This window comes from Procambarus clarkii, chromosome 36, assembly GCF_040958095.1.
Source record: "Procambarus clarkii isolate CNS0578487 chromosome 36, FALCON_Pclarkii_2.0, whole genome shotgun sequence".
NCBI lineage: Eukaryota > Metazoa > Arthropoda > Malacostraca > Decapoda > Cambaridae > Procambarus > Procambarus clarkii.
In genome coordinates, this window is record NC_091185.1 from 32,277,171 (window position 1) to 32,349,259 (window position 72,089).

The following is a 72,089-nucleotide window of genomic DNA, read 5'->3' on the forward strand; positions in this document are numbered from 1 at the left end:
AAGGAACCAGACCCAGTACACAAGAAAGATGCAACCAGACCTTGTACACAAGAAAGAAGGAACCAGACCAGTACACAGAAAGAAGGAACCAGGACCCAGTACACAAGAAAGATGCAACCAGACCTTGTACACAAGAAAGAAGGAACCAGACCCAGTACACAAGAAAGAAGGAACCAGACCCTGTACACAAGAAAGAAGGAACCAGACCCTGTACACAAGAAAGAAGGAACCAGACCCTGTACACAAGAAAGAAGGAACCAGACCCTGTACACAAGAAAGAAGGAACCAGACCCAGTACACAAGAAGAAGGAACCAGACCCAGTACACAAGAAAGATGCAACCAGACCTTGTACACAAGAAAGAAGGAACCAGACCCAGTACACAAGAAAGAAGGAACCAGACCCTGTACACAAGAAAGATGCAACCCAGACCCAGTACACCAGAAAGAGAAAGCAGGGAAAGAGAACACAAAGATTAATGTGATGGTAATTGAGGGAAACTGAATAGTTTTCTGGAGATATTAAAATAATTAAAAAATGAAGTAGCTCAAGCTATTCTCACCTCGGTCAAGACACCTTGTTCATCTATATTATATTAAATTTCAAATAAAAATGAGGGCAAGTTCCTTGGCTCATATTTAGACAGGAGACTGGACGAAGCACCTACATACAACACATAGCCCCCCCCAAAAAGTCTAAAAAACGGTCGGAATACTTTCTAAAAACAGATATTATGTTCCCTACTTTGTTCTCCTCTCATTATACTAATCACTAATCTATCCCTATATAATACGGCATCTGTGCATGGAAATCAACCACTACGAATTACCTGAAGCCTATCGTCACTCAGCAAAAATTCTGCTATCAGAACTATAACAAACTCTATCTGTAGCCTATCCACTGCTGCCCTCTGGATGGGGGGGGGGGTGTGCAGGACAAACATATCAATTGTGACACTAGCTCTTCACAAATGTCAGTTGCTTAATTTAGAAACTGTACATGTGGTCGATCTCGAACCCATTGTTGATGTGACGACTTATACTGAATTTTGTAACTAGCTCATGAAGATTGTAACTTGCTTAGCTAAATGAATTGTGTGGTTCAGTCCCTGAGCCCATTATGTGCCTCTGTAACCCTTTCCACTACCGCCCACAGGATGGGAATGGGGTGCATAATAAATGAACTAAACTAACGCCAAGCATTTCGGGCGACTGCGCGGCGACACTGTAATGTTTATACTCTTTTCGGTCTGCTGATCTTAATGTTCCATGTATGTACTGAATTTTGGTATCAATTTGTTCGCAAGAGAATGCTTTAGAGGAAATATATATAAAATTTCACCAAACCCGACGTGAGACCCGCACCAAGTAAAAAACTATGGCAATCGTTAGCCGTGAGCACCAAACAGCGATGAAATGTTTATGCTCTTTTCAGGTTTGTCAACCCCAGGATTGTTCTACGTCGTTAATTTTGGTATCATTGTGATCGCAATAAAATTCCGTACACAAACATATAAATATAAAGTAAAAGACATGGGCGCGTCCCACCCGCAAGACCATGTGAATTGCCCAACAGTTACCAGCTACTGCATGCCCAACTGCACATCGGCTACACCCCTACTGGAAACTGTATACTCTTTTTCATGTTTTTGACTAATTTTCGATGTACATGTTTCATTTTGGTATCAATGTGTTCTTAATGAAATGTTCTAGAGGAACATACGTATAACATGTCACCAAAGCTAACGTGATGTCGGCACCAATTAAAAAACTAAGTCTTTGTTAGCTGTGCACGCTAAACAGCGCGAACATGTTGCTACTCTTTTCAGGTTTATCAAGTCCAAACTTGTTCGACATCGTTCTTTTTTGTATCACTGTGATCGCAATAAAATTTCCTACACAGACATGTGCATATAAATTAGACAACATGGGGGCGCATAACCCGCAACGACCCCAAAGTCGCCGAAACCTTACCCGCTAGAGCACACTCATTGTCACACCCGCTACACCCAATACACCCGACAACACGTACAGTTTGCTAACAGAAGTTTTTGTGCAACATTGTTCATTGTGGTATCAAATTATTCGCAATAAAATGCTCTAAATAGAAAGACAAATATAAGTAATAACAACTGCATTATATATAAGCAATACCAATAACAAAGTATAAAGACTAAAGTCGGCCAAGTTACCCGTGAGCGCGCAAAATCAATAAAATGTATATACTCGTTTCAGTTTTCTCACCTTATTTCTTCTGCTACATCGTTCGTTTTGGTATAATTGTGTTTCGCAATAGAATTCTCTCTAGAGGGGAATATACATATAAGGTCTAACAGCCCGGAATGAGTCCTACAGCAAAGCCCAAGTTCGGCCAAGTTTCCCGCGAACGAGCACCAATTGACACACTTGCAGACTAATGTATATACTCGTTCAGTTTGATAACATAAGTTTTCGTGCCATGTCCTTCATTTTGGTATCAAATTGTTTGCAATGAAATGGCGCGTATTTTAAAACTAGTCCCATAATAGTAGAACAATAAAAGAATTTTAACAAATATTTTAACTTTTGGACGGTTTTTTGACGCTCATCCCACAACAAAATTATTTATATCTTTCCAGTGTTCTGACATTAATTTTCATGTTATGTCTTTCATTGTATCAAATTCTGAGCAATCTAAAGGCTCTTATTTTGAAACCATATAGAAGTTGGTCGGGTGAAAATTTAATTTTATAAAAATATTTTAGTTTATGACTCTCAAGATAGTCATCGGATTACATTCAGGAGAAAAACTTATGACTATAATAGGAGGGCTCGGAGCACGATAGTGCTCAGAGCCCTCGATTAAAAGTGAGCCGAGTGATAAAACTTTAAGCCTTTAAGCTGTCCATCTCTACCAAATAACCGAGTTGTGGATCACTGTAGGACCTGTTATCTGTATATATCTTCCAAGCTGAACTTCACTCTCGCTCGATCTACCTCACACTATCATGCTCCCCGTGCCTCTTCAACACCTCTTTAGCCTACTGTCGACCCTCCTCATACAGGCTCGCACAGTGTTCCTGATGTGCTGCGGGTGCATAGTAGGCGTCGCCATCTTCTACCCTCTCTTCGGTCACCCCCATCATGGCCTCCTTCAGCGCCTCCAAGTTGACAGCGCTCTTGGGCATGCTGGCGCTGGGCGTCTGCTCAGGGTTCATGAAAGCTGTGTACTCCTCCCTCGGGGCCGACCAGTTCAAAGTCCCAGAACAACGGGAGCAACAGAAAGGTATGTTAAAGTCGGGGAGGTTCATCAGGAGGTGAATTGGGAATATTAAGAGGTGAGGGAAGGCTTGGAAGAGGGGGTTCATAGGTTACCTTACCTTGAAGTTACCTTGAAGTGTTTTCCGGGGCTTAGCGTCCCCGCAGCCCGGTCGTCGACCAGGGCTTCCTCGTTGCTGGACTGGTCAACCAGACTGTTTGACGCGGCTGCTCGCAGCCTGACGTATGAATCAGCCTGGTTGATCAGGTATCCTTTGGAGATGCTTATCCAGTTCTCATGAACACTGTGAGGGGTCGGCCAGGTATGCCCCTTATGTGTAGTGGAAGCGTGTTGAACAGCATTGGGCCCGAGATATTGATAGAGCTCTCTCAAGAGTACCTGTAGTAGGTTGGTGGGTTTTGTAAAGAACTTAGATGGGTTTGTGCTGTTGTTACGGCCCTCTCGGGTCGCAACTGGGTTCTTACTCTGATGTTGTTAGAGGAAGGGTATCCGGCTCCAAGCCAGTAGTGCTTTCAAGGGATGAGATCCGTAACGCAAGTAAATTAAAGGGGAAGGGAAATAAAGTCCAAAAACTTAATACTATAATTATTACCATCACCAATAAATATATATAAGAAGATTACACGGGGGGGGGAGGGGGGTATAAACACTATTATCTACACTGTTGTCTTCTTCTGAAGACTCTGGATCTTCATGGTGCCAAGCTCTTGGTGCTCTCGTGGCCTCACGACGAATCCTTCGAGAATCTTGAGTCTACCCCGGCCACAGGCAGCCCAAAACACAGTTCCACTGGGGGCACCATCGTGGAGGCCGTCAACCACAAGTCCAGCAGATAGCTGGCAGGTTCCAAATCAGCGACGCTGGTTAGGCCACTCCACGAGCGATACTAGGGTCGCGCCCTAGTCAGGAGTTTCGTGTGATACCACAGATCACTCTCCTTTCCACAACACCCCAGTGATTAATCGTCTCCACCAGTCAGTCCCGGGTATGACAATCCTTCAACTGCCGCTTCACAGGCAGGGTAACACCACAGTGTTCATCCGGGGGGCGACTCACAGCTGCTGCAGCAAACACTTTGTGACGAGACGGCTGCCTTGGGTAGGACTGACCCCAACTCCCATTACAGCAGTCCCAGGTCGACTCTGTAATCAGACACGTTCATCAGTAACAGGGACACACAAAAGCACCTCACTTACAGGCTCAGACCCAAACGCCCACCTATCCACTCCATAGATGGCGTTGTCGTCTGAGCACCACCTCACCAGAGGTCAGCAGCGGCTGTGTTGTGAGCTGAACAGGACTGGAAACTGGCCCTCGTGGCCAGTACACCTCGTCCTCACCAGGTGTCGTCGTCCATTTGGAGGGGGTTTCGGAGCTGACCCACAGATGGCGCGGTCGTCACTGCTCCGTGCTCGGACGCTGGATTCGGGTCCGTAACAGCTGTGGCTAATATTTGTCCTTGCTATACACGGTAGGAAGTGCAATTAAAAAGTTGCCGGCAAGTTTCCGAACAGACTTGGTGAGAAAAGCATTCACAAGGACTTAATGCTTTATGATGGAAAACTATGGAAGAAGGATGATGGCTCCTACTCCATGGTCATATGTATAAAAAATTAGTAAAATCTGTGTATAAGACATGTGCATTTTAGTTTGCTTCAATAATACTTTATAATTTTGTTGAAATGGTCAAGTAGTTATGAAAGAAAAAACAATCCTGCTCTCGATGATGTGTTAGGTGGAGTTATTAATTCGTTTTTTGCACATAAACCAGAAAACTGGTAAGTTGTCATCTTAGCACTCTCTCAACTTGTCATTTCTGCTGCAGGTTCTTTTACGCCTTCTACTGGATGCGTAACGCTGGCGCCTTCGTCGGGCTATTCATAACAGCTCAAATACGAGACTCTGTCCAGTGCTTCGGTGATGACTGCTACTTCCTCTCCTACATTATAATGGCCGGCCTCATGGTTGTCTCCACCGTCATCTTCGCTGCTGGTCAGTCCTCTAGGATAATAATATTTAAACAATTTTTATTATTGGTTTATGTATTTTCAAGATGACACCATAGACTCTTTTAATACAAATTTGATGACTTAATAAAACGTTTTAGTGTAACAAGCTAAGTTAGTTTAGAAGCTTATAGACCTCGGATTATATGATTTACAGAGTAGCTGTGTATATAAATGATACATCTGGTATTGTATACTTGGATACTCTAGTTGGTGGAGTCAGAGGGAACTGTTATCTGGTTTCCCACAAAGTTTGTCCCGAGAGATTAGCCGGATGGGAACAGTCAAGCTATTCTCACCCCGTTCAGTACAAACGTGTTCATACATATATAGACACACATCACAAACAATAAACATATTGCCGAACATTCTGAGAGATAAACATATACATTTCCTCCTTTACACAAGTAGTATGGTAAACTGTTACCTGGTTACCCATAAAAGGTTTTCCCAAAAGATTTGCCTGGGGGAGGGGGGATCAGTCAACATTGTCACATGTCTCATAATAAATGAACTAAACTAATACTCCTGTGAGCATAATTCATCAATTTAGGAGAATTAAGTTATTAAAGTAACGGAAGTAATTATCAATCTTGTTCAAGTACGTATGTTAAATTAACGTCATTTTTAGAGTAAAGATTCAGTCTCGTATGTTGTCGAAGAGACAGAATTGAGGATTGAGCAGAACAGTAGTGGAGACCTCTGGCCGTGAGTCCACAACCATGCCAGGTTTCCACAGGCCGGGTGGGGGATTCTGCCAATCGTAACCCCCCCCCCCCCCCTCCCTCACTATCAAACTTAGGCTCAGTCTTGGGTGAGTGCACTTGTGAGGTGACGTATTTGTGTTTTCCAGCTTAGTTGTTGAGTGACTTTCAGGGGCAGTCAGCCTTAGTACTCTCAATTTCCTGTGTGGTGATTTACATTGTTGTATTCATGTTGGTATTTAACATCTAATGATATAGTTGAATTGTGTTACCCATTTGTGTGAAGACCTAATAGTAAATATATAATTAATTAACTTGTTGTTGAGAATTGACATTAATAAAAATTAAATTAAATTACATCATTACGGAGTCAGAGGTCACTCCCTGCAATATCTTCAGTCTTACCTTACTGACAGGCTCCAGAATGTTTCTGTGAATAATTCCATTTCTCTTACACTACCCATTAACATTGGTGTTCCACAGGGCAGCAGACTTGGCCCTCTCCTCTTTCTCTTCTACATTAATGACCTTCCAAATGCCCCCAAACACCTCAAACCAATCTTATTTGATGATGACACAACTTTTCATTTTCTCCAGTCCTGACCCTCTTGCTCTAATGTCACTGTGAATACTGAACTAAATAAAGTCCATCTTTGGCTAACTGCTAACAACTCACTTTTAACATTGACAAAACTTTCTATATTTTGTTTGGTAATAAATCTTCAAATACAATTAATCTAAGAATAAACAATATACAAATCAGTAGTAAGTTGATGGTAAATTCCTTGGTGTCCTCATCGATAACAAACTGAATTTCCAGGGTCACATTCTAAATATAGCAAAAAAAGTTTCTAAAACTGTTGGCATTCTTTCTAAGATTAGATATTATGTACCTCGCCCTGTCCTGGTGATGCTCTATTACTATCTCATCTATCCTTATCTCAAACTATGGTATTTGTGCTTGGGGTTCTACTACCCCAAAATCATTTACGTCCTCTAATTACCCAACACAAAGCTTTCTATTAGAATAATATCTAACTCTGGCCCCAGACAGCACTCGGTACCCTTACTCAAATCTCTGAATATGTAAGATATTAAGTCACTGCACATCCTCTCTTGTGTACTCTATGTATTTAAAACTCTGAATTGTAATGTCAATCCTGATTTAAAAGCTTCTTAGAAGGTTGTAACAGGAACCCAAGGGCACCACACCAGAAACAAATATATATTTGATATTCAAAGAGTACGACTTAATCAAGTAGAAAATGGTCTACAAATCAAGGGACCCAGGATGTGGAATGACCTTTCCAATCATGTTAAAGGCTGTACCTCTCTCAACCAGTTTAAGATGAAGACTAAGTACTACCTAATTAACTCCATGTAACCTACCTTACCCTAAATGTCAACCCACGTCTTACTATTTTTTAAAAAAATGTTGTTTGCTGACCAACTTGTATATTGGCTATTTTCTACCATGTTCCCCTCCCCCTTTTTTTATCTTTTATTTTATTTTTATTTTTTATTTTATTTTTTTCAGTGCAATATATACTTTAAGCTCAATTACTATTAAGTTTTAGTCTAAGTGTTTGTTCCCCACCTCACCTTGCCCAAAACGCTATGCGTACTAGTGGCTTTAGGTATTGTATGTACTAGCTCTATCTATAAATCAATCAGAATGTTTGTAACTGCATTTATGTATGTACTTTTCCTAAATAAATTATTATTATTATTATTATTATTATTATTATTATTATTATTATTATTATTATTATTATGTTAATATTATTATATTATTATTATTATTATTATTATTATTTTTATTATTATTATTATTATTATTATTATTATTATTAATATTATTATTAATATTATGTTATTATTATTATATTATTATTATTATTATTTTTATTATTATTATTATTATTATTATTATTATTATTATTATTATTATTATTATTATTATTATTATTATTATTATTATTATTATTATTATTATATTATTATTATTATTATTATTATTATTATTATTTTTAATTATTATTATTATTATTATTATTATTATTATTATTATTATTATTATTATTATTATTATTATTATATTATTATTATTATTATTATTTATTATTATTATTTTTATTATTATTATTATTATTATTATTATTATTATTATTAGTATTATTATTATTATTATTATTATTATTATTAATTTTCGATCCATGGGTTCCCTATGATAGTTTGTAGGTTGGAGGGAGGGAGAGTTCTTTGATGCTTATGGACCGTAGAGGCTTGATATTTTGCGAGTTCATACTTGCAGTTGATACATGAACTTCTTTGATATTGTGTAGTACAGAAAAGTTCCATTTCTTTGTCTACATAGGATTACTAGAATGGATGGTGGCAGCGGGAAAGTATTAGAGTTCTCTAGAGTTACTGGTAGCTGATCTGGTACAATGCCTTGTTTCTGTAGCACCTTGGTGATCAAACACCGAGGTTACAAGGTTTTGAACTGGAGAGGTTGCAGTAGGAACTCCGCGGAAACTCTAGAACAGTTAACTAAAGGCCGGGCTAATGGACAAAAGAGAGCCATTACCCCCGGGTCCCATTACATTAGTAAAGCCACAAACATATGTGTGCAATGCTGCATATTAGTCCCAGATGATACTGTAGAATATTAGTCCCAGATGACACCGTAGCATATTAGTCACCTGCTCACACCATAGTATAAACAGGAGCTGCCTGTATAGGCCAATAGACCTTACTTCAGTTGCCTTCATTCATATATTCTTATGTTCTTATATGTGCATGGTTCTGAAATCTTTGTGCATGGACTGTAGGTGTGTCATGTTGGGTCTCTCTGATGAGTCTACAATACCAGAAGGCCATTGCTATCACGAGGGTCGACGTGCATCAAAAACTGTAAATTGCTTAGCTAAATGAATTGTGGAGTTTAGTCCCTCAGCTTATTATGTACCTATAAATAAAATCATTTATAGGGTTGAAATGGTCAAGAGTGGCAGATGCAGTTTAATGCTGTCAAATATAAGGTTTATTGGCTAGGTAATGATGATAGAGTTACAAGATACGAGCTAGATGGTGTTAAGATTACGAAAGGAATCTGGGAGATATGATTATTAAGACTTTACAACCAAAAAATCCAATGTATAAATGTTCCTAATAAGGCAAATAGGACACTGGGATTTATTTATCGAAGCGTTAGTAATAAGACACCTGGTTTTGTACTTCAGCTATATCTTGCTCCGGTGAGGCCCCATTTAGATTATGCAGTTCAGTTTTGGTTCGCCGTACCATAGAATGGATATATATTCACATAATCATTTATATAGGTGGTAAAACCTCTGGTGCAATTGTAGGGACTTACAGCCTCAAACAAGGGAAGACAGAGCATTCAGAAAAAACTTGCCATTTAACTCTGAATACGTATGAATGTTCATGTCTCTTACCACCCCCTTTTTTATGTAGTACACTTTATTATACAAGGTTACACAGTTACATATCTGATTGTTTATAAAAAGAAAACATTAAGAGGAAATAAGGGAAAGTTTGTTTCCTAGAGGCTGTAGATTTCTTCGAACTCCTCTGACTCCAGGCAGGAACCGAGGATTCAGCAGGCATTCCCCCTCTGGATCGCTACACTGAGATGCTGGAAGAGAAACGTTGACGCTCTAGGGGCTCTGGTAGTGTCATTGAGCCTGGAACCAAGATCTTTAAGAATCCTTCTTGCGCTCTTTCCCCCATGGACCTAGGGTCTCAGGTCCTATTGGAAAGATGTTGTACGGATGATCTATTTCCTTGTACTTAGTTGACTTGTCTCCTTCTCTGTGGCTCCTGCTTGGCCGACAGAGACGTCAATGTATATGGTTGCCAGGGTGGATACGCAAATGTAGTCCCACGCCAACTGTCTGCCACCCTCCAAGAACATAGTCTGATTCCATCTGGTCGGCCGGCAAAGATAGCAGAGTTACAGTTCAATAGATTGTGGGTCTCTCTCTCTGCTGGACACTGGGCAGAGGCAAGGCTCCTTTTAATGTTGTCATTGTCTTCGTCATGTCTAGAATATCAACCGCCAGATTTTTCCACAGTGCAGGCCATGCAGTCCATATTCGTCTGCCTCTGCCTTGCCACAAATATGCCTATGAACAGTGTGTATAGGGCAGCAAGTCGGAGAGCGACTGCAATACCGAGCTGCTGCGGATCAAGACGTGTGCCTGTCGCAGACATAGGGACTGCCGAAAAGAAGTCCCCTGCATGGGGAGCCTTCACAGCTATGAGGCGTGCACGATCACTGGGGGTTGTTGCTGTCTACAGCAAAGCTGTGGCTTCTTCGTCTGCAAAGTGGCTGTCCCAGCTATATTGTTGCTTGGCTTTCAACATGGTTGGTCTGAGTGCTGGGTCTGCCATGGTACCCTATTTTATGTCGCATTCCGTGTAGTGGGAGTTCTGTATCCCTGCTAAGTCACACAGGTTATCAGGTATAATAACCTTAACCAGGTCATCTGATGATGAGGAGGAAGACAGGAAGGCTGGGACAGCAATTTGGGTTGCAATGCGGACACTCAAGCCACCGAGCCTGACAGGAAGAGTGGCTTGTTTCCACTGGCATTCATTGAGGGAGAGGTTGGCAGCTTTTTCTAGTATGGTCCTCAGTAATAGGTCATACTCTTCAAGCTTTGGGCTGTCATAGGATGAGACGCACCTCAGAAAGTAGGTTAGCCTCGGAAGGCATGGGGATTTAGTGAGGAGATAAAAAGTATTGTGGACATCAATATCACCTATCCTGTCTTCCATCCTCTTGAGGTCTGTCATTTTCTTATCAAAGATTTCCTCGATGGCGTAAGACCCGAGGGGAAAGGGGGTTCCAAGGAGGGTGCTATTCACAGCCCTAATGACATGGGATCTGGGCAAGGCAGACCTTATTCTAGCTATGATGTCTGGGTTGGAGGAGACTACTTCATACTTGGAAGGATTCAGGAAGAGACCCAGGCTTACTTCATGCTCCTTAAATTTTCAGATGTCTTCCAAGAGGTGGTCTAGGGGGGGCAGCTATAGTGCCATCATCCAAAAACTAGATGTTGAACTTGCCGGACAAGCTTTCAGTAATTTCTTTTAAGACTGAGCAGAAAAGAAGAGGAGCTAGAGGATCACCTTGCTGAACATCCTCACATGATCTGATTTCGTGTTCGCCAAAGAGCAATTTTGATTCACCACTGTAGAAAGATGGTATGAACGGGTAGAGGGCCCGGAAATGGCAATGTAGAGCACAGAGCACTGCATCTCTTCTGACCACGTTGAAGGCATTCTTAAAGTCCAGTTTGAGCAGGGCCTTTTCGTCAGAAATGTTGGTGATGTATGCTCGTGCTGCATGGGCAGCCGCTTCACAGCCTTGGGGGATCCCAAATCCTAGCTGAATTGGTTTCAGCAATTCAGTTGCTTGCTGGCTGACAATCCTCGTGGCAGCATTGGCAACCAGGCGTCGGAGAGTGTTGCCTGATGACCTCAGGTATATCACCAGCCAGGCACTCATTGACGAGCCTTGTGAGTTTCACAAGAAGATCTTGTGCAGCATCACCAACCGCAGGATTCAACATTTGCTTGATGTGTTAAGGTTTTAATCCTGAAAAGCCACCTTCTGACCCAGGTAGAAAAAAGGGCTGCTTTGTAGACCTCAGATTCACCAACAGTTAATGGGTGTGAACTGGCCTCGGCTGGTGGCGGTACGATGTTATCGACTCCTGAGGCTCTGGGTGGGTGCTTGCTTTGCAGGACTCGTGCTGTGGCAGAGTTTCTAGGACCAATTTTCTCATCACAGGCGAGGACTCGAATAACACTTGCAGTATTTCCCTCTTCAATTTTCTTGGTGATATGTGCTCTGACTTTGTGCGTTTCCGATGTGCTGTAGTTACCATTTCTGCGATGGGTGTGTTTTCCTCGAAGAGGGAGGCGAACTAGGTTATCCCTCCTTGGGTATTCATCTATCGCCCTCAGGACCGAGGATGCAAGTGATTTGTCCCTCCTTGGAGGGACGGTGAGGCTTACATTACCAAGCAAAAGGACATGATGCCATGCTTGAATGTTTTCCGGCGCGTCATTGACCCTTTTCAGAAGAGTAGAGGGTTTGGCTGCTGCACTGGGATGGGCTGCTTTGGGATGTGTGGAAATGTTCTAGCAGACGTCGCTATGATCGCTTGAGTGAGGTCTTCAGATGAGATTAAGTTAATGGGAGTGTCTTCCCTAATCGTTAATTGTAGCTTTCCATTGCTTCCCTTTGGAGGCTGGTGGGACCCCCTGCATTTTGCCTCATTGAAGATATGTAAGCGGATAACACCACCGTTAGTGTTTATGGTGGTGTTTTTGTAGCATACTCGGCAACAACCTCTTTTAGGAGTATTTGTTGGAACCTCAAGGCTTGTGGACTCCTGCCCGACTGCTGGGATTCCTTCCATTTCAACTCAGTTGAGAGAGTGAAACTGTGCATTATTCTATAGAAGGAGAGGGGGGGGGGGGCAAACACACTAGGTCATGGCAGAATTGGCTTGTGCAGGGGTTATGTATAATTTGTATATATGAAGAATAACAGAGGACCCAGTACTGAGTCTTGAGGCACTCCACTTACGGCTTTTCCCACTCTGACTTAATCCTATTTATACTAACTCTTTGTTTCCTTTGGTATTGCCATGCCCTAACCAACTTAATATAGCACCCCCAATACCATGAGCCTCTATCTTTTTAATCAGTCTTTCATGTGGCACTGTATCAAAAGCTTTGCTAAAGTCACTGTACACAACATCACAAACCTTACCACTATCAACTGCCTCAACTATGCTGGAATAAAATTATAGCAAATTTATTAAACATGAACGGCCATTAGTAAAACATGTTGTGAATCATTTATTAATCTATGTTTTTCAAGATGAAGACGAATGATATTTGCAATTATCGATTCAAGTAATTTTCTCATAATAGATGTTAATCTAATTGACTGATAGTTTGACGCAAGTGATCTATCTTCTTTCTTGAAATTGGTACCACATTAGCAACCTTCCACGCTGGCACTCTGCCTGAGTAATGATCTATTAAATATGGTAGACAATGGCTCGCAAAGCTCCTCTATGCATTCTTTAAGCACCCTGGCAAACACTTCGTCTGGTCCTAGGGATTTGTTTGGCTTGAGTTTCACTATTTGTTTAATAACATCCTCCCTGGTAAATGCTAAACTATTCAACCTTTTCTCTTCCCACCAACATAGACTTGCTCGGCTGAAGGGATAATGTTAAGCTCCTCTTTAGTAAATATAGAGATAAAATATTTATTAAAAATACTACTCATCTGAACAAATCCACAAAAGCCATGACGAGGATTCGAAACTTACGTCCGAGAGCATCCCAGACGCTGCCTTAATCGGATGAGCTACGACATGGTAAAAGAACTGCAACCAGAAGTTCTACTGAACTTACTTGGATCCTGCAAGGATCTTGGATTCATTTGATGCATCACGCTATTGTGAGATCTGTGTGTACTGAAGTAAGGGCGAAGAGGTAGAACGGCCTATTGACATAGCTCGAGTGCATGGGGGGGAATTGTGTAAAACCCTGTTTTGTGTCTCGGAGAGGCTGCAGGATCCTTATAAGTTCAGTAGAACTCCTGGATGCAATTCTTTTACCATGTCGTAGCTCAGTCGATTAAGCCGACCAATTGTACGAATTCTTATTCTAAACTAACTTCCTCATTCTTAATCCTTTTGTACCAAGCTCTCTTCCTACCGATAACGTTCTTCAGCTTTCTTTTGTTATCCATTTCGGGTCATTATTATTCGATCTACTCAATTTGTATGGTATAATAGATCTCATCTGCATCCATATTGTGTACAACCGTAGTATGTGTACTCTTGCATTCACAGCTGATTTCCCTACTGTAGTGCACACAATGTACACCATTAAGTCAGCAGTGGAATTAATTCTCTCAGAAAATGAATAAATCCACGAGGGTAATGAGGAGGAACACGAACTTACGACCTTGGCATTACCAAGCCGCATACTTTACCACTAGACCACTGTGACTCGTAAAACGTCATGCAACCCGATTTTCACTGAAATCACAGGAAGTGCTTGTGGGTCGTACGTAGCACCACAGAAACACACTATGTGTTTCTGAAGTTGAGGCATAAGATGTGGGACCACTCTTCCCTTCTACCTGAGTGCTTGTGGGTTATACGTAAAACTTGGACTGGCTTCAGCAGGGGCCTCCATACATCCTGTGATTTCAGTAGAAATCCGGATGTATGGCTTTTACAAGTCAGCGATGGTCTAGTAGTTGAGTATGCGGCTTCGCAACGCCAAGGTCGTAGGTTCGCTTCCGCCTCATTTCCCTAGTGAATTTTCTCGATAATATACATCACGTTAATGTGATATCTGCGTGTTTTAATACTCTCATATTATCTCTATTAGTTGTTATGTTTTGTAATATTACAGGTAGGTCGCAGTACAAGGAGAGGCCCCTAGACAATATGATATTAAGAACAGTTCGCTGCGTTGCATGCGCGGTCACCAAGACCTGGGATAAGGACCGAAAGCCCGTGCAGCACTGGCTTGACCGTGCTCAGGACAAATTTGATGCTCAGTTGCTACTTGACGTGAAGGTGACCTTGCGTGTCCTTCTGCTGTTCTGCACTTTCCCGCTCTTTAATGCTCTTTACTACCACACCTCCACTGGTATGATATTCCAGGCTAAACGTCTCGACGGCATGGTGGGCAGCTATAGGATCCCGCCAGAAATGTCTTCCACTGCCAACCCACTGCTCGTTTTAGCTCTAATTCCGCTCTTTGATTTTGTGGTCTACCCTATGTTGGCCCGCGTTGGCATCCTCACAAAGACCACATCCCGGATGATCGCAGGGATGTGCTTCACCATCATCGCCTTCCTGGTCTACGCAATGGTGAACATGAGCGTGGAACAAACTTTCATTCCTCCAGAGCAGGCGAGAATCCACGTTTACAACGCACTGCCTTGCCAGATGGTGGTGGAGGTGCCCTTCGTCAAGACCGGTCAGCTGAGTGTGGAGAGCAGAGGCCAGGTGGTTCTGCCTAGCTTGACTGTCACATATGGTGATGAGGTGGAGGCCAAGGTGATAGCCTCCTGCCTCGCCCCGGACATGAGACAGGTGAGAGTGAGGGTGCTGGGTGCCCATGAGACAACACTCCTTGTCACCTCCACTGGCGTGCTGGCTCTCCCTCCCACACTCGAGTACATCAAGGACGAAGATGCAGACACCAAAGTGAGTCTCCACACCCCAATCATTTCCTCTCAGTTTCTTAGCTTTAAAAAGTTAAATGCTAACAATGAGAGCAGACTTTACTAAAGATTCAGCGCTAATCATTTCAGGTGACTAGCAACTGGAAAGTGTCTCATAAAGTGTCACCATAACGCCAAGTCAACTGTAAAATATATTAATAAAACACAACAACGGGCGAGTATGATGTTTCACAACACAGTTCAGAGTACGACAATATCCTAGCAATTATTTTTACTCCTACAAATACTGAAACATTTTCATAATGAGATTTTTGCAACTTTCTCCATCCTCATAAATTTATTAAGCAAGTTTTAGAATATTTTTGGCTAATAAAGACGAGCCATATATTACAGGTCTATTAAGTAGCGTTTTTAGTGGTTTTGTTATTATTATTATTGATAGTCACAAGGCAATCACAATAGCGTGATTTATCAATAAGAAAATCACTGGAGCCGAGCGGGGATTGAACCATCATCTTAAGATGCTGGTTCATCTTAAGATGTCACTTCATAGATGCTGGTTCATCTTAAGATGTCACTTCATAAGATGCTGGTTCATCTTAAGATGTCACTTCATAAGATGCTGGTTCATCTTAAGATGTCACTTCATAAGATGCTGGTTCATCTTAAGATGTCACTTCATCATAAGATGTCACTTCATCATAAGATGCTAGTTTATCTTAAGATATCACTTCATCATAAGATGCTGGTTCATCTTAACATGCCACTTCATCTTAAGATGCTATTTCATCTTAAGATGCTGATTCATCTTAAGATGCCACTTCATCTGAAGATGCTGGTTCATCTTATGATGCTGGCTTCATCTTATGATGCTGCTTCATCTTAAGATGCTGCTTCATCTTAAGATGCTGCTTCATCTTAAGATGTCTGTAACGTCTAGACTCGTTGAGTGTTGCATTGTTGCTGGTGAATGTCGATAGTGTTGAACCAACATCTTAAGATGCTGGTTCAATCTCCGCTCGGCTCCAGTGATTTTCTTATTGATAAATCACGCTGTTGTGATTTCCTTGTGTATTTGAAGGGAGAAAATTCGTGGAGAACTCCACACTCACTCCAGAGTGAATGCGGGCTCTTCATAAAAACTGTTTGAGGCAACAATTTCCTTAGCAGCAGACTCCTTAGAGGACACAGTAGCGTCTGGAGGAATATCTTTTGTACATGTTATGGCTCAGGGGTATGGCGCACGTCTGTCAGTTAGGTTAGTTCATTTATTATGCACCCCATACCTATGCTGTGGGCGGTAGGGAAAAGGGTTACAAAGGCACATAATGGGCTCAGGGACTGAACCCCATAATTCATTTAGATAAACAAGTTACAATCTTGATGAGCTAGTTACATAATTCATTGCACATCGTCACATTATCAATGGGCTCGAGACCGACCACAAGTACAGTTTCTAAATTAAGCAACTGACATATGTAGGAAGCTAGTGTCATAATTGATATGTTTGTCCTGCACACCGCCCCCTATCCAGTGGACAGCGGTGCATAGGATATAATCACTTAGTTACTACCTACAGTTAGCAAACTGGGGAGATTTGACCAAGACTTCTGGCAGCAGATAAGTTGGAATGAAATATTTATACATCTCTGGAACATTTTTCATAGAATTGTCTCTGAATTCAAGTATCTTTTTGCACTCCATCACATAGTGACGGAGGGTGTGCTAATAATTGTGTTGACACAGTTTACATTTGGTTGGGTCTACATCAGCAGATAATGAGAATTCCCAGAGATACTTGTACTTAGATACCGATTCTAAGCCGAGAAGTAATAGCATCTAGAAGCCTGCTGATTTTATTGGATGATCCATAGATGTGTGGCTCCTCTTGCATGATAGATGGAATTACTGGTGTCGATTTCACTTTGCCACAAATCTAGAAGATTTTGTTGAAGTTCTTCGTGTACTATTGCTCTCAGGCTGCTTATTGACTATCCAAGGTTATACTCAATTTCTTCTTTAAGGCAGATTCTTTGGATAACTCATCAGCTCTATCATGCATTCGGAGGCAAACATGAGATGGAGTCCACATGAAATGAACTCTGTTACCATTATTAATAATTTTGTTGTATTTGTGTCTAGCTTCAGAAACGAGCACGTTACAGTTCTGTATTATAAAGTTTAATAGAATTAAGGATGATAAAGAGTCACTTACAGTTAATGTATTAAATTTGGAGACTTGTACACATTTCAGTGCAAGAAGCAAGGCAAATAGCTCGGTCTGAAAGGGTAGAGGATCTGTGGTTTATGCGGACTTCCCACTCAAAATATATGCCATCGTCCATTGTCAGAACAACTGCACTTCCAGCTGCACCCGTGGTGCGGTGTAGGGAACCATCAGTTTATATGATTTGAGAGAGAGAATGCTCTGTGGACAGAGCATCAATATGGCTTAAGGCGTTCAGCTTTGCCTCAAGACGAAGCTTGGGCTGATCTCTAAGTTTCTTCTTGAGTGGAAAGGGAGGGATTAAAATGGGAAAGGGTGTAATCTCCCGCGGTCCAGGAAAGTGCCGTTGTTGTCTATCTTGGTACAAAATATAAATCTGATTCTGACCACAACATTCTGATCTCAGTTCCAGTTTTAGATACTCTGGCATTCACCAAGATATTGTGTTGATCCCCGCTCTGTTAGAGTGATTTTCTCATTACTGATATTAATACTGGTATTGTTAATATTATTTGATGGTTCCTAAAAAATAAATATTCTGTAAAATTTATGGCCTGGTTTCCTGGTGTTGTTCAGTTGTGTTGGTTCCCCTGACAGGTGCGGGTGTTAGTGCCTGCGCACAACGAGCTCAACGTGACACTCACGTACGACACCATCCTCCACAACTTCCAGCTCCTGAAGGGAAAGACGGAGTTCCAGCGCATCAGTCCCCAGGAGTACAAGGTGATGGTGGAAGAGGTGGAAGTTGGGGAGGCTGCAGTGTACCAGGACGGTGTGTACGACATCGTCATCACCACCACTGACGTCTTCCTCTTCCCCATGACGGCCCCTGCAAACGTCCACATGTTGTGGCTCCTTCCCCAGTACGTCCTCATCACCATCGGCGAGGTCCTCTTCTTAGTCTCTGGCATGGACTTTGCCTACTCGCAGGCCCCGATGGCCATGAAGTCTTCACTGCAGGCAGCCAATCTCTTCACAATTACTGTCGGCTTGTGGCTCTTTGCAGGACTAACGAGCCTGAGCTCTGCCACGGGGGCCTTCAAGCACCGAGCCTCGCACGAAGCCATCTTCTATGCCTGTCTCATGTCCATCAACACCATAATTTTCTTCAAGTTGATTAAGAGACACAACAATAACTTGCCAGTAGACCCCGGAAAGGAGTCGAAGATGACAAGTGAAGCCTGTGAGCGAGACCAACAACAATTAGCTTCTTACGACAATCCCGCTTTTGTCATGGAACGGTCTGTATAGCCATATTTCCTGTGACGACAGTCACAGCTGGATTGTCCAAGTGTCTCGTATGAATAACGCATTCACCATGTTGTCCCCATGATGAAGTGGTAAGCGTTGGCGTTTCGTGAGCGCTTTGTCCTGGGATCGTATCTGGCCGAGGAGGATTTACTGGGCATCAGTCCTTAACTGACGCCTCTGTTTACCCAACAGTAAAATGGGTACCTGATTGGTAAACGATTTGGCGGGTCGTATTTCAGGGAACATAGGATTAAGGACTTGCCCGAAACACTATGCATGCTAGTGGCTGTACAAAAATGTAAGAACTCCTGTATATATAAATAAAACAATGAATTCTCAGTGAGTGTCCTGGTGCCACGTGTCCTGAGGTCAGTGAGTGTCCTGGTGCCACGTGTCCTGAGGTCAGTGAGTGTCCTGGTGCCACGTGTCCTGAGGTCAGTGAGTGTCCTGGTGCCACGTGTCCTGAGGTCAGTGAGTGTCCTGGTGCCACGTGTCCTGAGGTCAGTGAGTGTCCTGGTGCCACGTGTCCTGAGGTCAGTGAGTGTCCTGGTGCCACGTGTCCTGAGGTCAGTGAGTGTCCTGGTGCCACGTGTCCTGGTGCCACGTGTCTTGAGGTCAGTGAGTGTCCTGGTGCCTCGTGTCCTGAGGTCAGTGAGTGTCCTGGTGCCTCGTGTCCTGAGGTCAGTGAGTGTCCTGGTGCCTCGTGTCCTGAGGTCAGTGAGTGTCCTGGTGCCTCGTGTCCTGAGGTCAGTGAGTGTCCTGGTGCCTCGTGTCCTGAGGTTAGTGAGTGTCCTGGTGCCTCGTGTCCTGAGGTCAGTGAGTGTCCTGGTGCCTCGTGTCCTGAGGTCAGTGAGTGTCCTGGTGCCACGTGTCCTGAGGTCAGTGAGTGTCCTGGTGCCACGTGTCCTGAGGTCAGTGAGTGTCCTGGTGCCACGTGTCCTGAGGTCAGTGAGTGTCCTGGTGCCACGTGTCCTGAGGTCAGTGAGTGTCCTGGTGCCTCGTGTCCTGAGGTCAGTGAGTGTCCTGGTGCCTCGTGTCCTGAGGTCAGTGAGTGTCCTGGTGCCTCGTGTCCTGAGGTCAGTGAGTGTCCTGGTGCCTCGTGTCCTGAGGTCAGTGAGTGTCCTGGTGCCTCGTGTCCTGAGGTCAGTGAGTGTCCTGGTGCCTCGTGTCCTGAGGTCAGTGAGTGTCCTGGTGCCCCCAGTAAACACAAAACGTTTTCTGACGTATTTATTTGGTAACAGAATGGTGACACTAACTATTTATATAAAGTCGTCTTTTATACGTATAAAGTGTGTGTGTGTGTGTGTGTGTGTGTGTGTGTGTGTGTGTGTGTGTGTGTGTGTGTGTGTGTAGAAAGTACTGATAGGTATAAGCATTACTATAGTGTGTGTTTGGGGTGTTTATGTGTGTGATGTGTGTTTGGGTGTGTGTATTTAGTATGTTTTGTGTGTGGTTTGTTTGTTTGCCATATTTGTGTTTGGCATGAGTGTTTGTCTGTGTTTATATGTGTTTGGTGCGTTTGTGTGTGTGTGTGTTTGATATGTTTGGGTGTGTGTTTGGTGTGTTTGTATATGGTGTGCATGTTTGTTTTGTTTGTGTGATTGTCTGTGTTGGTGTGTTTGTGTGTGTAGTATGTGTGGTGTGTGTGTTTGGTATGTGTTTGTTTGTTTGGAATGTGTGTGTATGTACTCACGTGTGTGTGTATTCACCTAGTTGTGCTTGCGGGGGATGAGTCTTTTTCGGCCCGCCTCTCAACTGTCACTCAAATGGTTTTACTACTACAACTATTTTTTTCCCAAACCACACACACACACACACAGGAAGCAGCCTGTGACAGCTGACTAACTCCCTGGTATCTATTTACTGCTAGGTAACAGGGACATAGGTTGAAAGAAACTGCCCATCGTTTCTCGCCGGCGCCCGGGATCGAACCCGGGACCACAGGATCACGTGTCATGCGTGCTGTCCGCTCGGCCAACGCGGCTCCCACCAGCCACTTCTGTACTCACCTAGTTGTGTTTGCGGGGTTTGAGCTCTGGCTCTTTGGTCTCTCTCTTTGGTGTGTGTGTGTGTGTGTGTGTGTGTGTGTGTGTGTGTGTGTGTGTGTGTGTGTGTGTGTGTGTGTGTGTGTGTGTGTGTGTGTGTGTGTGTGTGTGTGTGTGTGTGTGTGTGTGTGTGTGTATGTGTGTGTGTGTATTCACCTAGTTGTGTTTGCGAGGGTTGAGCCTGCCTCTTTCGGCCTGCCTCTCAACTGTCAATCAACTGTTTACAAACTACTTTTTTTCACACCACACACACACATCCCAGGAAGCAGCCCGTGACAGCTGACTAACTCCCAGGTACCTATTTACTACTAGGTAACAGGGGCATTCAGGGTGAAAGAAACTTTGTCCATTTGTTTATGCCTGCTGCGGGAATCGAACTCGCGCCACAGAATTACGAGTCCTGTGCGCTATCCATCAGGCTACGTGTGTGTGTGTGTGTGTTTGTACTCACCTAGTTGTGCTTGCGGGGGTTGAGCACTGGCTCTTTGGTCCCGCCTCTTAACTGTCAATCAACAGGTGTACAGGTTCCTGAGCCTATTGGGCTCTATCATATCTACACTTGAAACTGTGTATGGAGTCAGCCTCCACCACATCACTTCCTAATGCATTCCATTTGTCAACCACTCTGACACTAAAAAAGTTCTTTCTAATATCTCTGTGGCTCATTTGGGCACTCAGTTTCCACCTGTGTCCCCTAGTGCGTGTGCCCCTTGTGTTAAACAGCCTGTCTTTATCAACCCTGTCAATTCCCTTGAGGATCTTGAATGTGGTGATCATGTCCCCCCTAACTCTTCTGTCTTCCAACGAAGTGAGGTTTAATTCCCGTAGTCTCTCCTCGTAGCTCATACCTCTCAGCTCGGTGTGTGTGTGTGTGTGTGTGTGTGTGTGTATGTGTGTGTGTGTGTGTGTGTGTGTGTGTGTGTGTGTGTGTGTGTGTGTGTGTGTGTGTGTGTGTGTGTGTGTGTGTGTGTGTGTGTGTGTGTGTGTGTGTGTGTGTGTGTGTGTGTGTGTGTGTGTGTGTGTGTGTGTGTGTGTGTGTTTTTGGTGTGTGTGTGTGCTCACCTAGCTGCGTTTGCGGGAGTTGAGCTCTGGGTTTTTGGTCCCGCCTCTCAACCGTCAATCAACTGATGTACAGATTCCTGAGCCTACTGGGCTCTATCATATCTACATTTGAAACTGTGTATGGAGTCAGCCTCCACCACATCTCTGCCTAATGCATTTAACCTGTTAACTACTCTGACACAGAAAAAGTTCTTTCTAACGTCCCTGGGGCTCATTTGGGTACTCACTTTTCACCTGTGTCCCCTTGTTAGCGTACCGCCAGTGTTGAATAGTTTATCCTTGTCTACCCTGTCAATACCCCTGAGGATTTTGTAGGTAGCGATCATGTCTCCCCTCACTTTTCTGTCTTCCAGTGTCGTAAGGTGCATTTCCCGCAGCCTTTCCTCGTAACTCATGCCTCTTAGTTCTGGGACTAGTCTAGTGGCATACCTCTGAACTTTTTCCAGCTTCGTCTTGTGCTTGACAAAGTACGGGCTCCATGCTGGGGCCGCATACTCCAGGATTGGTCTTACGTATGTGGTGTACAAGATTCTAAACGATTCCTTACACAGGTTTCTGAAGGCTGTGCTGATGTTAGCCAGCCTCGCATATGCCGCAGACGTAATTCTCTTTATGTGGGCTTCAGGAGACAGGTTTGGTGTGATATCAATTCCTAGATCTTTCTCTCTTTCCGTTTCATTAAGTACTTCATCGCCTATTCTGTATCTTGTGTCTGACCTCCTGTTTCTACCGCCTAGTTTCATTACTTTGCATTTACTCGGGTTAAACTTTAGCAGCCATTTGTTGGATCATTCATTCAGTCTGTCTAGGTCGTCCTGGAGCTTCCTACTATCATCCTCTGTTTCAATCCTCCTCATAATTTTTGCATCATCAGCAAACATTGAGAGAAACGATTCTATACCCTCTGGGAGATCATTTACATATATCAGAAAAAGTATTGGTCCAAGGACTGACCCCTGCGGGACTCCACTTGTGACGTCTCGCCAATCTGAGACCTCACCCCTCACAGTGACTCGTTGTCTTCTGTTACTTAGGTACTCTCTTATCCAACGAAGTACCTTCCTTTTCACTCCATCCTGCATCTCCAGCTTTTTCACTAGCCTCTTGTGTGGCACTGTATCAAAGGCTTTTTGACAATCCAAAAATATGCAGTCTGCCCACCCCTCTCTTTCTTGCCTGAATTTTGTTGCCTGGTCATAGAAGTCAATTAGCCCTGTGAGGCAGGACTTGCCATCTCTGAACCCATGTTGATGCTGTGTTACAAAGTTCTTTCGCTCCAGATGTTCCACTAGCTTTCTTCGCACAATCTTCTCCATCAGCTTGCATGGTATGCAGGTTAGGGACACTGGCCTGTAGTTCAGTGCCTCCTGCCAATCTCCTTTCTTGTATATTGGAACTACGTTAGCTGCCTTCCAAATTTCTGGCAGTTCCTCCTGTTGCCAGTGATTTGTTATACACTATAATAATAATAATAATAATCTTTATTTAGGTAAGGTACATACATAAAGAGATTTACTATGGAGAGTAGCAGGCACAGTGCTTCTGCTCCTTCCCTTAGTATCAAAGGGGAGATTCCATCTGGGCCTATAGCCTTTGTCACATCCAACTCTAGTAAACACTTCTTTACTTCCCCACTGGTAATCTCAAACTCTTCTAGTGGTTCCTGGTTAACTATTCCCTCTCTTATCTCTGGAATCTCTCCCTGCTCTAAGGTGAAGACCTCCTGGAATTTCTTATTCAGTTCCTCACACACTTCCTTGTCGTTTGTAGTGAATCCTTCTGCCCCTATCCTTATATTCTTGTGTATGTGTGTATTCTTGTGCCCCTATCCTATCCTTGTGTGTGTGTGTCTGGTGTGTGTTTGTAAAGTACTGATAGATATAAGCATTAAACTAGTACTATATGGGGTATAGTACGTGCGTGGAGGTAGGCGCTGGATACTGTAAGTAATATGACACTGGTTGGCCGGCTTGTGGTCAACTGGTGCCTATGGGAGAGACACAGTCAGTGTTCAACTCACCTCAGGCCTGGCTGGACGCACCTTCACAACACTAGCTGATGAACTGTGTCTATCTCTCTCTTCTTCTTCTCTCTCTCTCTGTTTCCCCCTATCTCTGTCTTTGTCCTTTTATCTGTCTCTGCCCTTATCTTTGTCTCACTCATACTCTCTCTTTTCACTTTTCTTTCTGCCTCTCTACTTCGCTCACTTCTCTCCCCCCCCTCTCTCTCTCTCTCTCTCTCTCTCTCTCTCTCTCTCTCTCTCTCTCTCTCTCTCTCTCTCTCTCTCTCTCTCTCTCTCTCTCTCTCTCTCTCTCTTTCTCTCTCTCTCTCTCTTTCTCACTTTCTCTCTTCTACTTCTCTCTATATCCTTCTTTCTTTCTCTTCTCTCTCTCTTTCTTCGTCTTCCCTCTTTTCTCACTTCTCTCTCTCTCTCTCTCTCTCTCTCTCTCTCTCTCTCTCTCTCTCTCTCTCTCTCTCTCTCTCTCTCTCTCTCTCTCTCTCTCTCTCTCTCTCTCTCTCTCTCTCTCTGCCTCTCTCTCTCTGTCTCTCTCTCTCTCTCTCTCTCTCTCTCTCTCTCTCTCTCTCTCTCTCTCTCTCTCTCTCTCTCTCTCTCTCTCTCTCTCTCTCTCTCTCTCTCTCTCTCTCTCTCTCTCTCTCTCCTCTCTCTCTCTCTCTCTCTCTCTCATCTCTCTCTCTCTCTCTTTCTCTCCCCTCTCTCTCTCTCTCTCTCTCTTTCTCTCCCCTCTCTCTCTCTCTCTCTCTCTTTCTCTCCCCTCTCTCTCTCTCTCTCTCTCTTTCTCTCCCCTCTCTCTCTCTCTCTCTCTCTTTCTCTCCCCTCTCTCTCTCTCTCTCTCTCTTTCTCTCCCCTCTCTCTCTCTCTCTCTCTCTCTCTCTTTCTCTCCCCTCTCTCTCTCTTTCTCTCCCCTCTATCTCCCCCTCCTCTCTCTCAGACCGTACAGAAAATTCAAGGCCCACAGACTGAGCCCGTACTACAGGGAAAAGAGGGACCCCCGTCGAGAACTCCACGTCAGCACAGCCGGGCAGAGACACACACGCTCCCAACCGGCCAAACAGGCAAACAAGCACCAACTGCCGGAGCGCCGAGGCAACACGTCTGCACCCCACTGGAGCTAGGGCGCAACTCAAAATCCGAAGTAGATGAGGCGCTCAAGCAGGTAGGACACCAGGATGACTATGGCCCCTCGAGGGTAGGCCATCATGACCGTCCCGCCAGACCTTGTTCCACACGCCATGACGCCTCTCTTACTCCACCTGCTTCAGTATAAACACAATTAAAAACATAATGAAGAATGCCTGGATTTATTTTTAATACTGTGAGAGAATCCTATGCTGCACTTGCAATTTTCAAAACTTTTAAATACGTGGATGAAAGGGGATACTTAAAAATTATTCACGATTCTTGAACCGGAGTTCAATTCATCGGAGTACGCAGTAGTTATATGGTGGTCATATCTAAAAATGAAGAGCACATACACAAAATATTAAAGGTGCACAGACAAGCCACCAAATGGCTTCCAGACCTAAAGCACACAAAAAGGTATGAGCTTGAGGCATAAAACAGGCACAAGCCAGGAAAGAGAAGGTAAGTAGATATAATCACCACAAAAATCTCGAACAGGAATCGATAAATTTGCCAAAGTGGAATTGTGCGGTTGGAAGAAAACGCTCACAGAGTGGGGGACTTATTTTATTTTATAATAATAATAATAATTAATTATTTAAATACAAATAATTAATTAATAATAATAGTCATAATTAATGATTAAATAATTGATAATCCGTAAATGAAGAAGCATAATAGCTCATTATAACGAATAAATAGATAATTAAAGTGGAATTAATTATGGTGACTAATAATGATTAGTGAATAACCATAAATTATTATAAATAAATAAATTTAATGGATAGGCGTTATAATGATAATGTATTAAATCAAATACAGTGAAGAGACATCTCTAATTGAAAGTTGCATGATTGAATTTACGGTAATTCCAATTCTTGGTATTCTTATCACTTTGGGGGTTCCGTCAGAGCACCCCCCAATCCCGTGAGGGCCAGCGGCGCGGAACCCCCACCCCCGAAGGGCGAGCGGAAGCTGGCTGCTATAGGTAGGAACATGACTTCTCGCTACCGTGGCCGTAAGCGTGCCCGTATGCCCGGAGTGGCCATTAAAAAACAATCAGGTTTTCCTGACTGAAAAAGGTACTATTCCGGGTCTACTAGGCAGATGCTGCTAACCTACGCAGCTCGCTTGGTGGGCCGACGGAGCGCCATCTTGACGAGCCGTGGAGCAAAGAGGCGGGATAGCCCACTGACTGTGCCCTGGGAGGAGTACATACTGCCGGGTTTGTACTCCATGCAGGGAGCGCTTTTCACCATGGCGAATGACTGGTCGATCCCGTGTATATCTTCGTCGTAGTAGCCCGCCCTCACAGGGACCAGTCCTGAAAGGCTGGCCCCAGGGCGGGTGTGGGAATGTGAACGCTGTCCACTCCGAGGCCGACTCCCCAGGGTCGACCCCGTGTTGGTCATTGTCGCTGTGGTGAGCCCCGCGGGTGTGGAGTGGAGGTGTCAGCTTAGAAACATGTCGGTCACCTCCCAGGATACCTCGCACGGTGGGCATGCGAGCCGTGGTCCACCTTTCGGGCCCCACCGCGCGTTCCTCGATCATCACAGGTTTCCTCGTCCTATTGTGGATCTGGAAGTATTAAAGCAGTAAGGGTGGGCAGGAGCTGGTGTGCAGAGGTAACGTGAAAAGCAAAGGCACATGTGCGTGGGATCCGCATCAAAGTGTACTGCTGGCAACTTAGGCTGCGAGAGTGGGGATAACTGGATGCGACACTTGTTGCATAAGGCAGGAATGGGTAGAATTGAATGAAGCCCCAGCATAACTGAGTGGGGAGTAACCGAGTAGCCTAGTGATGGTACTGCCTGATACAATAAGTGCTAACTCCTGGAACAATCGGGCGCCCCCTCAGTGGGAAACTAACAGAAGTAGTTAATGTCAGCGTCAAGTAGTTAGTAGGCACCGGCACGGCAATTATCAATAATAAATTATATATCATAATATTTATATAAATATTTTTATATAAATTATCAAAATAAAATTAATAATAATATATCAAATAAATATAATACAAATAAAATATAAAAATTTTTATAATAAATTATAAATTATTATAATATACATTTTTATAAATATAAATTATATTAAATAATATAAATTATAAGTCAATGTTAAAACACAGTCACAATGACTGATTAATTACAAGGGCATGCTCAGCTGTAAGACCGCCAGCTGAGCCTGCAGCTGCTGGATCGTCGGCTGGGACCACATCGGCCGGAACGTCAGCAGCTGTGCTTGGCCCCCAGGGGCATGCTCAGCTAGAACACCACCAGAAGGGCCATCAGCTGCTGGATCATCGGCTGGGACCACATCAGCAGCTGTGCTTGGCCCCCAGGGGCATGCTCAGCTGGATCACCACCAGCTGTGCCATCAGCTGCTGGATCATCGGCTGGGACCACAGCAGCCGGAACATCAGCGGCTGGGCGTGGCCCCCAGGGGGCACGCTCAGCTGGCACACGCTGGCCCATCAGCTGCTGGGTCATCGGCAGCGTATCCACGTCAGCCGGGACATCAGCAGCTGTGCCCGGCCCGAAGGCAGCTGGGCCATTAGCTGCTGGATCATCGGCAGGGATCACATCAGCCGGCACAACAGCGGCAAATCAAATGAGTAGCGAAATTATAATAACCAGCAAGGATAATTGAATATGAGGATAATAATATACAGGGAAAGTGAATAGACATAACCAGAAATAATGACTGAATAATAATTGAGACCTCGTTTGTGTGTACCCGTCAGCATTGTGTAACTGGCACTAGGCTCCGTCAGCAATGTGCCATGACACAATCTCCCTAGTTGCATCCATTGCAGCACTGGCCCACTGCTCAGTTAGGTTATACGGCATCGAGTAATGTGGTACATCCATTGTTACTTATTCCATAATTAATAAGCACCGGGGGAGAACGAATATAATAAAGAATAATAATAAAGAATAATAAACACTAAAGGATAACAATACTAAGGAATAATTGACAGGATTCGGCTGAATCGAATCTTCGGGACTGAAGTAATTCTTGATCTTACTAAAGATAATATAAGCATAAAGAAAGCTGTTCTTTTCTTAAAGTAAAGATTCTTATTAACTGGAGCGCCAGCTGCTGGATCTTCGGCTGGGACCTCGTCAGCCGGAACTTCAATCAGCTGGGGACATCAGCTGCTGGATTATCGGCTGGGATCTCGCCAGCCGGAACTTCAACAGCTGGGTTATTAATAATTATAATAAAGATGAAAAAAAACTTCCCAATTGTTTCCGCCTCCGCCGGGAGTCGAACCCGGGCCCTTAGGGCTACGACCCCCAAGCACTGTCCATTCAGCTGCGAGGCCCAGCACTAATAATGAAATAACAATAAAGAATAACAAAACGAGGAATAATTGATAGGATATATCTGGACAGACTCTTCGGAACTGAAGCAATTCATGTTCTTATTAAAGTATAATATAGGCATAGAGAAAAGATATTCGATTCTTAATTAAAGATTCTTAGTAACTGAAGCCATAGCTGCTGGACCAACGGTTGGCAGCTGGGTTAATAATAATTAATAGAGAGTAATAATAATAAAGAATAATAACCATGGAGACAATAATAAAGGATTAATTGATAGTATTGCTCCGAATCGAGTTTTACCGAAGTAAGACTCGATTCGGAACCGAAGTAATTCTTGATCTTAATAAAGGTAATATAAGCATAAAGAAAACTTAACCTTTTCTTAAAGTAAAGATTCTTAGTAACTGAAGCCTCATCGGCTGGGCCGCGCCAGCCGGAACTTCAGCAGCTGGGTGAATAATTAATTATAAAGAATAAATAATAGAGAATAATAACAATGAAGAATAACAATAGTAAGGGCGACGAACCAGCCAGTGATTAACAATCGCTTGCGCACTGCTCAGTTATGTTATACGACATCGAGTAATGTGATACAGCAGTTGTTCTCTATCCAATAATTAAGAATAGATTAATTACGATTATAATAAAGAATAATAATAAATAATGATAACTATAAAGGATAACACTAATAAAGAATAATTGGCTGGATTCGACTGACTCGATTCTTCGGAACTGAGGTAATTCTCGATTTTATTAAAGTAGGAAATAAATAACGAAATAAATAAACTGGGCCAGGCCACGCGGGCAACACCACCAGGCCGGTGTGGCGCCGCCCGCCCTCGTGCAAGGGAGACCCACACGTGCATTGCACGACACGCACTCCCGGGCACGGCACTGAGGGCGGGAAGGGCATGCTCAGATGGAATACCGCCAGCTGAGCCTTCGGCTGCTGGATCATCGGCGGGAACCACTTCCGCCGGGACGGGACATAGGGGGAGCCTGCACGTGCACCCCACGTGACCTTCAAACCCGGTCGCCGCCTGCAGGAGGCCCTCAGTGGCGGGCGAGAGCTCGGTACGCCCACACCCCGTGCCCCTCAGCCCGGGCGAGAGGTGAGGCAAGGCCCCTAATGCAGCCCCCACAAGCGTGAGAGCCGTAAGGAGCCCGTCCACGTGGCCCACGCCGTACCCCAGGAATGGACACTAGACCACGCCGTGCACACCTCCGGGCCCCAGTGAAGCCCCCTAGGCAAGGAAACCATTAGGACTGTCCGCATGGGCCACTCCACCAGGCGTGGGGGACTCCGGCCCACGGGCATAGAGGAGTCCGTACGTGCATGCCTCGTGGCCCAGGCGCCCGCAGGACGAGGGCGAAGCAGAGCCCCTAGGGACCCCGCCTAGGGCAAGCAAGCCCCTGAAAGCCAAGACCAGATGGGCGACACCACCACAGTGGCGCCGCCCGCCCCCGGGCGTAGAGGAGCCCGCACGCAAGGGGCGAAGGGTGTTCTCAGGGACCACGCCTAGGATAAGCATGCCACTGAGCCTGGCCACGTGGGCGACACCACCAGATGCGGCGCCGCCCGCTCCCGGGCGTAGAAGAGCCCGCACGTGCACGCCTCGTGGCCCGGGCGCCCACTAGGGCAAGGGGCGAAGGTTACCCCCAGGGACCACGCCATGGCAAGCACGCCACTGAGCCTGGCCACATGGACGACACCACCAGAGCGGCGCCGCCCGCCCTCGTATGGAAGGGGGAGCCACACGTGCATGGCACGACCAGCACGCCCGGGCACGGGACTGAGGGCGGGGAGGGACCCCGCACGGCGGGCTCCTTAGAGAGGGCAATTAAACCTGGGGCAGCTAGCAACTGCGTCAGAACATGCATGACCGGGGACAGGTGCTGGGTACACGCCGGGCACTGGGGACATTCCTAACTAAAACAGGGCGCCCCACACGCGGGCGTGGAGGGGAAACACGGGCAAGACTGTACCTTAGGATAATGGAGATGGGCCGGCTGCTCTGGAACGCCTATGGCTAACAATGAAAACTTCACTCAATCAGGAGCCCCGTGTGGGCTGCCCTTGTAGGCGACAGTGGGTGGCGTGGAAGGCTATGTCGAAGGCGTGTAGTCGTCTGAGGTACCGACGTCGTCGTCCATATGTAACGGATGGCGGCGGAGCGTTTTGTAGTGTATCTAGCGAGGAGGAGGCGAGCAAGAGGCGCTGAGACCGCGGGCACGCTTTTAAGTACCCGGCTCGATGCGCGCGCGCGCTACTTAGTTGGTTATTCTCCAAATCATGGTAATACATTTTCTTCCTCTCAGAACTTCACCGCTTTTGTTGTGAAAGCAGTGACTATTTATTAAAACCTAAGACGTCTGGAATAAGAGGCCAAAGACTAAAACTTAGAAAGCAATAGTGTCGAAAAGGTATGTAAAATTTCTCCTTTGCGAACAGAGTTGTAGAAGGTTGCAACAATTTAAAGAATGTCAGTAGATGCCAAAATTATCAGCGGGTTCAGTTATATGACAAAGATGAAGGGGAAGACGGGACACCACGAGCGTAGCTCACATCCTGCAACTACACTTAGATAATTATAAACTCACACACACATAATATATTTGCAATTATCTCTTGATCTTGGTGGCATAATACACTTTTTATCACCACCATGAAAGATGGTTTATTTAGCAAAATTCTGTATTTTTTCAATTATGAGTAGTCATTATGAATTGTAATCCTGTCAACATTCCTTAGTTATTTGGATCAACTTTTTCCAGACTTTCATTACTTGGGCAGACGAGTGGATGTACACAGAACATGAAGTAAACCTTGATGAATAATATGGTAACGTTGTTTGTAGGCAACGTCACCCCTTCTAACATAACCACACAACCATTCCTGGAACTGTCTACCCACACAACCTCAACCTCATATGCAAAAATATCAACATGATAACACACACCTCTGTACATTCAGAGATGATATGTTACTGTATAAAATATAAACAGTAATGATGAGCTTACCAGAGTGAACAACTGTGGTGGGGAGGAGCTGCAGTACGCACCGTGTTCAGGTCCACACTGACCCCAGTAGCATCAGTAACAGCCAGCTGCCCAATATTTGTGGTGGGGAGGCTGGCTGTTACTTTAACATAGATATTAATATCATCTGCAAATTTGATAATATCCTATTCTCTGTCATTGACGTATGTGACAGAACACTGTATTCCATACAGCGCATTTCTCCCATCAGTTTATTAATAATAATAATAATAATAATAATAATAATAATTTATATTTATAAAAATACATAAATTTGATACAAGATACAGTTGAGAACTCGTAGGTAAACAATGTACATTATAAAAGCCTCTAATACATAGTTTCGATCACAATGTAAACCCGCCCATCCTCATGTTAGATAGTACTTTTCGTAATTATATAGATTGTCGTACATATATTGACGTAAAGGACAGTTAGAGAGAATATGGTTTTTTATTGAGTCTTTACACACACAAAAAAATGAGTCTGGGAAAAAATTCAAGCTAAAACCTAACTTTAATATTCTTAGGTCTAATATAGCACTCTTAGGCCTTAAATAGCGTCTATCAGGCCTAAGATGGTTAGGTTTTATTAGCAACATAAATACTATACCTTTTCCGGTTTGTTGAAATTCTACTTTCTAATTGTCCATTAGGTCAATATTTGTATGATGGTCCACATCGTTCAACTTTTTTTGATATATTTAGAATGTGTCCTTGGAAATTCAGCTTGTGGTCAATGAGAACGCCAAGGAATTTGCCATCTATTTTGTTACAAATTTGGGTATTGTTTATCCTGAGATTTATTTGATAAGAGGATTTATTGCCAAACAGAATATAGAAAGTTTTGTCAATGTTAAGGGTGAGTTTGTTGGCAGTTAGCCAAAGATGGACTTTATTTAGCTCAGTATTTACTGTGGTATTTAGAGCAAGGGGGTCAGGACTGGAGTAAATGAAGGTTGTGTCGTCAGCAAATAGAATTGTTTTGAGGTGTTGGGAGGCATTTGGAAGGTCATTAATGTAGATGAGAAAGAGGAGAGGGCTAAGTATGCTGCCCTGAGGAACACCGATGTAGATGGGTAGGGTGGGAGAAATTGAATTATTCACAGAAACATACTGGAGCCTGTCAGTAAGGTAAGATTTGAGGTATTATTGCAGGGAGTGTCCTCTGACTCCATAATGATGTAATTTAAGAAGAAGGTTTTGGTGGTTGACAGTGTCAAAAACCTTACGCAAGTTTGGGTCTGAAGCCATATTGACAAGAGCTAAGTATATTGTGTTTGGCTAGATAAGAGTAAAGCTGCTTGTAGATTAGTTTTTCAAATATTTTGGACAAGTTAGGCAGGATTGATATAGGTCTGTAGTTGTTAACATCTGTGAGATCACCACATTTGTGGACAGGGGTTACTCTCGCTTTTTTTTAGAATATCTGGAAAGGTTTGGAGTTCAAGTGATTTATTGAAGAGCAATGAAATAGCAGGAGCCAAAGATCTGGAGGCTTTTTTGTAAATTAAAGTTGGTATCTCCTCAAGGGCACCAGACTTGGTTTTAAGGGAAAGGATTATCTCACTAACATCAGTGGAATTTGTAGGCTTTAGGTACAGGGACTGTGGATAGTTACCTGTAAGATAGTCTTTAACATCAGTACTGGAAGATGGAATGTCATTTGCAAGGGATGACCTAATGGAAGAGAAGAAACTATTGAACTCAATAGCAGAATCAGAGGCTGAAAGCTGATCATCGTTATTGGACTGGAGTGTTGGTTTGTTATTTAAGATCTTCTTTGATCCCAATATTTGTGCAATTGTGCTCCAAGTTTTTTTAATGTTGCTCTTTATTTGGGTAAATTTATCTTCGTAGTATTTAGTTTTGGCTCGTTTAATTTTTTAGATAGCACTAACGAGCAATTCTTTGAGAATTCTTTGGAGACGGTTCCTACCTATACTTCTTCTCAAGGTCATGTTTTTTATTAATGGATTTAAGTATTCCTTTTGTAAGCCATGGAGTGTTTATCTTTTTGGTTGTGACTTGTTTCGTTAGCTTAGGACAGTGGGTGTTATAAAGGCTGAGAGTTTTTTGAAGAAAAGATTGCACTGCTAGGTTGATGTCCCCTATGTTACCTAACTCAGACTCCCAGTTGACATCAGCAGCAGCCGTTATAAAATTGCCTATAGCAGTTTCATTGTGCAGCTTAAAGCTTAACTCCCTTGTCTCTAGAGGTGGTTTGTTAATGTTAGATAAGAGAAATGTGGGGTAATGGTCTGTAGTGCTATCGGTGATTATACCTGAAGTAAGCGGAGAGGTTATGTTGGTCCAGATGTGATCTAGAGTCGTGGCAGTACTATCAGTGAATCTAGTAGGTCTAGTGATTAACGGTATGAGGAAGCAGGAATTCATACAGTTGAGGAAGCTAACAGCAGTAGGGTGTTCAGGCTCGCAAAGGTCAATATTAAAGTCCCCTGCGATAATAAGATGGTTTTTGTTCAGTCTGTTATCTAGTATTAGATTTCTAAGGTTTGAGTTGAATTCGGACACATCAGTGTTAGGAATTCTATAGACTGCACCCACAGACAGGACAGACTTAGCACCCTTGATTCTGAAACTGGCGAAGATATACTCCCCACAGCAGTCTCTAGTGCTAATTACTTTAAGCATGTTAGTTCTTGGTGGTAGTAAAGGGCAGTACCACCACCTCTCTGAATTTGACGACAGTTGTGAATTGCTGAGTTACTTTGTTACTACTGCTCGGCTTAGACTCGATTACAAGTATCTCTGGGAATTTTCATTATCTGCCGATGTAGACCTGACCAAATGTAAACTGTGTCAACATAATTATTCGTACACCCTCCGTCACTATGTGATGGAGTGCGAAAAGATACGTTAATTTAGAGACAATTCTATAACCAATGTTCCAACGATGTGTAAATATTTCATTCAAAATGATCTGCTACCAGAAATTTTAGCCAAAAATCCCCAATTTGCTAACTGTAGGTAGTAACTAAGTGACTGTAACCTATCCACCGCTGCCCACTGGATGGGGAGCGGTGTGCAGGACAAACATATCAATTGTGACACTAGCTCTCCACATATGTCAGTTGCTTAATTTAGACACTGTACTTGTGGTCGATCTCGAACCCATTGTTGATGTGACGACTTATACTGAATTTTGTAACTAGCTCATCAAGATTGTAACTTGCTTAGCTAAATGAATTGTGGGGTTCAGTCCCTGAGCCCATTATGTGCCTCTGTAACCCTTTCCACTACCGCCCACAAGATGGGCATGGGGTGCATAATAAATGAACTAAACTAAAACTCATCCCTAAGATGGGTATGGGGAGCATAATAACTAAACTACACTAACTAACTAACTCATCCCATTTCACATGGAAAATTTATAATTTATGGAATTGCTTTGCATTCCTTCGCTGAACGCGTTCAAGTGATTTTATGTCCATTCTGTAATATGGCGGTTAAAATTGAACCGCATAATCTAAATGGGGCCTAACAAGCCAACCTCCTAACGAAGAAGCACCTCAAGGTAACCTATCTTATTATATATATATATATATATATATATATATATATATATATATATATATATATATACATATATTAAACTAATTGAAACAACTAGAATGTTGTATATATATACACATATATATATATATATATATATATATATATATATATATATATATATATATATATATATATATATGTATATATATACAACATTCTATATATATATATAAACAATATATATATATATATATATATATATATATATATATATATATATATATATATATATATATATATATATATATATATATATATATATACATATATTCATATATTAAACTAATTGAAACAACTAGAATGTTGTAACCCCTTTTTGTGAAACGATATTTTTAATGAAACAAAATGATATATAGATATATATTAAAAAAGAATAAGGGTAGTAGGTGAAGAAAATATGATAGTGTTAAGTGTGGATCCACAAGGTCTTCCCTGAGTACTTTTTATTTTCTTCTCCGAGGCTATGGGTTCCTTCAATTGCACCAGAGGTGGTACCCTCCATAGATATACCAAAAAAATATAAAAATATAAATACATAAATATATATAAAAATATTATATAAAAAATATATAAATAAATATATATACATTTATATATATTTTTTTTATTTTCTCAGATTGTCGCTTATTGAAATATCGTCGTTAATATAGGTGAGTGGAGAGGTAATTAATTGGGCGATTATATACACTGCGAGCCGCAGGTGGACCAGCCCTAAGCGCCAATGACAAGTGGGTCAGATATTCAATGGATTATGAATATCAGTAGTTAAGCAGGTGTGGTACCTCACTTGTAGCTGTACATAGTGGTACCTGACTTGTTGCTGTACATATTGGTACCTTACTTGTAGTTGTACTTGGTAGTACCTTACTAGAAGCTGTACATAGTGGTACCTTACTTACAGCTGAACATAGTGGTACCTTACTTACAGCTGAGTATACTGGTACCTTACTTACAGCTGTACATAGTGGTACCTTACTTGTAGCTGTGCATTGTGGTACCTTACTTGTAGCTGAATATTGCGGAACCTTACTTATAGCTGTGCATTGTGGTACCTTACTTGTACCAATACATAGTAGTGCCTTATTTGTTGTTGTACATAGTGGTACCATGTAGCTGTACTTAGTGGTTCTTTACTTGTAGGTTCACAAAGTGGTACCATACCTATCGGTGTATATAGTGGTACCTTATTTGTAGCTTTTCATAGTGATACCTTACATGTAGCTGTACATAGTGGTAACTTACTTGTAGCTGTACATAGTGGTACCATACTTGTAGCTGTACATAGTGGTACCATACTTGCAGCTGTACATAGTGGTACCATACTTGCAGCTGTACATAATGGTAACTTACTTGTAGCTGTACATAGTGGTAACTTACTTGTAGCTGTACATAGTGGTACCATACTTGTAGCTGTACATAGTGGTACCATACTTGCAGCTGTACATAGTGGTACCATACTTGCAGCTGTACATAGTGGTACCATACTTGCAGCTGTACATAGTGGTACCATACTTGCAGCTGTACATAGTGGTACCATACTTGCAGCTGTACATAGTGGTACCATACTTGTAGCTGTACATAGTGGTTCCATACTTGCAGCTGTACATAGTGGTACCATACTTGTAGCTGTACATAGTGGTACCATACTTGCAGCTGTACATAGTGGTACCATACTTGCAGCTGTACATAGTGGTACCATACTTGTAGCTGTACATAGTGGTACCATACTTGTAGCTGTACATAGTGGTACCATACTTGTAGCTGTACATAGTGGTACCATACTTGTAGCTATACATAGCAGTACTTTATATGAAGCTGTATATAGTGGTACCTTTTTGGTAGCTTTACATAGTGGTACCTTAAAAGTTGATAAAAATAGCGGTACCTTACTTGTAGTTGTACATAGTGGTACCTTACTTGTAGCTGTACATAGTGGTACTTTAAATGCAGCGATATATAATGGTACCTTTCTTTAAGCTGTACATAGTGATATGTTATTAGTAGAATTAAAAAGTGGTATTTTATTTGTCGCTGCAGATAGTGTGATCATATTTTAGGGGTATATAATGGTAACTTTCTTGTAGCTGTGCATACTGGTACCTTACTTGCAGCTATTCATAGTGGTACCTTACTTGCGGTATCTCACTGGTAGCTGTACAAGGACAGTATCTCTCTGGAAGCTGATCAAGGATGGTAACTCATTAGCAGCTGTACAAGGATGGTATCTCACTGGTACCTGTTCAAGAATGGCATCTTAATCTCAGGTGTATAAGAAAGGTATCTCACTGGTAGTTGTTCAAGGATGATATCTCATTTTAAGGTGTACAAGGACAGTGTCTCAGTATCAGGTGTACAAGGATGGTACCTCAGTTTCAGGTGTACAAGGATGGAATCTCACTCTCAGGTGAACAAAGATTGTATCTCACTCTCAGGAGTGTGATAACATGCATGGTATCTCTATCTCACATGTACAAGGATGGTATCTCACTCTATGGTGTACAAGGATTGTATCTCATTCTCAGGTGAACCAGGATGGTATCTCACTCTCAGGTGTACAAGGGTCGTATCTTACTCTCGGGTGTACAAGGATGTTATCTCACTCTAAGGTGTACAAGGATGGTATCTCACTCTAAGGTGTACAAGAATGGTATCTCACTCTAAGGTGTACAAGGATGGTATCTCACTCATCAATGGTCAAGGATGGTATCTCACTCATCAATGGTCAAGGATGGTATCTCACTCATCAATGGTCAAGGACGGTATCTCACTCATCAATGGTCAAGGATGGTATGTCACTCATCAATGATCAAGGATGGTATCTTACTCTCAGGTGTGCAAGAATGGAATCTCACTCCCAGGTATACAAGGATGGAATCTCACTCTCAGGTTTACAAGGATGTTATCTCACTCTCAGGTATTCAAGAAAGGTATCTCACTCTCTGGTGTACACGGATGGTATCTCATTCTCAAATGTTCAAGGATGGTATCTCACTCACAGGTGAACAAGGATGGTATCTCACTCTCAGGTGAACAAGGATGGTATCTACCTCTTAGGTGAACAAGGATGGTATCTCAAATTCAGGTGTATGAATTCAGGATGGTATCTTACTCGCAGGTGAACTAGAATGGCATCTCACTCTTAGGAGTACATCAATGGTATCTCACTCTCAGGTGTAAAAGGATGGTATCTCGCTCTCAGGTGTTCAATGATGATGGTATCTCACTCTCAGGTGTAAAAGGATGGTATTTCAATCCCAGGTAAACAAGGATGGTATCTCACTCCCAGGTTAACAAGGATGGTGTTTCACTGGCAGCTGTAAAAGGATGGAATTTCTGTGGCCCCTGTACAAGGATGGTATCTCACATTCTGCTGTACAAGGATGGTATCTCACATTCTGCTGTACAAGGATGGTATCTCACTCTCAGGTGTACATGAATGGTATCTCACTCTCAGTTGTACAAGGATGGTATCTCACTCTCAGGTTTATAAGGATGTTATCACACTTTCAGGTGAACAAGCATGGTATCTCTATCTCACATCTACAAGAATTGTATCTCACTCTCAGATGTACAAGTATGGTATCTCGTTCTCAGGTCAACCAGGATGGTATCTCACTCTCAGGTGTACAAGAATGGTATTGAACTCACAGGTGTACAAGGATGGCATCTCATTCTCAAATTTTCAAGGATGGTATATCACTAACAGGTGAACAAGGATGGTATCTCACTCTCAGGTGAACAAGGATGGTATCTTACTCTCAGGTGAACAAGGATGGTATCTTACTCTCAGGTGAACGAGAATGGTGTCTCACTTTCAGGTGTACAAGGATGGTATCTCACTCCCAGGTAAACAAGGATGGTATCTCACTCCCAGGTGAACAAGGATGGTGATTTACTGGCAGCTGCAAAAAGAAGGAATTGCACTGGCCCCTGTATAAGGATTGTATCTCACATTCAGCTGTACAAGGATGGCATCTAACTTGTAGATGCACAAGGATGGTATCTCGCTGGCAGCATTAAAAGGATGGTATCTCACTCTCAGGTGTACAAGAATGGTATATTTCACTCTCAGATGTACAAAGATGGTATCTCCCTCGCAGGTGTACAAGGATGGTATACCACTGGCAGCTGTACAAGGTGAGAATCTCACAGGCAGCTGTACAAGGTGAGTATCTCACTGGTATCTGTACAAGGACTGTGTTTCTGGTAGCTGTACACGGATGGTATCTCATTGGTAGCTGTACATCGATGGTATCTAATTCTCAGGTGTAAAAGGATGGTACCTCACAGGCAGCTGTACAAGGATAGTATCTCACTCTCAGGTGTACAAGAATGGTACCTCACAGGCAGCTGTACAAGGAAAGTATCTCACTCTCAGGTGTACAAGAATGGTACCTCACTGGCAGCTGTACAAGGACAGTATCTCACTCTCGGGTGTACAATGATGGCATCTCACTCTCAAATGTACAAGGATGGTATTTCATTCTCAGGTGTACAAAGATGATATTTCACTCCCAGGTAAACAAGGATGGTATCTCACTCCCAGGTGAACAAGGATAATGTTTGACTGGCAGCTGTCCAAGCATAAAATTTCGCTGGCCCCTGTACAAGGACTGTATCTCAAATTCAGTCGTACAAGGATGGTATCTCACGCAAAGGTGTTCAAGGATTTTACCTCACTGGCAGATGTACAATGATGGTATCTCACTCTCAGGTGTACTAGGATAGTAACTCACTGGCAGCTGTACAAGGATGGTATCTCACTCTCAGGTGTACATGAATGGTATCTCACTCTCAGATGTACAAGGGTGGTATCTCATTCTCAGGTGAACAAGGATATCGCTTTCTTAGATGAATAGGGATAGTATCGCACTCTCAGGTGAACAAGGATGGTATTTCACTCACAGGAGTAAAAGGATGGTATCTCACTCTCAGGTGCACAAGGATGGTATCTTACTCTCAGGTGTACAAGGATGGTATCTCACTCTCAGGTGCATGAGGATGGTATCTCACTCTAGGGTGTAAAAGAATGGTATCTCATTCTAAGGTGTACAAGGATGGTATCTCACTCATTGGTGAACAATAATGTTATCACACTCAGGTTAACAAGGATAGCACCCCATTCTCAGATGAATTAGGATGGTATCTTACTCTTAAGTCTACATAGATGGTATTTCACTCTCAGCTGTAAAAGGATGGTATTTCACTCTCAGCTGTAAAAGGATGGAATCTCGCTCTCAGGTATACAAGGATAGTATCTCACTCTTAGGTGGATAAGGCTGTTATCTCACTCTCAGGTGTACAAGGATGGTATCTCATTCCAAAGTGAACAATGATGGTATCTCACTCTTAGGAGAACCAGTATGGTATCTCACTCTCAGGTTTAAAGGGATGGTATCTCACTCTCAAATGTTCAAGGATGGTATCTCACTCACAGTTAAACAAGGGTGGTATCTCATTCCAAAGTTAACAGGGATGGTATCTCACTCATAGATGAACGAGGATGGTATCTCACTGTCAGGTCACTATGCATGGTATCTCACTCTCAGGAGCACAAAAATGATATCATACTCTCAGGGGTACAAGATTGGTATCTCAATCTAAGCTGCATAATAATGGTATATCTCTTTCAAGTGAACAAGGATTATATCTCACTTTCAGGTGTACAAGGATGGTATCTCACACTCAGGTGCACGAGGATGGTATCTCAATCTCGTGTGTAAAGGATGGTATCTCACTCTCGTGTGTACAGGGATGTTATCTCACTTTCGTGTGTACAAGGATGGTATCTCACTCTCAGGTGTACAAGGAGGGTATCTCACTCTCAGGTGTACAAGGATGGTACCTCACTGGCAGCTGTACAAGGATGTTATTTCACTCTCAGTTGTACAAAGTTGGTACCACACTGGCAGCTGTACAAGGATGGTGTGTCCCTCTCAGGTGTACAAGGTGTGGGATATCTGGGGCTTGACTCATGTATTCAATTATTTACTTATTTGATTTAATAAATCGAAGGACCACCCACTTTTGAGAAAAGAGGGAAAACTAATAAAAGTGATCATTAGAATAACACTAGAGAACCAGTGTCTATGGATAATTATTAAAAGGATAATCACTTGAAATAATGAATGGACTGTATGATTAATTAAAGTCAGAGTTTCAAACACCTACATTGGGGGGGTATTTCTAGAAATTCATATACATCTAGGAACCAGTGTGGTGAGTAAAAAACATAATAAATCTAAACTACTATAGATTCAAATATGTGAACTCAAATTGTGAATATTAATGATTATAAATTACTGAGCAACAGTCAGAGCAAACACATGAATTACCAATCATTTCTGGTAATAATCTATTCAAGGCAAGATTCTACAAGAATTATATAAGAATCAAATCATGTAAATTAAATTTGTACGAAAAAGGTCTTAGCTTTAAGACGATTTCTATAACATCGTTTCGTCATTCGTCCTCGTGTCCACAGGATCTCCACAAGTAAGGAACTAGAGATGAATAACACAAATGAAGAGAAACAACTTGATGACTCCTCGTATACACGCTGAAGTCAGAGAAAATTAAGTAGCATTTGAATAGGCTACGTTTTAATTTCAATATTCATGAAAAACAGAGGAAATTGTCGATCTGGTACTAACGTTGTATATTGGATCTTCTCGTTGTATATTGGATCTTCTCGCTATATAACGACAGACTACTCACAAATATACAATCTTGGATGATGCATCAAACGAGAAATCTATACTAATCGTGAGCGTATTGAATAATGAGGTCTGCCGGTACCGCGTCTGCCAGTCCCTGACGTTCACTGCTGTGTACGTGTAATTACGGGTCTTGGCTTCAATTGTTGACGCGCTATTGACAGACTGGGCACTATAGAACACGCGGATGAATAATTATCTACTGTTGACCGAGTATCAGCGTAATTCTTGCCGATAAACTCCCCAGTCACTACCACGTGTCTCGCCACTCTTCACGCCAGGGAACCCTCCTCTCGCACAAGCTGTCGTACAATGGCGTCGCCGCCTCCTTCAACCCGACTCTCCCATTCGCCACAGAAATTATTAATCACGAATAATTCTTTTCCACGCAATTATGGATGTAATACGTTAATGAGAACGGGGTTGCAATTATAGGGCTTTAAATATTATCATATTCTCATTTTATGGTGTTAAACGAGAAATGGAGAAGATTTCATTTTCCTCCATGGCATTCACACGTAACAGATAAACTACTGCTTGATAACGATTTTAGTTAATACCTCTCGGTTTTAGATTACTGGGAGTTATATTATCCGTAAGTAATTATTACATGGAATACTGATGATTTTAGAGAACCACATTCAATTCTCTAACACATTGGTAATAAACATGTCTAACTGGACATTATCTGACGCAATGTTGCTGCTCTATTTCATGAGAATTCTAGCATTAATACACAGATGCAATGGTTAATTTATGTTGACACTACCGTTAGTAAAATTAGTAACTACTGTAGTTAGTATATAATGACAATGATTTATTATAATACAATAGTAGTTTATTAGTGTTGGAAATTTCCAACATAACTCCGGGGGGAGAGAACTCGGGTTGCAGTGCAATGTTGAGTACTGACATACCTATCCCGAAGTTAGTATTAATGTTAGTATGTTAGTACACACATAAAGGATGTCCCGTAATTGTCAAGGACATACAAGAATTTTAAATCTTGTAAAAGAACTCATGTTGAATGAAACATGGAATTGTTAATCATGTAAAGTTAATGACTAATAAAGCCTACAATATACTCTTTGACTGGTGTCGCTATGACATGTAACGTTTATGTTACCAAGTCTTAAAGTTTTGCAAACTCATAGATACTCTAGATGAAATAATGTTATAGTTGATAGCCTACACAAACAAATTAAGGATTAAACATTAAGTCCCTAAACCTACCTAAATAAATGGTTTAAATTTCTAACCTACCTAAGTAGAGGACTAAGCTAATTGTGATAACTCACTAATTCTTAGTGGAGTTACTCTAGCTAAATTGTGAGCAGTAATGTACTCAAATTAACATTGTGAGCAATATTGAGCTCGTTAACATGGAGAGCAATATTGAGCTTGTTAACATGGTGAGCTATACTGAGCTCGTTAACATGTTGAGCTATATTGAGCTCGTTAACAGAGTTAACAGAGTGAGCTATATTGAGCTCGAACTAACAGGGTGAGCTATATTGAGCTCGTTAACAGAGTTAACAGAGTGAGCTATGTTGAGCTCGTTAACAGAGTGAGCTATATTGAGCTCGTTAACAGAGTGAGCTATATTGAGCTCGTTAACAGAGTGAGCTATATTGAGCTCGTTAACAGAGTGAGCTATATTGAGCTCAAACTAACTGGGTGAGCTATATTGAGCTCGTTAACAGAGTGAGCTATATTGAGCTCGTTAACAGTTAACAGAGTGAGCTATATTGAGCTCGTTAACAGTTAACAGGGTGAGCTATATTGAGCTCGAACTAACGAGGTGGAGTATTGTAGTGTTCAATTATCATGGCGAGCAATATTGAGCTCGAATTCGCATGGGGAACAATAAAGCACTCAATTATTACGTTAATTCACAGGTGAGCTGTAAAATCAGCTCGGGTTATTAGTGCAAGATCCCTGTTGAAGAATAGCTAAGCACGGAATCTAATCAGATTCTTTGGTGAGCAGTGCTCGAATTAGCGCGGGAGCATTGTAGCGTTCAATTATCATGGCGAGCAGTGCTCGTATTAGCATGGGGAACATTAAAGGGCTCAATTGTTACGCTAACTCAGGGTGAGTTATATTGAACTCGAATTAACGAGGTGGAGCATTGTAGCGTTCAATTATCATGGCGAGCAGTGCTCGTATTGGCATGGGGAACATTATATCGCTCAAATATTACGTTAACTCAAAAGTGAGCTATATTGAGCTCATTAAGCATGTTAAGTAACAATGCTGATGGTTCAATGATAATGCATTAAACAAAGGGAAACCTAAGGTTGCTGGAAATTTAATTACTGCCACGATTAATCCTATTCAAAGATAATTTGTAACATTTTCCCAACCTAAACGTTTCACGGGTTATTAGTTCTCTGAAGACTCACTTACGTATTGGTAAGTTTGCAAGTTTGTTCGTGCTGCGCTCCTACAATAATTACGCAGAAACGAAAGAAAAACAGCTCAAACAAATTGATGCAAGTATTTATCACTAACTCTTAGTGCAGAAAACATTGAATTGATAAGGTTTTCTTGGCAAACTTTAAGCGCAAGTAATTTGGACCTTGGTCCCAGTGAATTTATATTTATAGAAGTTGCTTGATGACTTCATAGTATTGCTAAATTCAGGAAATGCTAGATACATTGAGTGCTAGATTCTCTAGCCTAATATTATTAATTACCTAGGGAGTGCTAGATTCTCTAGCCTAATATTATTAATTACCTAGGGAGTGCTAGATTCTCTAGCCTAATATTATTAATTACCTAGGGAGACTGAGTGTGGTCAATTATTACTTGTCGAGAATAATTCTAGGTCTGCAGTGGATTCAATGGCTTGGTCACTGTGACTTGTACTTGTTTAGGTACAGTCCACTGGTTTTCCACTGAGAGCTATGAAACATCTCGGCGAATACTAATTGTTCTACATTCAATCTGAGTTTATTACTCAGCTGTGTTTCTCATTTTAACTGGCTGCTGGAGAATTGATTTACTGCTGACTAATTTATTATTGTTGGCAGGCCTAGGCTTGTTCACATTCAGAAACTTTACCGGTAAGTAAGTAGCCACCTGCAGATTGAAGCACATTCATTGCCAATCGTTTAACATGTCCAGTTATGAACTGGTAATAGTAGTCTGCTCCTACTAGTACATTTACATTGTTAAGGCGGTCAGACGTTAACTTGTTGTCAGCCAAATTAATTTCACGTTCCTGCAGGAAGTGGGCTGTGTACCCCAGACCCTTAATATTTAGGTCAAACGGTATTTGATCTACAACAATGGCTTGGATAGCCTTGACATGACTACCTAGTCATACACGCGGTTGAACTACTGAGTATTCATGGGTTCCTCGATTTATCATGAACCCTGACAGGTTTAATTTTACCTGTCTGATTGATTGTAAATTGAGTGCCTCTGCCGCCCTTTGAGTAATGAAAGTTCTTTGGGATCCTTGATCAAATAGTCCACGAGTGGTGATCTTGGTTCCTTTGTTCTTTACTTGAAGTTGGGCAGTAGGCAAAGTTGCATCCACTTGAGATGCTGGTGAAATTACGCTGTACACATTTCGCACCTTGCAGCACTGTACTGGTGTAGATTCTTTACCTCCTATTCTAGGATTGACATAATTTGTCCTGACTAATTTGCACAGTGCAGCATGATGCTTGCCCCTTCTACACCTATTGCAGGTGTTCAGTGGAGTGTCACAGCTAATAACATTATGTGATTTGAGACACCTAGTACATTTGTGTAACTGTTTGAGTCGTCTGACTCTTGTGTCTATTAGGGTAATTAGTACATTTGTACAGAGAATGTTTTTGATTGCAAAACAAGCACATTCCCCATCCTACAGCTCGCTTAGGTAAAAATTACCGGTTTACCGGTTTAGGTAAAACAGTAACTGCAGGTTGTGATGGTATTGCTGCTTGCATTTGCTTGTTATTTATTCTCTTGTGAGTACTTGGTGTACTCTGGGGAGCAATTACTGGGCTCTTGGGAGTGCTCTTTGGACTATTAGGTCTCTTAGGAGCACCTGTGGGGCTCTTGGGCCTTACTGATGAATCAGTGTTTGACTTATTGTTATTACATCGATTATTAGTACCCTTATTACCTAGTGACAGTGTCACTTTAGGAGTTCCAGGTGAGGAAACTGATGTGGATACAGTTTCGGTGCATTCAGAAGAGGCATTAAGTGCCTGGTTTGCTGAATGATTGCTTATATTGTGCAAACCTGTAAATATATCCTGCATTGACAGGACATTACCATTCTGGTATACATATAATTTATTGAGTGTGTCACCAGACAATTTTCTCGGGATGATAATTTTTGTCATCCACTCAGCAGTTGGGTGATCCACCTCTTTACTGAAGGAATTTAACAGTGACTCAAGCTGAAAACTAAAGGCTTGTAAAGAGTCAACTGATTGTTCTGGTGGAGATAAATCTAGTAATTGGTGTACAAGGTTTATAACAGTCTTCTCATTGTTAGCACTTACTTTAGAAGGCTGGTGTGAGTAATTGTGACCATTACTTGTGTTGCTTAAGGCTTCTTGCTTAGCCTCAGCTTTAATTACAGCTTCGGCTGCTGCTGCAGCATTAGCTTTATCATTTTCTGGTTCAGATTCACTAAGAGTTTCATCTGCAGCTTCACTTGTTTCTCTGGGTTCCTGTGAGGAGCTAGTTAATTCAGTAGCCTCATGCATTGAATTTATAGAATCCAGGGAACATTGAGAAGAGCTGTCTGAAAATTGATCAGACTCGGTAAATAAATTATTACGTGAAGTTGTATAGATGAGATGGTAGAAAATGAAGGTTGAACTTCAGTTGTTGATCCAGTGTAGTGATCAGTATTGATTAGAAGATTCTCCTCATTTTGAGATAGCTCATGTATTTCATCTGAGCTGGGTGCTTGCTCGGGTGTAGGTCTACTACAAAAATGTTCTGACCACTCAGGAACATTTTGTGTCGCAAGCACTTTGTTATATTGATCTAACTTGTCTTGAATTATATTTTCATAGTCGGCAAGATCAGATTCTATCAGACGCACTTCGTCTGGGTCAGTATTACTGACAAGGAGTATGTTCCTATAAGACTCGATTATATCCTTCACCTGTTCATATTTTTGGCTAGCCACCTTTGTGGAAATTTTTAGCTCGAAGACGTCAACTGAGTTAGTTGCTAAACAGTTGTCACATTTGTCAAGTAGTCTTGATAGGTTGATTTTGAAGACCTCTCAGGCCAATACAGGTTCTCCTTAATTGTTCAGGAGTAGCCATTCTGGCTGTAAGTTTGAGCCTTATCGGGCTTATATAGCTACTTGGACAGCTATGGTACTTGCTCCTTTATGTAGAGCAGGTATAATTATTGACAGCCTGATATTTTCTTGAGGCTGATTGTAATTTACCTCATTTAGAGGTTAGCTACCTACCTAATAATAAGCAACTAAGATTTGAGTGGTACCTTGGTCTCACTACAGGTGTTCCTTAGCTTAGCTCTTGAAAATCAGCCTTGGATGGGTAGTGAACTTACAGTAACACTCAAAGATGTACATGGAAATATGCAATAAAATATAATTACACAATAAATGGTTAATCACACCCATTCGGGTCAGCACTACATAAAATAATAGTGCACCAGCACTGTCTAACAGTATTAGTTAGGTAATAATCCTACCTATTAATGCAGCTAATGGTGTAGACTAAATTTGTACAAATCTTAGTACCGTGTCAGTCTGAAATATCCTACCTCTGTTGGGTTGGCATAATAACTACAATAAATGTGGTGCAGTAATGTGTAAATAGTGCTATGTTTTTGGATTTTGTAATTTTATATAATATATACACTGGTAGAAATTATGTGTATAAGAAATTAAATGAACACAAGAGAATTAATTGTGTTTGGCAAATATTCTACTGCCGTAAATAATATTTAACACCTGAATGTACTTCCTAATTGTGGAATCTAATGTTATCAGGGTTAGTAATGATTAATTAGTATGGGATCAGTAATTTGTATTAGTATACTGGATCCTAAAATGTTAATGAATTCACTGACTTGAGTGAATCAGTAATTATGAATTGAATTTAGGCTATAATGGACAGTCTGCTGACAGCCGTAAATTGTAATATTTATATAGCCCAATAATGGTTAACACATAATTGGTGTTAGTGATTAATTAATATACATCCGGTTCGAAGGACCATAATGTGGGATATCTGGGGCTTGACTCATTTATTCGATTATTTACTTATTTGATTTAATAAATCGAAGGACCACTCACTTTTGAGAAAAGAGGGAAAACTAATAAAATTTATCATTAGAATAACACTAGAGAACCAGTGTCTATGGATAATTATTAAAAGGATAATCACTTGAAATAATGAATGGACTGTATGATTAATTAATTAAAGTCAGAGCTTCAAACACCTACATTGGGGGGTATTTCTAGACATTCATATACATCTAGGAACCAGTGTGGTTCGTCACCAGTTCATTGTTGAGTAAATGATATAATAAATCTAAACTACTATAGATTCAAATATGTGAACTCAAATTGTGAATATTAATGATTATAAATTATTGAGCAACAATCAGAGCAAACACATGAATTACCAATCATCATTTCTGGTAATAATCTATTCAAGGCAAGATTCTACAAGAATTATATAAGAATCAAATCATGTAAATTAAATTTGTACGAAAAAGGTCTTAGCTTTAAGACGATTTCTATAACATCGTTTCGTCATTTGTCCTCGTGTTCACAGGATCTCCACAAGGAAGGAAGTAGAGATGAATAACACGAATAAAGAGAAACAACTTGATGACTCCTCGTATACATGCTGAAATCAGAGAAAATTAAGTAGCATTTGAATAGGCTACGTTTTAATTTCAATATTCAGGAAAACGGAGGAAATTGTCGATCTGGTACTAACGTTGTATATTGGATCTTCTCGCTATATAACGACAGACTACTCACAAATATACAATCTTGGATGATGCATCAAATGAGAAATCTATACTTATCGTGAGCGTATTGAATACTGAGGTCTGCAGGTACCACCTCTGCCAGTCCCTGACGTTCACTGCTGTGCACGTGTAATTACGGGTCTTGGCTTCAATTGTTGACACACTATTGACTGGTTGGGCACTATAGGACACGCGGATGAATAATTATCTACTGTTGACCGAGTCCCAACGTAATTCTTGCCGATAAACTCCCCAGTCACTACCACGTGACTCGCCACTCTTCACGCCAGGGAACCCTTCTCTCGCACAAGCTGTCGTACAACGGAGTCGCCGCCTCCCTCAACCCGACTCTCCCATTCGCCACAGAAATTATTAAACACAAATAATTCTTTTCCGCACAATTATGGATGTAATACGTTAATGAGAACGGGGTTGCAATTATAGGGCTTTAAATATTATTACATTCTCGTTTTATGGTGTTAAACGAGAAATGGAGAAGATTTCATTTTCCTCCATGGCATTCGCACGTAACAGATAAACTACTGCTTGATAACAATTTTAGTTAATAACTCTCGGTTGATTATTGGGAGTTATATTATCCGTAAGTAATTATTACATGGAATACTGATGATTTTAGAGAACCACATTCAATTCTCTAACACATTGGTAATAAACGTGTCTAACTGGACATTATCTGACGCAATGTTGCTGCTCTATTTCATGAGAATTCTAGCATTAATACGCAGATGCAATGGTCAATTTATGTTGACACAGTTAGTAAAATTAGTAACTACTGTAGTTAGTATATAATGACAATGATTTATTATAATACAATAGTAGCTTATTAGTGTTGGAAATTTCCAACAGAAGGACCGTATCTCACTCTCGGGTGTACAAGAATGGTATCTCACTCTCAGGTGTACAAGGATGGTATCTCGCTCTCAGGTGTATAATGATAGTATCTCACTCTCAGGTGTATATGGATGTTATCTCTCTCTCAGGTGAACAACGATGGTATCTCACTCTCAGCTGTACAAGGATGGTATCTCTCTCTCTGGTGAACATGAATTGTATCTCACTCTAAGGTGTACAAGGATGGTATCTCAAACTAAGGTGCACAAGGATAGTATCTCATTCTCAGGTGAACAAGGATGCAATCTGACTCTCAGGTGTACAAGAATGGAATATCACTCTCAGGTACACAAGGATGGTATCTCACTCTCAGGTGTGAACGGGTGGTATTTCACTCTCAGGTGCACAAGGATGGTATTTCACTCTCAGGTGCAAGAGGATGGTATCTCACTCTCAGGTGCATGCGGATGGTATCTCACAACAGGGTGTACAAGGATGGTATCTCACTCTAAGGTGTACAAGGATGGTGTCTCACTCATTGGTGAACAATAATGTTATCACACTCAGGTTAACAAGGATAGCACTTCATTCTCAGACGAATAAGGATGGTATCTCACTCTTAAGTCAAAAAGGATGGTATATCACTCTTAAGTCAACAAGGATGGTATTTCACTCTCAGGTGTAGAAGGATGGTATCCTACTCTCAGGTGTACAAGGATGGAATTTCGTTCTCAGGAGTACAAGGATAGTATCTGACTCTCAGGTGGATAAGGATGTTATCTCACTCTCAGGTCAACAAGGATAGTATCTCATTCTAAAGTGAACAGAGATGGTATCTCACTCTTAGGTGAACCAGTATGGTATCTCACTCTCAGGTTTACATGGACGGTATCTCACTCTCAAATGTTCAAGGATGGTATCTCACTCTCAAATGTTCAAGGATGGTATCTCACTCTCAAATGTTCATGGATGGTATCTCACTCACAGGTGAACGAGGATGGTATCTCACTGTCAGGTGAATATGAATGGTATCTCACTCTTAGATGTATTCTGATTATATCTCCCTCGAAGGAGTACAAGGAGGGTATTTCTCTCTTTGATGAACAAGGATGGTATCTCATTCTCAAGTGCACAAAAATGGTATCATACTCTCAGGTGTACAAGAATGGTATCTCAGTCTAAGCTGCATAATAATGGTATCTCAATCTAAGCTGCATATCTCTCTTTCAAGTGAACAAGGATTATATCTCACTCTCAGGTTTACAAGGATGGTCGCTCACTCTTAGGTACACGAGGATGGTATCTCACTCTCGTGTGTACAAGGATGTTATCTCTCTCTCGTGTGAACAAGGATGGTATCTCACTCTCAAGTGTAAAAAGGATGGTATCTCACTCTCAGTAGTACAAAGATTGTATCTCACTCACAGAGGAATCATGATGGTATCTCACTCTCAGGTGAACAAGGATGGTATTTCACTCTCAGGTGTACAAGGATGGTATCTCACTCTCAGGTGAACAAGGATCTTATATCACTCAAAGGCGTACAAGGATGGTATCTAACTCTCAGATACACAAGGTTTGTATCTCACTCACAGGTGAAAAAGAATGTTATCACACTCTCAGATGTAAAAGGATGGTATCTCACATACAGGTGTACCAGGATGGTATCTCATTCTAGGGTGTACAAGGATGGATTGTCACTCTAAGGTTTACAAGGATGGCATCTCACTCTCTGGTGTACAAGGATGATATCTTACTCATAGGGAAATCAGGATGGAATCTCTCTCTCAGGTGAACAAGTATGGTATTTCACTCTCAGGTGTACAAGGATGGTATCTCGCTCTCTGGTGTACAAGGATGATATCTTACTCATAGGGAAATCAGGATGGAATCTCTCTCTCAGGTGAACAAGTATGGTATTTCACTCTCAGGTGTACAAGGATGGTATCTCACTCATAGGTGAACAATAATGATATCACACTCAGGTTAACAAAAATAACACTTCACTCCTAGATGAATGAGGATGGTATCTCACTCTTATGTGAACAAGGATGGTATTTCACTCTCAGGTGTAAGAGGATGGTATCTCACTCTCAGGTGTACAAGGAAGCTGTGTCGCTCTCAGGTGTACAAGGATAGTACCTCACTCTCAGTTGTATAAGGATGTTATCTTACTCTCAGGTGTACAAGAATGGTATCTCATTCCAAAGTGAACCAGGATGGTATCTCACTCTTAGGAGTGAGATACCATCTCACTCCTAAGATAAAGAGAATGATATCTCACTATCAGTTGAATATGGATGGTATCTTATTTCTAGATGTATAGGGATGATATCTCACTCGGAGGTGTAAAAGGAGGGTATCTAACTTTCAGGTGTACAAGGATGATATCTCACTCTCAGGTGTACAATGATGGTATGTCACTCTCAGGTTTACATGGATGTTATCTCACTCTCAGGTTTACAAGTATGGTATCTCACTCTCAAATAAACAAGGATGGTATCTCATTCACAGGTGAACAAAGATGGTATCTCACTCCAAGGTGAACAAGGATGGTATCTCACTTCTAGGTGAACTAGGATGGTATCTCACTCTCAGGTGAACAAGGATGATATCTCACTCTCAGGTAAACAAGGATGGTATCTCACTCTCAGGTGAATATGGATGATGTCTCACTCTTAGATGTAAAGGGATGATATCTCACCCTGAGGTGTACAAGGAGGGTATCTCACTCTCAGGTGTACAATGATGGTATCTCACTCTCAGGTGTACAAGGATGGCATCTCACTCTCTGGTGTACAAGGATATCTTACTCATAGGGAAATCAGGATGGAATCTCTCTCTCAGGGGAACAAGTATGGTATTTCACTCTCAGGTGTACAAGGATGGTATCTCGCTCTCAGGTACACAAGGGTGGTATCTCACTCATAGGTGAACAATAATGATATCACACTCAGGGTAACAAAGATAACACTTCACTCCTAGATGAATGAGGATGGTATCTCACTCTTAGTTGAACAAGGATGGTATTTCACTCTCAGGTGTATAAAGATGGTACCTCACTTTAAGGTTTACGTGAATGGTATTTCATTCTCATGTGAACAAGGATTGTATCTCACTCTCAGGTGAATATAGATGGTATCTCACTCTTAGATGTATAGGGATGATATCTCACTCTGAGGTGTACAAAGAAGGTATCTCACTCTAAGGTGTGCGAGGATGCAATCTTAATCATAGGTGAACAATAATGTTATTACACTCACGTAAACAAGGATAGCACCTCACTCCTAGATGAATGAGCATTGTATCTTACTCTCAGGTGTACAAGGATTGTATCTCACACTGAGGTGAACAACGAAGGTATCTCACTATCAGGTGAACAAGTATGGTATCTTACTCACAGGTGTAAAAGGATGGAATCTCACTCTCAGGTGAACAAGGATTGTATCTCACACTGAGGTGAACAAAGATGGTATCTCACTCTAAGGTTAACAGACATGGTATATCACTATCAGGTGAACAAGGATGGTATCTCATTCCAAAGTGAACAGGGATGGTATCTCACTCTTAGGTGAACGAGAATGATATCTCACTGTCAGGTGAATATGGCTGGTATCTCATTCCTAGATGTATAGGGATCATATCTCCTCCGGAGGAGTACAAGGAGGGTATCTCACTTTCAGGTGAACAATGATTGTATGTCACTCTCAGGTTTACAAGGATGTTATCTCACTCTCAGGGGTACAAGAATAGTATCTCACTCTCAGGGGTACAAGAATAGTATCTCACTCTTAGGGGAACCAGGATGGTATCTCGCTCTCAGGTTGAAATGGATGGTACCCCCACTCTCAAATTTACAAGGATGGTATCCCCACTCTCAAATTTACAAGGATGGTATCCCCACTCTCAAATTTACAAGGATGGTATCCCCACTCTCAAATTTACAAGGATGGTATCTCATTCACAGGTGAACAAAGATGGTATCTCACTCCAAGGTGAACAGGGATTGGTATCTCACCTTTAGGTGAACAATGATGGTATCTCACTCTCAGGTGAACAACGAAGAAATCTCACTATCAGGTGAACAAGGATGGTATCTCACTCTCTGATGTATATGGATGGTATCTAACTCTCTGGTTAACAAGGATGATATCTCACTCTCAGGTGAACAACAAAGGTATCTCACTATCAGGTAAACAAGGATGGTGTCTTACTCTCAGGTAAACAAGGATAGTATCTCACTCTCAGGTAAACAAGATGGTATCTCAATCTCTGGTGTATATGGATGGTATCTCACTCTCAGGTGAACATGGATGATATCTCACTCTCAGGTGAACAAAGATGGTATCGCACTCCAAGGTGAACAGGGATAGTATCTCACTTTTAAGTGAACGAGGATGGTATATCACTCTCAGGTGAATATGGATAGTATCTCGCTTTTAGGTGTATAAGGATGATATCTCACTCGGAGGTGCACAAGGATGGTATCTCACTCTCAGGTGTACAAGGATTGTATCTAACTCTCAGGTAAACAAGGATGGTATCTCACTCTCAGGTGAACAAGGATGGTATCTCACTCTCAGTTGAATATGGATGGTATCTCACTCTCAGCTGAACAAGAATGGTGTCTTACTCATAGGGGAATCAGGATGGTATTTCACTCTCAGGTGTACAAGGATAATATCTCACTCTAAGGTGTGCAAGGATGGTATCTCAATCATACGAGAACAGTAATGTTATTACACTCAAGTAAACAAGGATAAGACCTCACTCCAAGATGAATGAACATTGTATCTCACTCTCAGGTGAACAAGGATGGTATTTCACTCTCAGGTGTATTAGGATGGTATCTCACTCTCAGGTGTACAAGGATGGTATCTCACTCTCAGGTGTACAAGGATGGTATCTCACTCTCAGGTGTACAAGGATGGTATCTCACTCAGGTGTATTAGGATGGTATCTCACTCTCAGGTGTATTAGGATGGTATCTCACTCTCAGGTGTACAAGGATGGTATCTCACTCTTAGGTGAACCAGGATGGTATCTCACTCTCAAATGTACAAAGATGGTATCTCACTTTCAGGTGAATATGGATGGTATCTCACTTTTAGTTGTATAATGATGATATCTCACTCGAAGGTGTACAAGGATGATATCTCACTTTCAGGTGAACAAGGATGTATCTCACTCTCAGGTGAAGCAGGATGTATCTCACTCTATGGTGTACAAGGATTGTATCTCACTCACTATTAGACATGGATGGCATCTCACTCTCAGGTGAACGAGGATGGTATCTCACTCTAGGGTGTACATGGATGGTATTTCACTCTCAGGTGAACAAGGATGGTATCACAATCTCAGGTGAACAACGATGGTATCTCACTGTCAGCTGAAAAAGGATGGTATCTTACTCTCTGGAAAACAGGGAGGGTATCTCACTCAAAGTTGAACAACGTAGGTATTTCACTATCAGGTGAATAAGGATGGTATCTCACTCTCAGGTAAACAAGGATGGTATCTCACTCTCAGGTGAATATAGATGGTATCTCACTCTAAGATGTATAGGGATGATATCTCACTCTGAGGTGTACAAAGAGGGTATCTCACTCTCAGTTGTACAAGGATTGTATCTCACTCTCAGGTGTACATTGATGGTATCTCACTTTCAGGTGTACAAGGATGATATTTCACTCATAGTTTATATACGGATGGTGTCGCCCTCTCAAGTGTACAATGATGGTATCTGACTCTCAAGTGAAGAGTTAAGGTTTCCCACTGGCAGCTGTACAAAGATGGTGTCTCACTGGAAGCTGAACAAGGATAGTATCTCACGGGTAGATACGGTCGAGCGGACAGCACGCTGGACTTGTGATCCGGTGGTCCCGAGTTCGATCCCGGGCGCCGGCGAGAAACAAGGGGCAGAGTTTCTTTCACCCTATGCCCCTGTTACCTAGCAGTAAAATAGGTACCTGGGTGTTAATCAGCTGTCACGGGCTGTTTCCTGGGGGTGGAGGCCTGGTCGAGGACACTAAAAATCCCCGAAATCATCTCAAGATAACCTCAAGATAAGGTAGCTGTACATTGATGCCTTTTCACATTCAGATGTACAGGGATGGTATCTCACTCTTAGCTGTGCATGGATGGTATCTCACTCTCAGGTGCACAAAGATGGTATCTCACTCTCAGCTGTGCAAGGATGGTATCTCACTCTCAGGTGCACAAAGATAGTATCTCACTCTCTGTTGTACAAGGATGGTTTCTCACTCTCAGGTGAACAGGAATAGTATCTCACTCTTAGGTTAACTTGGATGGAATCTCACTCTCAGGTGTTCATGGATGGTATCCCACTCTCAGGTGTACAAGGACGGTATCTCACTCTCAGGTGTACAAGGATGGTACCTCACTGGCAGCTGTACAAATTTGGTATCTCACTCTCAGAGGTGAAGAAGGATGGTATCTCACTCTCAGCTGTTCATGGATTGTGTCTCACTGGTAAATAAATGTACAATAGTGGTATCTCACTCTCAAGTAAACAAGGATCTTATCTCACTCTCAGGTGTACAAGGATGGTATCTCACTCTCAAGTGCTCAAGGATGGTATCTCACTCTCAGGTGTACAAGGATGTTATCCCACTCTCAGGTGTACAGGGATGGTATCTCACTCATAGGTGATCAAGAATCTCAGGTGATCTCAGTCTCAGGTGAACAAGGATGGCTGACAGACAATCCCCACCAGCCTGGAACAGGCCTGTGTAAACCTAGTGAGGCTCCTCTCTCCCTGTCTCTCTCTATCTCTATTTATCTATAATCTGTTCTGAATCTCAAATGTACATTTCCACGTGTTTTCCTATGTACATTTCCAATGGGGAACCTGGCGCTAAACTCCTACCAGGAGAGGGGCTCTGGTTATTTTTATCTTGTTTGATGGAACGAACATAGCCACCCGTCTTCCATTATCTGCTTAGCAGAGAGCAAGGTTACCTGACGAGACCTGACCGCTACAACCTGTGACAAATTATTACTCGAAAGGTGTGACTTTTAATATGCTCAGGCCGACAGCCTGGCGCCGCCAATATCCTGTGTGACTGACTCTCGTTGTATGTGAAATATCAAATACAACCATTTACGGGGTTACAAAGTTGCACATTTTAAGGAAAGTAATATTTACCCATGATTTGACCATCTATCTTTTTTCCGTTTTTTTAAGTAGTACATTAGATTTTTTCTTTCCGGAGATCAGCTTTTTCTTTATATTTTCTGCTAAAGAACAGTTTAGTCCAAATTCAATGCACCTGCACCTAACCTTGTATTTTGCTTTCCATTATCTCAATTACATATACATTTTTCACTGTTACACTATTAGTTCCCTCTTAGTTCATCGGCTTACAACGTCTAGTCCCTGTAATCAATATAAATTTCTTCTGTATTTAACTGCTGTCTTTCCCATTAATCTCTGTCATCTGTAAGGTAAGCTTCCTCTTAAAGGCATAGGGTCTAATTCACCTATTTATCCAAAATCTTTCATTAACCTATCCTAAAGTTTACGTTATTCTCCTATTACTCATCCTTGCAGTTGATATACATTTTCTGCAGGATATTCACGTTTGCCAATTTATATTTTATCTGCAATTTAGCACATTTTAGTACACTCACAATTTATATTTACCAAGGATATGTTATAAACTTTTGTGATTAAGCACTTTGCGCATTTTACTAAAAAATCATGAAGTCTCTTACATTTAATTCAATTATACACAGGATATAAATTCATTAGCCTACATCTTCCTTTCCAAAACTTTTAAGCCTCTATAACACACACTGTCCTCTTCTCACGAAGCAAGTAATTGTCAAAAGACTAAACAACCCCTGGCTCACAAGTGGCATACTCAAAGTAATCAACAAAAACATGAATATGAAAGAAAAACTCAGGATTGGCCTAGTTACAAAAGAAATAGTTAAGAGTTACTCATCAATGCTTACCAGTGTAATAAGAAGCGCGAAACTTTCCTATTATGAGAATAATTTCAAAGAACAAAACGAAACATGAAAAGAACATGGAAAGCTATCTCTAACATCCTAGGATCTGAACAGCAATCATATAACAAGCAGATAAAACTCTCCAATTATGGTTACACACCTGTAACAGATTTAGAAATGGCAATTGAATTAAATAGCTTCTTTTCATCAGTTGGTGCTAACCTAGCCAGAAAAATCCCAGAGACCCAAACACATGTTATTACATATCTTACCGGCAACAATCCAAACTCTCTTCTTCTTTTAGAGATTGACATGCCTGACATGAAACTGATAGGTCTGTAATTGCCAAGGTCATTGGGCTTCGGTATGGGAACAATTATTGAGCGTTTCCATTGCGCGGGTAACACTCCACTTAGAAGTGATTTATTAAACAGGTGGAGTAGTGGATTCCCAGACACTTCACACATTGCATTGAGTATGTCTATCTACTCAAAGATACAATCACCAGTGCACCTGGGGATTTTATCATCATCAGGTGCAGTATATTTATCCTTTTTCATAGTTCCCCTTACTTCCTGAGCTGTGATTGGTTGCCCATACTCGTCATCGCTAGTCTGTGCTCTTGTTATCCTAATTCTTCTGTCATTATGTCGCAGGAGCTGTTCCCTGCTTATGTCTGCATTTAGGGAGAAGGAGGATGCTTCATCACTCCACTTGTGTATTAGTTCCACATTAGTGAAATACCATCTATGGTATACAAGCGTTCCGCCCATGCCCTAGCTCCACCCATAGCTCTGCTATTCAACAAATCTCTAGAGTGTCATATTTTCCCTGATGTTCTTGAAAAAGCATGAGTTACGCCAGTTCATAATGGAGGCGATACGGCTTACATAAACAATTGCAGACCTATATCTAATCTACCTATATTATCGAAAATATTTGATCAAATTATTTACAAACAGCTTTACTCGTACCTCGTAAAACTCAACATATTAAGCTCCTGTCAGTTTGGCTTCCGCTCCCAAAAGAGTACCAACGTTGCAATTATTTGTGTGTTTGATCTACACAGCCCTTGACAAAAATTAGTTCCCAACTGGGCTCTTCATTGACCTGAGAAAGGCCTTCCATACTGTAAACCATAACTAACTCTTACTTAAACATCACCATTATGGTATCCGAGGCCTTGCCCAGAACTATATTTGACCCTATCTTAGTGACAGACACCAATATGTAGCCATCAATTATATAACCTTCCCCACTCTACAATAAACTGTTGGAGTTCCACTGGGCAGCATCTTAGAAACTCTCCTACTTCCTATTTACATCAATGATTTGCCTAATGTCTATTACATTCTTAATCCTATACTATTTGCTGGCAATACTACCTTCATCTATTCAGACCCCAATCCACACATATTAAATAATGTTGTTAATAATGAATTAAAAAAAGTCCACTTATGGATGTCAACCAACTAGTCCATCTTAACATAGAAAAGACCTTCTACATTTTATTTGGAAGCAAATCATCAAATGAAATTCAGCTTCAGATAAACAATGTTAACATCAGCACTAAAAGTGATTGATAGTTCTTTAGCCTATACATAGATAAGAGGCAACTTCAGCACCCACATACAACACATAACTAAGAAAGTCTAAAACTGTTGATATTATTTTTAAAATCAGATATTATGTTCCAAACTCTGCTCTCTTCTCAGTATACCAATCGCTAATCTATCCCCATGTAGCCCATCATCGCCTAGAAAAAATCTCCTATCAGAACAATAACAAACTGTGTTTTTCAGACAACACTCAGCCACTCTGTTTATATCCATAAACATGCTAAACATAAACTTACTCCACACATTCTCTTGTGCCATTTACATGTACAAAACCTTGTTCCTAAATGCAAATCCTGATCTGAAACTGATGATGTTGATTTAAATTCAGCAACTCAAAACAAAAAGTTCCAAGTAGCACGGGCGATGGTGAGCCCGTAGTGGACTTATCTGGCACAGGAGCGGGGCTGTAACTCTGAAACACTTCCTTGACAGATGAAACAGAACCCATAATCACCACACCAGAAATAAATATATATTTGATATCCCCAGAGTCAAACTAAATCTAAGTAAACACTGCAAATAAATCGACCTTTTCTATGGAATTCATTTCCTAACGAATTAAAAGCTGTCCAATCTATGCCTTATTCAAAAGTAAAACCGAAAAGTACCTAATTTAATCCTCATAGTTTCCTACCTATTGTTTCAACTCGCACTGTATCTTGTGATACCCACTCCCCCAAAATATGTGCTTAAGCCATAAAACTTCACCATTGTAATTACTCCTAAGAACTTGTAACATGTTTGCTATGTTTAACGTAAATATTTCTACAATGTACCTATTAATAATTCTCAAATTGTGCTATAATGTACCTGTTGATAATCCTCAAACTGTGCTATAATGTACTTGTTGATAATCCTCAAATTTTACTATAATGTACCTATTATTTGTCTTCAAATTTTCTTAAAATGTTCCTGTTAATATTCTTACACTTTTACTACAAATTACCTACTTAAAATTATCTGTTTAATTAAGGACCTGGCGGAAACTTTATGCGTGTTAGTGGCATTGCAAGAAAGTAAAAACATCAATGCTATGTATTCTCATAAACTGAATGTACCTTCTTGTCTATATAAATAAAAATGGAAATGTTCGTTTGCTCAAAATGGCTAATCTCCGAAATTTCTTCACCGATTGCTTTGAAATTTTCACACAATGTTCCATTCGCATCCGACCAGGTTTTTATATACATACTATATAGATATCACGTCTGTGATGGTAAAAAATATGCTTTTTCTGAAAAACTGTGTTTTTCATGTGAGGGATATCCTCGAAATCTCTTTACCGATGGCTTTAAAATTTTGACACAACGTTGCATGCGAATAGACGCGTATTTTTATATGTCTACTATATACATGCCTCACCTGTGTCAGGAAAAAACATGTTTTTAAAAAAAAACAGTCCCATCTGTTGGACGTAGGAGCAACACACATTGTAATCTCCGAAAGTTCTTCACCGATTGCTTTGAAATTTTGACACACCGTTGCATTCGAATAGGCGCGTCTTTTTATATACCTACTAGATACATGCCACACCTGTGACAGGTAAAAACATGCGTTTTTGAAAAACAGCGCCGTCTGTTACACATAATGGCAACATGCACGCTATACTAAATATGTCATGAATTCCATTTCAATGTTTCCGATTGCATTGATAAATTTTATTTTCATAGATTTCGATATATTTCATTATTTATTTAATTATTTTGTGTGACATTGTGTTGGAATTGAGCTGTGTTGTTTACCATACCGTTCATTTTGTAAGTATAAATATAGATCCCATACATGTGACAGGTAAAACTATGCTTTTCTTGACAAACAGCGCCATCTGTTGCCTGTAAGAGCAACGCACACATGCTATACTAAATATGATGCAATTCCATTTCAATATTTCTGGTTGCATTGATAAATTAAATTTTCATAGATTTTTATTTATTTTTATTTTTATTTAATTATTTTGTGTGAATTGCGTTGGATTTGAGCTTCGTTGTTTACCATACCGTTCATTTCGTGAGTATTATTATTTTTTTATTTTTTAATCTATACAAATAAAAATGGAAATGTTCGTTTGTTCAAAATCGCTAATCTCCGCAAGTTATTCTCCGATTGCTTTGAAATATTCACACAACGTTGCATAGAAATAGGCGAGTGTTTTTATATATATACTATATACAACCCTTACTTGTGACAAGAAAAAAACATGCTTTTTAAAAAAAGAAAATACAGCGCCATCCGTAGGATGTAGGAGCAACACACGCTTTAATCTCCGAAAGTTCTTCACCGTTTGCTTTGAAATCTTGACACAACGTTCCATTCGAATACACGTGTGTGTTTATATACCTACTCTTTAGATGCCACACCTGTGACAGGTAAAATCATGCTTTTTTTTAAAACAGTGCCATCTGTGGCACGTAAGACCAACACAAGCTATACAAAATATGATACGATTCCATTTCAATGTTTCCGATTGCATTGATAAATTGAATTTTCATAGATTTGGATTTATTTTCATTTCGATTTATTTTCATTTTTATTTAATTATTTTGTGTGACATTGCATTGGAATTGGGTTAATTCATTGCAAATAAATTAACCAGTCTCCGTGCCGTAGTGGTAAGATGCTCGCCTGACGTTCTGCGAGCGCTTTGTCATGGGTTCGTATCCTGGCCGGGGAGGATTTACTGGGTGCAATTCCTTAACTGCAGCCTCTGTTTAACTCAACAGTAAAATGGGTACTTGGTTGTAACAACGATTCTTCGCGGTGGAGATCGTATTCCAGGGAGCTGCCGAAACGCTACGCGTACTAGTGGCTCTACAAGAATGTAACAACTCTTGTATGTATCTCAAAAAAAAAATATATAAAAAAATTGAGTTAATTGTTTACCATTACCGTTCATTTCGTGGGTATAGTTTATTTGTTTCTTTTTTCATTGTTTTTCATTTCGTTTTTTGAACTGTTCTTATTATTTTTCAGTGCAATTGGTGGTGAAATTGAGCTGTGTCGATTGATCTGCGTTTGAATTGAAATATATCGTTAGTATTTTTTGTTTTTGCTTTGAAAACATGAAGATAGACAACACATTTATTTCACAGCTGCAAATGTGCAACAAACAGCTATGAATCCACCGGCTACAACGTTAACTGCTCTCTTCACGTTATGTCAAAATGACGTGTTTGCGAAAACAATGTTGTCTTCGGAAGTGCCTCCGTATTACACATGGAATGCCAGCAGAAATTCATTTGAAGGACGCAAACGAGGAGAGCGAGTCGACGGATAACCTGGCATATTCAAATAAACTAAGATAGGCAGACTGTACACCGTGCATCCTAATCAGGATGAATGCTTCTTTCTTCGCATACTGTTGGTAAATGTGCCCGATCCAAAGTCTTTCCAACAATTGGGATTTGTCAACGGCGTAACACATGCCACTTCCCGTAGTGCATGTCAAGCATTGAATTTATTGGAGAACGACCGACACTGGGATGTATATATTAATGACACGTCCAACACGTCACATCCAAATAAAATTCGTGCATTGTTTGCAATTATATTGACCACCGGCTCTCCGTTATCTCCAATAGAGTTATGGGAGAAATATAAATCGCACATGGCTGAAGATATTATCCGTCGAATACGCAAGGAAAATTCAAATATGAACATGGATTTTACAGCAAAAATACACAACGAATCGTTGATAATGATTGAAGATTTGTGCTTAGAAATCGCGAACAAAGTTCTCAATTAATTGGAAATGCCATCACAGAATCGATCTGCTGGTGCTTCGTTCGATGTAGAATTGCGTCATGAACAAAATTACAACACGGGTGATCTGTTGTCGTATGTTTAATAAAATATTCCTAGGCTAACGCTTGACCGAAAAAGCATTAACAATCAAATAATTCAAATGATCAATAACGGGCTTGGGGAAATGTTCTTAGATGCGCCAGGAGGAACTGGAAAAAAATTCCTAATTAGATTGATTGTGGCAGCAATTCAATCCCAAAATGAAATGGCGTAAACTTAGCTCTTGCATTGTCAGGAATAGCTGAGGCACTGCTACCAGGTGGAAAAACTGCTACTTCTACTTCGGCTTTGAAATTGCCATTGAACATGCAATTCATTGAAACTCCCACGTGCAACATTTCCAAAGAATCTGGCATTGGAAAAGTATTGCAGAAATGCAAATTTATTGTTTGGGATGAATGCAGAATGCACCACAAAATATCGCTCGAGGCTCTTGATCGATCATTGCAAAATTTGCGTGGAAATATCAGACCATTTGGGAACGCATTAATATTGCTTGCAGGAGATTTCAGGCAAACATTGTCTGTAACTCCTCGATCGACACCAGCGGACGAAATAAATGCTTGCCTGAAATACTCTACTTTGTGGCCCCACGTAAAGACGTTAAAATTAACAACAAATATGCGTATAGTTGTGCAGCTACTGCAAAACGATCCATCAGCTGAAATATTCTCACATCAATTTCTGGAAATTGGGAACGTAAACGTGCCGGGTGATCTGACCTTAGGACGAATTTCATTGTCTCATAACTTCTGCAATTTAGTGACGTCAAAAAAAAAATGGTAGAAAAAGTATTTCCCAATATTCAAACCAATTATAAGAATCACGTTTGGCTGAGTGAACGAACTATTCTTGCGGCCAAGAACAAAGACGTCTACGACCTTGACAATATTATTGAGTCTAACATCCAAAGCGAGGCAGTCACGTACAAGTCCGTCGACACTGTTGAGGAAGCAGATGAAGCGGGTAATTATCCAACTGATTTTTTTAATTCATTCGATCAGCCAGGGATGATCACAAATGCGAACAAGCCTGAATGGTCCCCAGGACTATATGCAACTGAAAGCTCACACCCCAGAAGTGACTCGACTCGAACCCAAACTGCAGTATGGGTTCGAATCATTTGTGATCCTCACGTGTGCCCCAAAGAATGAGGTGATTTGATAAAATGCTATGCCCAAGATTACCATCAGAGTGCCGGCGGGCTGATGGGCTAAATAGTCTCGGCTACCATCAGTTTTTGTCCGGTCGTGATGGTCAAGTGAATTAAGGCGTCCTATACATACCAGTTGCATTGCTCCTGGCAGTATGGGTTTGAGTCACTTCTGGGGTGTGAGTTTTCAGTTGCATATAGTCCTAGTGACCATTCAAGCTTGTTCGCTCACACACACACACACACACACACACGTGTGAGAACACAAGGGGAGATAGAATCTCCCCTTGGGTTCTAAAGGAAGGAGCAGGAGAACTGTGCCTACCACTCTCCATAGTGTACAACAAATCACTGGCAACAGGGGAACTGCCAGATATTTGGAAAGCAGCTAACGTAGTCCCGATATACAAGAAAGGGGATAGACAGGAGGCACTGAACTACAGGCCTAACCTGCATACCATGCAAGCTGATGGAGAAGATTGTGCGAAAAAAAACTAGTGGAGCATCTGGAGCGAAGGAACTTTGTAACACAGCATCAACATGGTTTCAGGGATGGCAGGTCCTGCCTCACAGGGTTACTTGAATTCAACGACCAGGCAACAAAAATAAGGCAAGAAAGAGAAGGGTGGGTAGACTGCATATTTTTGGATTGTCAGAAAGCCTTTGATACAGTGCCACACAAGAGACTAGTGCGAAAGTTGGAGAGGCAGGCTGGAGTGAAAGGGAAGGTACTCCGGTGGATAGAGGAGTACCTAAGCAACAGGAGACAACGAGTCTGTGTGAGGGGTGAGGTCTCAGATTGGCGAGACGTTACAAGTGGAGTCCCGCAGGGGTCAGTCCTTGGACCTATACTGTTTCTGGTATATGTAAATGATCTCCCAGAGGGTATAGATTCGTTCCTCTCAATGTTTGCCGACGATGCAAAAATTAGGAAGAGGATTGAAACAGAGGATGATAGTAGGAGGCTACAAGATGACCTAGATAGACTGAATGAATGGTCCAACAAATGGCTGTTGAAGTTCAACCCGGTTAAATGCAAAGTAATGAAACTAGGCAGTGGAAACAGGAGGCCAGACACAGGATACAGAATAGGAGATGAAGTATTTAATGAAACAGACAGAGAGAAAGATCTAGGAGTTGATATCACACCAAACCTGTCTCCTGAAGCCCACATAAAGAGAATAACGTCTGCGGCATATGCGAGGCTGGCTAACATCATAACGGCGTTCAGGAACCTGCGTGTTCAAATCATTCAGAATCTTGTACACAACATATGTAAGACCAATCTTGGAGTATGCGGCCCCATCATGGAGCCCGTACCTTGTCAAGCACAAGACGAAGCTGGAAAAAGTCCAAAGGTATGCTACTAGACTAGTCCCAGAACTAAGAGGCACGAGTTATGAGGAAAGGCTGCGGGAAATGCACCTTACGACACTGGAAGACAGAAGAGTAAGGGGGAACATGATCACAACCTTCAAAATCCTCAGGGGAATCGACTGGGTAAACAAGGATGAACTATTCAACACTGGAGGGACGCGAATAAGGGAACACAGGTGGAAGCTGAGTACCCAAATGAGCCACAGAGACATTAGAACGAACTTTTTCAGTGTCAGAGTAGTTAGTAAATGGAATGCACTAGGAAGTGATGTGGTGGAGGCTGACTCCATACACAGTTTCAAATGTAGACATGGTAGAGCCCAGTAGGCTCAGGAATCTGTACACCAGTTGATTGACGGTTGAGAGGCGGGACCAAAGAGCCAGAGCTCAACCCCCGCAAGCACAATTAGGTGAGTACAATTAGGTGAGTACACACACACATACATATATATATATATATGTGTGTGTGTGTGTGTGTGTGTGTGTGTGTGTGTGTGTGTGTGTGTGTGTGTGTGTGTGTGTGTGTGTGTGTGTGTGTGTGTGTGTGTGTGTGTGTGTGTGTGTGTGTGTGTATATGTGTGTAGAAAATCCACAAAGAAATAGGAAAGGAAGATGAACGTTTCGGCTGTTTCGGCCGTTGTCAACACCAGACTGACTAGGAGAAACAAAGGGAGGGTACAGTATCAACAGGCTAATCTGATCACATATCCCCAGTTAAAGAATTACCCAGAAGCAGGTAGAGATAAGTTTAGAATAATAGGATTAAGCGGTCAGAGAATAAGGATGAAAGATTAAAGAAAGCCTCACTGAACATACAATATATGAATATAATATTGCAATGAGACATAGTAGCCCTTTCAGAGATTTTCCTTAAACTGTTGATTTCGTTCCACAAAACCACCGCAAATGTTAATGCTCTTCGTTCCATCCCACTTTTAAATTAATAGTGTGATGACACAAACTCGCGTGTAGATACAATGCACTAGACGTTTTGGCAGTTCTAATATTATAAGCATGTTGGGACAACCGCAAATGTATGGACATTCCTGTTTGTCCAAGGTACACAGAATCACAAACATTGCAGGGAATCGAATACACACAATCTGCTGTACAAGCGATTTTTTTTTTATTAAATTGGACTTGATCGTACTATTAGTGAAAACCATATTGATATTAAGTTTCTTAAAAACCGGGGAAAGTTTTTCTAATCCAATCGCATAAGGTACCACCAATAAGTTTCTAGTTTCTGGTTTCGCTTTGAGGACATCATTGTACGATATATGTTGTATCTAGTAGCCAGAACGCAGTACTCGGTCTACTATGCAAGGCCCGATTTGCCTAATAAGCCAAGTTTCCTCGAATTTATATATTTTTCGATTTTTTTCTTGTGAAATGATAAAACTATCCATTTTATTATGTATGAGTTAAGTTCTTTTAATTTGAGTTAAAACTAGCGAAGATATATGACCGAACCTAACCAACCCTACCTAACCTAACCTAACCTAACCAAACTTAATCTAGCCTAAACTAACATAACTAAGTCAATAATGTATGTTCTTAACATAAGATAATAATAAAATTTAAAATAAACCAATTGCAAAAACTATTTTGAAAATAAAGAAATTCACTCGGCCTATTAGGCAAATCGGGCCTTGCATAGCAGGCTAAGAAGTGCATTCTGGCTACTAGGAACGAAATATATATATATATATATATATATATATATATATATATATATATATATATATATATTATTAAATATGACCGAAAAAGTAAGATTAATAATTCTAACACGAATTTTCTCAATCTTTCGTACATTACGCTTCACTGTTGGAGGTAAATCAAAAATCACTTCTCCAAAATTCATTTTTATTTCTAGTCTGACGCGACACGGGCGCGTTTCGTAAAACTTATTACATTTTCAAAGACTTCACAAATACACAACTGATTAGAACTTGCGTTTCCCTGATTTTATATCTACATTTGAGTGAGGTGGGAAGGGTGATGTGGCATTACATTTGAGTGAGGTGGGAAGGGTGATGTGGCATTAACACAAGACAGAACACTAGGGGATATTAATAGGGTATTAAAAGTATCAACACAAGACAGAACAGAAACAATGGGTATTGAATAGAAGTGTTTGTAGAAAGCCTATTGGTCCATATTTCTTGATGCTTCTATATTGGAGCAGAGTCTTGAGGTGGGTAGAATATAGTTGTGCAATAATTGGCTGTTGATTGCTGGTGTTGACTTCTTGATGTGTAGTGCCTCGCAAACGTCAAGCCGCCTGCTATCGCTGTATCTATCGATGATTTCTGTGTTGTTTCGTGTTAGAATTATTAATCTTACTTTTTCGGTCATATTTAATAATATATGTCTACAGGAAAGACTGCTACCAAAATATACTAATATATATATATATATATATATATATATATATATATATATATATATATATATATATATATATATATATATATATATATGACTGAAAACTCACATCCCAGAAGTGACTCGAACCCATACTCCCAGGAGCAACGCAACTGATAACTACAGGACGCCTTAATCCACTTGACCATCACGACCGGACATAAGGAAGTGATAGCCGAAGTTATTTGAACCACTTCCTCGCCGGCACTTGGATGGTAATCTTGGGCATAGAATTTTATCAAATCACCTCATTCTTTGGGGCACACGTGAGGAACACAAATGCGAACAAGCCTGATTGGTCCCCAGGACTATATGCGACTGAAAACTCACACCCCAGAAATGACTCGAACCCATCACACCCCAGTCACTTCTGGGGTGTGAGTTTTCAGTTGCATATTGTCCTGGGGACCATTCAGGCTTGTTCGCATTTGTGTTCCTCACGTGTGCCCCAAAGAATGAGGTGATTTGGTAAAATGCTATGCCCAAGATTACTATCCGAGTGCCGGCGGTGGGGTGGTTCAAATAGCCTCGGCTATCACCTCGTTATGTCCGGTCGTGATGGTCAAGTGGATTAAGGCGTCTTGTACATACCAGTTGCGTTGCTCCTGGGAGTATGGGTTCGAGTCACTTCTGGGGTGTGAGTTTTCAGTTGCATATTGTCCTGGGGACCATTCAGGCTTGTTCGCATTTGTGTTCTTCACGTGTGCCCCAAAGAATGAGGTGATTTGGTAAAATGCTATGCCCAAGATTACTATCCAAGTGCCGGCGGTGGGGTGGTTCAAATAGCCTCGGCTATCACCTCATTATGTCCGGTCGTGATGGTCAAGTGGATTAAGGCGTCTTGTACATACCAGTTGCGTTGCTCCTGGGAGTATGGGTTCGAGTCACTTCTGGGGTGTGAGTTTTCAGTTGCATATTGTCCTGGGGACCATTCAGGCTTGTTCGCATTTGTGTTCCTCACGTGTGCCCCAAAGAATGAGGTGATTTGGTAAAATGCTATGCCCAAGATTACTATCCGAGTGCCGGCGGTGGGGTGGTTCAAATAGCCTCGGCTATCACCTCGTTATGTCCGGTCGTGATGGTCAAGTGGATTAAGGCGTCTTGTACATACGAGTTGCGTTGCTCCTGGGAGTATGGGTTCGAGTCACTTCTGGGGTGTGAGTTTTCAGTTGCATATTGTCCTGGGGACCATTCAGGCTTGTTCGCATTTGTGTTCTTCACGTGTGCCCCAAAGAATGAGGTGATTTGGTAAAATGCTATGCCCAAGATTACTATCCGAGTGCCGGCGGTGGGGTGGTTCAAATAGCCTCGGCTATCACCTCATTATGTCCGGTCGTGATGGTCAAGTGGATTAAGGCGTCTTGTACATACCAGTTGCGTTGCTCCTGGGAGTATGGGTTCGAGTCACTTCTGGGGTGTGAGTTTTCAGTTGCATATTGTCCTGGGGACCATTCAGGCTTGTTCGCATTTGTGTTCCTCACGTGTGCCCCAAAGAATGAGGTGATTTGGTAAAATGCTATGCCCAAGATTACTATCCGAGTGCCAGCGGTGGGGTGGTTCAAATAGCCTCGGCTATCACCTCATTATGTCCGGTCGTGATGGTCAAGTGGATTAAGGCGTCTTGTACATACCAGTTGCGTTGCTCCTGGGAGTATGGGTTCGAGTCACTTCTGGGGTGTGAGTTTTCAGTTGCATATTGTCCTGGGGACCATTCAGGCTTGTTCGCATTTGTGTTCCTCACGTGTGCCCCAAAGAATGAGGTGATTTGGTAAAATGCTATGCCCAAGATTACTATCCGAGTGCCGGCGGTGGGGTGGTTCAAATAGCCTCGGCTATCACCTCATTATGTCCGGTCGTGATGGTCAAGTGGATTAAGGCGTCTTGTACATACCAGTTGCATTGCTCCTGGGAGTATGGGTTCGAGTCACTTCTGGGGTGTGAGTTTTCAGTTGCATATTGTCCTGGGGACCATTCAGGCTTGTTCGCATTTGTGTTCCTCACGTGTGCCCCAAAGAATGAGGTGATTTGGTAAAATGCTATGCCCAAGATTACTATCCGAGTGCCGGCGGTGGGGTGGTTCAAATAGCCTCGGCTATCACCTCATTATGTCCGGTCGTGATGGTCAAGTGGATTAAGGCGTCTTTTACATACCAGTTGCGTTGCTCCTGGGAGTATGGGTTCGAGTCACTTCTGGGGTGTGAGTTTTCAGTTGCATATTGTCCTGGGGACCATTCAGGCTTGTTCGCATTTGTGTTCCTCACGTGTGCCCCAAAGAATGAGGTGATTTGGTAAAATGCTATGCCCAAGATTACTATCCGAGTGCCGGCGGTGGGGTGGTTCAAATAGCCTCGGCTATCACCTCATTATGTCCGGTCGTGATGGTCAAGTGGATTAAGGCGTCTTGTACATACCAGTTGCGTTGCTCCTGGGAGTATGGGTTCGAGTCACTTCTGGGGTGTGAGTTTTCAGTTGCATATTGTCCTGGGGACCATTCAGGCTTGTTCGCATTTGTGTTCCTCACGTGTGCCCCAAAGAATGAGGTGATTTGGTAAAATGCTATGCCCAAGATTACTATCCGAGTGCCGGCGGTGGGGTGGTTCAAATAGCCTCGGCTATCACCTCATTATGTCCGGTTGTGATGGTCAAGTGGATTAAGGCGTCTTGTACATACCAGTTGCGTTGCTCCTGGGAGTATGGGTTCGAGTCACTTCTGAGGTGTGAGTTTTCAGTTATATATATATATATATATATATATATATATATATATATCACAGATATATATATATATCTGTGAACCTGGGCCTCAGAGAGACAGATGTCACGATATATCAACGCAAAATATTACGATATTCACGTCAAATCGAACCTCATATCACAGATGTTTAGTGGAGTTTACCGTGCCACTTCCTCCGTTTCCCACCGGTGGCGCGGCAGTGTGTAGCTGAGCCACATCTGTGAACCTTAATGACGCAAATGAGAAGCAGCAGTGCCGAACGTCGATAGCCCGAAGCGATAGTAGTGCCAAGTAGCTGTAGCGCCAAACGGTCATAGTCATGCGGTTATTGAGTGAGCCATCGTAGAGCCAAGAGACTGAGGAGTCTGGCAGTCATAGAGCCAGGAGGCCGATTAGAACCAAGTAGTCGTGGAGCCAACTGCAAAAGAAGAGAGAAAAAGAGAGCTTGACCGGCGCTCTGAGAACGTATTGTCGCTTTGTTCAATGACCAGGTACTGGAGTGTTGTGATAAGGTACCGGTGACAGGTGAGTCATGATCAGGTACCGGTGACTGGGGTGTCATGACAAGATACCGGTGACTGGGGTGTCATGTCAAGGGACTGGTGACTGGGGTGTCATGTCAAGGGACCGGTGACTGGGGTGTCATGACAAGGCACCGGTGACTGGGGTGTCATGTCAAGGGACCGGTGACTGGGGTGTCATGACAAGGTATTGGTGACTGGAGTGTCATGACAAGGTACCGGTGACTGGGGTGTCATGACAAGCCACTGGTGACTGGGGTGTCATGACAAGGTACCGGTGACTAGGGTGTCGTGACAAGGTACCGGTGACTGGGGTGTCATGAGAAGGTACCGGTAACTGGGGTGCAATATCACGGTACCAGTGACTGGGGTGTCATGACAAGGAACCGGTGACTGAGGGGTGTCATGACAAGGTACCAGTGACTGGAATGTCGTGACAAGGTACCAGTGACTGGGGTGTCATGACAAGGAACCGGTGACTGAGGAGTGTCATGACAAGGTACCGGTGACTGGAATGTCGTGACAAGGTACCAGTGACTGGGGTGTGATGACAAGGTACTGGTGACTGAGATGTCGTGATAAGGTACCGGTGAATAGGGGTGTTGTGACAAGATACTGGTGACTGGGGTGTCATGACCAGGCACTGGTGACTGGGGTGTTGTGAAAAGGTACCAGTGACTCGGGTGTCATGACAAGGTACTGGTGACTGGGGTGCCGTGACAAGGTACCGGTGACTGGGGTGTCCTGTCAATGTACCGGTGACTGGGGTGTCGTGACAAGGTACCAATGACTGGGGTGTGATGACAAAGTACTGGTAACTGGGATGTCGTGACAAGGTACCGGTGACTGGGGTGTCGTGACAAGGTACCAATGACTGGGGTGTGATGACAATTAAAGTACTGGTAACTGGAATGTCGTGACAAGGTACCGGTGACTGGGGTGTCATGACAAGGTACTGGTGACTGGGGTGTCGTGGTAAGATACCTGTGACTGGGGTGTCATGACTAGGTACCTGTGACTGGGG

At 41.8% G+C, this 72,089-nt stretch overlaps 3 protein-coding genes and 1 long non-coding RNA gene across 4 annotated transcripts in view; 3 read left to right on the plus strand and 1 right to left on the minus strand.

Moving 5' to 3' along the window:
• Window positions 1-503, plus strand: part of LOC138371741 (uncharacterized) — a 1,071-nt gene extending 568 nt beyond the window's left edge. Inside the window, exon 1 of the mRNA XM_069336761.1 lies at window positions 1-503. This exon is cut by the window's left edge and continues 568 nt beyond it. Within this exon, the coding sequence (XP_069192862.1) occupies window positions 1-503 (503 nt within the window).
• A 2,618-nt stretch (window positions 504-3,121) lies between these two features.
• Window positions 3,122-11,019, plus strand: LOC138371742 (solute carrier family 15 member 2-like). The gene is made up of 3 exons (XM_069336763.1): window positions 3,122-3,294; window positions 5,083-5,249; window positions 10,997-11,019. Exons 1-3 carry the CDS (start codon window positions 3,122-3,124, stop codon window positions 11,017-11,019), a joined length of 363 nt encoding a protein of 120 aa, XP_069192864.1.
• Window positions 11,020-17,500: 6,481 nt separating this feature from the next.
• On the plus strand, window positions 17,501-18,969 carry LOC138371634 (solute carrier family 15 member 1-like). The gene has a single exon (XM_069336632.1). It carries the CDS (start codon window positions 18,188-18,190, stop codon window positions 18,710-18,712), a length of 525 nt encoding a protein of 174 aa, XP_069192733.1. The 5' UTR covers window positions 17,501-18,187; the 3' UTR covers window positions 18,713-18,969.
• A 7,048-nt stretch (window positions 18,970-26,017) lies between these two features.
• Window positions 26,018-30,491, minus strand: LOC138371635 (uncharacterized). Its single transcript, XR_011230559.1, has 2 exons — window positions 30,277-30,491; window positions 26,018-26,539 (listed from the first exon to the last, which is right to left on the minus strand). It is a non-coding gene; the product is annotated as an uncharacterized lncRNA (long non-coding RNA).
• Window positions 30,492-72,089: the final 41,598 nt, after the last annotated feature.

What these genes read in the sequence shown, in the direction of transcription:
- LOC138371742 (XM_069336763.1), top strand. Translation starts at nt 3,122, where the DNA reads ATGGCCTCCTTCAGCGCCTCCAAGTTGACAGCGCTCTTGGGCATGCTG. An exon ending in TCGGGGAGGTTCATCAGGAG is followed by an intron (nt 3,295 to 5,082) that starts GTGAATTGGGAA and finishes TTTCTGCTGCAG; the next exon opens with GTTCTTTTACGCCTTCTACT. An exon ending in CACCGTCATCTTCGCTGCTG is followed by an intron (nt 5,250 to 10,996) that starts GTCAGTCCTCTA and finishes TTAAATTTTCAG; the next exon opens with ATGTCTTCCAAGAGGTGGTC.
- LOC138371634 (XM_069336632.1), top strand. Translation starts at nt 18,188, where the DNA reads ATGGTGGAAGAGGTGGAAGTTGGGGAGGCTGCAGTGTACCAGGACGGT.